Source organism: Tachysurus fulvidraco, chromosome 1 (genome assembly GCF_022655615.1).
Source record: "Tachysurus fulvidraco isolate hzauxx_2018 chromosome 1, HZAU_PFXX_2.0, whole genome shotgun sequence".
NCBI lineage: Eukaryota > Metazoa > Chordata > Actinopteri > Siluriformes > Bagridae > Tachysurus > Tachysurus fulvidraco.
Genome location: NC_062518.1, coordinates 51,622,141 through 51,694,229, shown reverse-complemented (window position 1 = coordinate 51,694,229; position 72,089 = coordinate 51,622,141). Strand labels below are relative to the sequence as shown.

General features: G+C 38.8%; 5 protein-coding genes across 5 annotated transcripts; 3 read left to right on the top strand and 2 right to left on the bottom strand.

The window, feature by feature from the left end:
* The first annotated feature begins 37,340 nt into the window (after window positions 1–37,340).
* On the top strand, window positions 37,341–37,956 carry LOC125141388 (histone H2A-like). Its single transcript, XM_047814624.1, has one exon. The coding sequence runs from the start codon at window positions 37,345–37,347 to the stop codon at window positions 37,900–37,902; it is 558 nt and encodes a 185-aa protein (XP_047670580.1). The 5' UTR covers window positions 37,341–37,344; the 3' UTR covers window positions 37,903–37,956.
* Window positions 37,957–45,794: 7,838 nt separating this feature from the next.
* LOC125141406 (histone H2B) lies at window positions 45,795–46,263 on the bottom strand. The gene has a single exon (XM_047814823.1). The coding sequence runs from the start codon at window positions 46,217–46,219 to the stop codon at window positions 45,845–45,847; it is 375 nt and encodes a 124-aa protein (XP_047670779.1). The 5' UTR covers window positions 46,220–46,263; the 3' UTR covers window positions 45,795–45,844.
* Window positions 46,264–46,943: 680 nt separating this feature from the next.
* LOC113653849 (histone H4) lies at window positions 46,944–47,357 on the bottom strand. The gene has a single exon (XM_027163701.2). It carries the CDS (start codon window positions 47,302–47,304, stop codon window positions 46,993–46,995), a length of 312 nt encoding a protein of 103 aa, XP_027019502.1. The 5' UTR covers window positions 47,305–47,357; the 3' UTR covers window positions 46,944–46,992.
* A 15,976-nt stretch (window positions 47,358–63,333) lies between these two features.
* Window positions 63,334–63,711, top strand: LOC113636857 (histone H4). Its single transcript, XM_027137218.2, has one exon. The coding sequence runs from the start codon at window positions 63,351–63,353 to the stop codon at window positions 63,660–63,662; it is 312 nt and encodes a 103-aa protein (XP_026993019.1). The 5' UTR covers window positions 63,334–63,350; the 3' UTR covers window positions 63,663–63,711.
* Window positions 63,712–64,312: 601 nt separating this feature from the next.
* Window positions 64,313–64,789, top strand: LOC113653811 (histone H2B). The gene has a single exon (XM_027163639.2). It carries the CDS (start codon window positions 64,373–64,375, stop codon window positions 64,745–64,747), a length of 375 nt encoding a protein of 124 aa, XP_027019440.1. The 5' UTR covers window positions 64,313–64,372; the 3' UTR covers window positions 64,748–64,789.
* The last annotated feature ends 7,300 nt before the right edge of the window (window positions 64,790–72,089 follow it).

Here is a 72,089-nt window from a genome sequence, read left to right as displayed (position 1 = left end):
AAATAAAAAATTTAGCACAAAATGGACGTGAGACATATCAAAACACTCAGCACCATGAGGGGAACTTGCCACGTGCAAGCACATTCACATTTTCCTTAGGAAATGTACCTTTGTAGTTATTATGTTGCCTTTGTGTAAGCCAACATTCTATTTTCCGTTGTAAGCTTATTATTATTTATTATTATTATTATTATTATTATCATTATTATTATTAAAAAAAAAAAAAAAATGCGGCCTAGGGCTTTCGAGCCACATGCACCAAATTCATAGACCCTGGTCTGAAGTTTGTATCTTCTATTTTTCTTAGCGATCGGAATTCCGGCATTCCCGGTACGGAAGCTCAAAGTGGCCTTTTTCCCATAGACTTCCATTATAAACTTTTGAGGTTTATAACTCGGCAAGTTTTCGAGCGATTTACACCGAACTCGGACAGGTTCTTTAGGACCTTACTCCGAAGTTTTTATTTCAGAGTTCCGACAGAATTTTCGGTTTTCCCGTAGTCGACGATTGAACATCCCATAGACTTGAATGGGGAATTCCAAAAAGTTCTCTAAGCTCTCACACACACAATACATCCAACATTAAAAATTGCATGTACTGTTCTATGCAGTATAATAATAAGTAGAATCCCATAATGACTGCAGCAGCCACTTTTTTGCCAAAAGTATTGGCACCCCACTGGGAATTCTGTTGACGTCACTCGACACCACGTGATGTCACATGTAGCCCCGCCCCCCAAAACAAGCGAAATCAAAAATTTGCACAACATGGACATGTGACATATCAAAACACTCAGCACAATGAGGAGAACTGCCCCACGGGTATTCTGGTCACGTCACGTGCTCATGTTTGCTTGCCTTCAAAAGTATTGGCACCCTAGCGGTCCAGTTGCTTTCACAATCTTTCTGTCCACTCGCCTCTAAAAAGCACCGGCCTTTGTGAATACTTGCACCATCAAAGCAAACATCAAAGTTTGTCGCAACGAGCTTTACAAATCTAGTTTCTTAATGATCTTCTTAATGTTGTATTTTCTGTCTGATTGTTCATGTCTAATGACTTTTACATTTAGCTTTAATATTGTACTGCTGTTAGTTAATGCATTTTAATTTTTATCATATTATATAAATATTCTATCGTAAAGCATGTTTGAATTTTGTGTTTACAGGTTCTATAGACATAAAGCTATGATGATTAAATGTTAATCAATTTCAAGGAATAATTATAAATTTTGAGCCTGTGTGCGTATGTGTGTGTGTATGTGTGTGTGTGTACCTCAGTATCTCCAGTGTACAGTGTGCATTCTTCAATCCATCAAAGAGCAGCTTCACTCCTGAATCCTGCAGTTTATTGTTACTCAGGTCCAGTTCTCTCAGACTGGAGGAGTTTGAGCTGAGAACTGAGGACAGAACTCTACAGCTTTTCCCTGTCAGATTACACCAACACAGACTGGAAAAGAAATGATGAAGTGTTTTATTTATAGTGAAATGAGGAGTTAGCATCAGTGAGAAATAAAGTGTGGACCTGAACACAATGAGCTGGGATACAGGTTAGAAATCTGGGTGTAATAGTCGATTCTGACCTCAGCTTTGTTCCTCACATCAATAATATCTCTAAAGTCACATTTTATCATTTGAGGAACATTGAAAGAATTTGTCAATTTTATTGTAAAGAAGATACAGAAAACCTTTTCTACATTCAATCATTCCAAGTAGATTAGATTAATGTAACACTCTCTTATGTATTTCACAAAAAAACTTTTATACATTACAGTTAGTAACCAAATCACTCCTATTGTACAGGAACTGTACTGGTTACCTGTGACATCCACAATCATTTTCATATCATCTCAAATATTTATTTATCATCAACAAATGCTGACTTCATTAAGGTGAATTTTAAAAGAAGGAGCTCCAGTGTTACAACCCAGTCTAGGGTTGGGCTGCACAGCGTTAAAGCTTGGGATTCAGTGATTGGATATCTTTAAAAGGTCCAATAGTGAGATCCCTATCCTTAGCTTAAAGCAAAGAAAAGAAAAATACAGTGGATCTTCCCTAACTCCCTACCAAAAACACACAGGGGAAAAAGGAACCCACTCCCAAAGAAAAAAGGCAGCCACACCCCTACTGCCAGTGAAACAGTGACAAACTTTCAGTGAAATATAAGTATATATACAAAAGTGCAACACAGCAACAAATCCAAAGGGTAAGTCAATACCAGAACAATCACAAAACAACAATAATCCAACTATCACATTGCCACAACAACAAACCACCACTACTAACAACACCTTCCTCCTTCTTCTGCTTCCTCTTTATATAGTCCATTAGAGATGATGTCACCAATATGGGGGCCAGGATCAGGGCAGGCTAGGGAAGGCTGGAAACTCTGGCCTGGAATCAAACTGCACACATACATGTAGAATAACACACAGTAGAATACCTTATTTTCACGGGTTGTAACACACACACACACACCCCCCACCCCCCAACCTAAGTGTGATCCTAATATTGGTTCAGAACCAACAGAAAAAAAAAGCACTGCTCCTGCACCTGTGCCACTCGCATCGACTTCCAACTTAAAAGGTTTTTTCAAGTCTGGAGCAGATAGAACTGGTGAGATAGTCAGGAGAAGTTTAGCAGACTCAAAGGCAGACTGACATTCTGGAGTCCACTTGAACAACACATTCTTACATAGTAAGTTAGTCAAGGGTAAAACCACATCAGAGAAGTTTTTACAAAAACATCGGTAGTAACCAGCCATACCTAAGAACTAACGGAGCTCACGCCTCGTCTTAGGAGCTGGGAACATACATATTGCCTGAACTTTGGCACTTAACGGCTTGACCTCCTCTTGTCCTACCTGCTTACCTAAATAGGAGACAACCCCTTTACCAAACTCACATTTATCCAAGTTCAGAACTAAGGACGCATTTGAGAGTCGAGTAAAACCGAGTTCTAAGTGGTTAAGATGTTGCTTCCAAGTATCTGAAAAGACAACCACATCATCCAAGTATGCTTCACAGTTCGGAACATCCCCTAAAACTTTATACATCAGCCTCTGGAAGGTTGCTGGGGCATTACGGAGGCCAAACGCCATAATGGTATACTGGAGAAAATTATCAGAACTCAGCTGCGGGAGGGGTAAGAGGAACTTTCCAATAACCCTTAAGAAGGTCCAACTAACTGGTGAATCTAGCTGCACCAACAGAATCAACACAATCCTCCATTTGCGGGAGAGGAAATGAATCAGGATTTGTCACAGCATTAACTTTTCTGTAATCGGTACAGAAACGAAAGGAGCCATCAGCTTTAGGCACTAACACACAAGGGGAACACCATGGGCTCACACTCAGTGTAGCTAACCCATTTTCCAATAAATAATCAGTTTCCTGCCGCATAATTGCACACTTAGAAGGGTTCACCCGATATGGGTGTTGTCTAATCGGTTTATAATCACCCACATCAATGTCATGTTCAATGACTGTAGTATGCAATGGCACATCAGCAAACAGTTCAGGAAATTTACGTATTAATCCTTTATTGTCTTCCTGGAATGATAGAGGCAACCCTCCTAACTTTCCTGGCAGCCGCTGTAAAGCTTCAGAGTTCACTAAACGAAGGGAAGACATACAGTTCCTACCAAGATGTAAATCATCAACTTCAGGGAAGTATTCAGCAGGAGGAATCTGCCCACTTACAGAGAGAGTCATCACTGATGTCACAGCTGGGGCAGGTTTGGACTCCACTGGCGAAGGCCGAGCATGATACTGTTTTAACAGGTTAATGTGACACACACGGGTACTACGTCTATGACCAGGCGTACTGAGAACATAGTTAGTGGGACTTAACTTTTGCTTCACTTCATAAGGTCCAGCAAACCGGGTCTGGAGAGAGGATCCAGGCACCGGTAATAGTGCCAGCACTTGATCACCAACACAAAATGAGTGAGAAACAGTCTTATGGTCATACCGCTCTTTCATAGCCGCTTGTGAAGAGTGCAATGCAGCTCTGGCCATCTCTCTTCCTAACTCTAAACGCTCACGAAGAAGCCGAACATCCTTCACAATTGTTTTACCCAAAGGGGGAGAAGACTTGGCCAATCACTGTTTTTGCAGGGCTTTCAGGGGACCCCTCAAAGAGTGACCAAACACAAGGTCTCATGGGCTTAAACCAAGAGATTCTTGCACCACATCACATACAGCAAATAGTACGAAAGGCACCCCCTCATCCCAATCCTTACCAGCTTCTACACAGAATGTGCGCAGCATGGTTTTAAGAGTTTGATGAAAGCGCTCCAATGCACCTTGTGACTCCGGATGGTAAAGCACTGGAAAGCTGGTGAGAAATCTGCAACGTGTCCATTACTTGGGAGGACAGCCGTGATGTACAATTTGTCCCACGATCATTTTTTATACACTTAGGGAGACCAAATGTGGTGAAAAACTTGATAAGAGCCTTAACCACTGTTTTTGATTTACACATTATAGTCAGAAGGTACGAATTACCAGAACGGGTTTTAGGCAATGGACCAACACAATCCACTATGATCCTTTCAAACGTGTCTGTGCTGACTATGATAGGTTTCAGGGGAGCCGGTGAAATAACCTGATTAGGTTTAACCCACTAACTGACATGTATGACAAGTCCGGCAATATTGTACAACATCATTCTTTATACCAGGCCAATAGAAATAACGCAAGATACGTTGATGAGTCTTGTGGATCCCTGCATGTCCAGAACAAGGATGATCATGAGCTAAGTTGAGAACATAATTTCTCAGCGAACTAGGAACCACCACCTGGAATATTTCCAACCAAGGATCATTATTACCGGAAGGGGACCATTTCCTCATCAACACTCTATCTTCCACAAAATACCTGGTCTGAAACTGCTGAACATTAGACTGATTGTAGACAGACTCAAAACACTGTCCTAATGAAGGGTTGGATTGCTGAGCAGACATTAACTGATCACGAGACATGGGCAAATCTACCTCAGGGCCAGGATAGATATTACTCTCATTTGTCATCTCAATGTTGTCACTAACATTTTTACAAGGTTCCTCCTGAATTAGGAAGGACATTGACAAATTAACTAAATCACCAAACTTCTTTTGTTGGGCCCATGTCAAGACACAAACAGGGAACAGTGAAGAATACTGGCCACTAACTTGAGAAGTATAAGTCACTGGTTCAGAAACTTCAGGTAAAACGAAAACGCTATTTCCAGCTATGTCATTATCTAGAATGATGAAACTCCTGCAATTGGTAGCTCTGAGCGCACAGCTACCTTAACCAGCCCAGAGAAATTCTCAGTTTCCAAATATACGTCATGTAATGGCACACGAATGACCTCCATACCAATACCTTGAATTAAGACATCACTACCTGCATACGAGGCTTCAGAAAATGGTAGTGTACTTTCCAACACACGTCTGTGCTGAACCAGTATCTCTCAGTACTCTTACAGACTGTTTCACATCCTCAGTACTTAATGAGACATAACCTGAACATACAAAAGATCTAAACATTGGCTCGATGAGGCAGTGACTCTCAGAGATGCCTTTTGAAACCGCTACTGCATTAACCTTTTTAACCTCCGCCGGCTGCTTAGTTTGCTTCCGCTTGATCATTTGGCAATGACCCAACTCATGACAATAGAAACAAGTACGAGACCCAGCTGAAGGATTAGCCATGGTTCCAGCTTTATTTGTAGGCTTAAAGGAACGTGCAGATGCATCTCAGATGCATCGAGATGAGGGTGGACTAAACACAACCTTATGAGTTAATACAAACTCATCTGAAAATATAGCAGCTTTAGACAGGGTTTCAATTTTCTGTTCATTTAAATGCACTACCAATTGTTCTGGCAGACATGACTTAAATTCTTCCAGCAATACCAACTCTTTAAGCTGGTCAAAATCTCTCACCCCACTAGCTGAACACCATTTATCGAGCAGTGTGTTTTTTCACGTGCAAACTCAACATAGGTCTGGTGAGGAGACTTAACAGTGTTCCTAAAGTTTTGTGTGTAGGCTTCCGGCACGCACTCATATGCATAGAGCACTGTCGCATTAACTGTGTCATAATTCAAACTCTGCTCAAGAGTGAGGGCAGAACATGCTTCCTGTGCCTTACCTGACAGTTTACATTGCAGCAACAATGTCCATAAACTTTCTGGCCAGTTCAACGTAGTGGCTATTCTCTCAAAAACTGCAAAGTAGGCATCAACTTCATCTTCACGGAACACAGGCACTAAACCAATATGTCGGCTAACATCAAAGGCAAACGGACTTATGGATGAGGACTCGGCTGTAACAGGCGGTGGCCTGGAGCATTCAGAGGCAATAGGAGACGGGGAGGTTGGTTTCGAGGAACTGAACTTCTACCTGTTGAGCCACAAGTGCCTCATATAGTTCCCCTTTGACTACCTTTTTGCTAGCTGTCTGGCAAACTGGCACATTGAAAAAATCAGCAATGAGGAGCAGATCATCTTTCCTGCACCTATCAAAAGCTTCCAACAAAGGACACAGCATAAACGTGATTAAATCAAATGCCATGATCCAGACAGACACAATACCCACACACACTATACACTGAATATAAAGATATCCCGGACGAGCCCCCAAATCTGTTACAACCCAGTCTAGGGTTGCACAGCGTTAAAGCTAGGGATTCAGTGATTGGATATCTTTAAAAAATACCACAAGAAACCACACAAGGTAGAATTTGTAGGTAAGTGTATTTACAGATATAAAGAATATATATACAGCCAACAGTACACAGACATCTCTTCATACTGCTTTTAGTGTCGCTGCTCCCAGGATGTGGATCTCACTCTCAGTGTTTATCCATCAGTCACCTTCACTAAATACATTTACAAAGCAGCTTAAACACTGTGTGTGTGTGTGTGTGTGTGTGTGTGTGTGTGTGTGTGTGTGTGTGTGTGTGTGTGTGTGTGTGAGAGTGTGTGTGTACCTCAGTATCTCCAGTGTACAGTGTGGATTCTTCAGTCCATCAGAGAGCAGCTTCACTCCTGAATCCTGCAGTTTATTGACACTCAGGTCCAGTTCTCTCAGACTGGAGGAGTTTGAGCTGAGAACTGAGGACAGAACTCTACAGCTTTTCCCTGTCAGATTACAGTTCCACAGACTGGAAGAGAAATGATGAAGTGTTTGATTTATTTGTCTGACAGTGAATTGAGTTGTTTCCATCAGTGAGAAATAAAGTGTCCACCTGAACACAAGGTTCTAATATCAGGATAAAAATATAACATGAACATCTGTGTATAAAGTTGGACAGCTCTTGGACAGATCCATGTGTCTCTGCTCATATGAGATGATGTATTTAACTTTCTGTAAGAAGACAATAACAGAGACGTCACTCTGAACAAACACGTCTGTTTATTTCTAGCAGAGATGTTCATACAGTGTGTGTGTGTGTGTGTGTGTGTGTGTGTATACCTCAGTATCTCCAGTGTGTGTGTGTGTGTGTGTGTATACCTCAGTATCTCCAGTGTGTGTGTGTGTGTGTGTGTGTGTGTGTGTGTGTGTGTGTACCTCAGTATCTCCAGTGTGTGTGTGTGTGTGTGTGTGTGTGTGTGTGTGTGTGTGTATGTACCTCAGTATCTCCAGTGTACAGTGTGGATTCTTCAGTCCATCAGAGAGCAGCTTCACTCCTGAATCCTGCAGCAGTTTATTGTTACTCAGATCCAGTTCTCTCAGACTGGTGGAGTTTGAGCTGAGAACTGAGGACAGAACTCCACAGCTTTCCTCTGTCAGATTACACTCCCACAGCCTGGAAGAGAAATGATGAAATATCAGAACACTGATCTCAAACACACAAACACAGCCATAATCCAGCTAAAGTTGAAATGTCAGTGTGTTTGTGTCACACACACAAATCAGAGGACAGGACACCACATCAGCACATTTACAGGAGCAGGGATGTCTTTCTGCACTCCACAATCTCTCAGCTACAATTTATTATAAGACCATTAGGTCATGTACATAACACACACATGTGAGAGCGAGCAGCCTACAAACACTACACTCTGATCTGTGTTCAAGTTTCTACACCCAACACTGCAGATACAGTGCATTTTATTACAGAACATAAAGAATTATACAGCTGTACACTACCAGGTAATAACATGACAATACTAGTCGTACTTTACACTCAGTTATATGTTGGATTTCACAGAGACACTAAAACATTTGGTGTGTGTTGTTCTCTGTGCTCGTACACATACAAATCTGTCACCTCCAGACCTCTGATTTTACACACACACTGGTTCAGGTGTTTGGTGTGGACCTGAGTACAGGTGGTGTGTTCACATACGTCCAAACACATCCAAACTAAAGAGAAAGATTACATTTTTTAACCTTATAAACGATTCTTGATCATGATTTGTACTTTTTTTATAAAATATAGATGTGTAAAAATCTCTCATCGATCATAAACAATGTAAATAAAGGATATTAGAAAGAACATTGTACTGTTTACTACAGATGTCACTGTTACTATTTCAACACAACCTAGTGAACCCTTCTTTCTCCACAGAGTAAATGGGATCATGTCTTTCATGCCTCCACAACTGAGAAGTGAACGTGGGGTTTTCTTCTCAAATCTGAGCTCCTTCCCTGTTTACAGAGTGACGTCACATCAGCACGATTGCACACAGCATCAGAAATAAACAAAGTCAAACTTCTTACCTTTAAATGAGTCACACTGTATATACACAAGTATTAGCTTTAGATGGATCAACATACAGACAATTGTTTGTTAAATCTAAAACACTGACTATACACATAGCAGGAAATCTAACCCACCTTGTAGGTACAAATCTAACACAACACTACTGTGTGTTACACTAAAGGATTTGTGTAGGTGGGCTTCAGATGGCTATAAGTGACATGGTAGAATGTAGTGTACCAATGTGTAATATTTTATGAGTACATAATGATGAACAGAGAACAAAACCAGTCTGTTATTAATGTTGTACAACAAAAATATAGATTCACTACAGCTGCTTATAAATACAAACACAGTCCACAGCTTAATGTCTCCAAAATCCACAGAAAGTTTGGAAAGTATGAAACCTGACGTCTCTTCAACAGTAACGGTGATAAACCTGACCGACCGTCACGTGCAACCGTCTTTGTGTTCACCGTCTGTTTTTACCACATTCACCATCTTCTGATGCAGTGAACCAGACAAAAAAACTGTCTTTAATTCAACCACAACAGATTAACAACAATCACAATCCAAGAACAAGAATGTGATCGGTCATTAACAGTTTGGTGTCTTTGTCGAGCTCCAAGTAGAACAAAACAGGACTTTTTAATAACACTACACTCACCTGTGACACATTATTCATCCTCTCTCTTTTTACCTGCTTTGTACACTTGATAAGCAAAGAAAAAAGAACCCCATCAAAATAAAAGTCCATATAAAAAGTCACATTTAAACTCCATCCATTCTACAAACAGGTCAGTGTTAGAGAAAGAAAATCTTCATCACACATCTGAGTTCGCTGCCTAGCTTGTTTCTAACATAATAAGAAGATAAAGCTGAACATTTTCCCACTTCGTCTGTCCAATGTGTCGAGGTCCAAAATGATGATTGATGTTTTATTTACCACAAGCTCAGTCCTTGGTAAAGTTTAGCAGTAGTGCAGAATGGAGGACACTTTTGTTATTCATTCGTATTGGGTTAAAGTTTTAAAAAGCATTTATGTTTTATTTTTATTAGAAAGAACAATTGATGAAAAAAGCCATGACAGAGTGAATCTCCCCACAACACTGTGTCACACACAACAAAAGATGAGGAACTTCAACATAAAGAGATACTTGAAGGACATTAGAGTGTTTTAATATTTACTTTTTATATTTTCTATCCATATTGATCCCATTTTGTCAGTCTTATGTTTTTCTCATCTGTGAGAGTTTTGTTAAATGTCACTTTCAATATAAACAGAAAAGAAAAAGTCTTTCACTGGTGTTTAGTTCAGAAATGTCTTTCGTTCTTAAATGCATGCAGTTATTTTGTATAGATATTTTTACATACTAAAATGTATGTAAGAACACTTATTTTTTCATGATTCATATATAAAAGCTATAAAATGTCTCATATGATGTTATAAGATTTTGTCCATGTGGCCCAGCCCTCAGTTCAGATATAACATGTTAGTGTAAAAAGTGAAACAATCTCCTGTACAAGTACCAGAGGTTTGTGTAAAGATGATTAGAGGAACTATTAACACAGATTAATCCAAACAGTGCAGTTCAGTGTTACATTAAAATAATAAACCATGCAGTAATACATTTATAAATAACAATACTCACTCTGCTTTTCTGGAGGCTTTGACCACTGGCAGCAGCCTCAGAAGACATTCATCTGATGGATCATAATTCCTCAAATCAAACACATCCAGCTTCTGTTCTGAGTTCAGTAACACAAACCCCAGAGCTGACCACTGAGCAGGAGAGAGTCTGATTCCTCTGAGAGGACTGTCACCTTCTCTGTTCAGGTAAGTTTGTACTTCCTGCACTAGAGAATGATCATTCAGTTCATTCAGACAGTGGAACAAATTGATGGATTTCTCTGGAGATGGATTCTCCCTGATCTTCTCCTTGATGTACTCCACTGTTTCCTGTTTGCTGTGAGATCTGCTTCCGGTCTGTGGCATTAAGTCTCGTAAAAGAGTTTGATTGATCTTCAGTGAGAGACCCAGGAGGAAGCGGAGGAACAGGTCCAGGTGTCCATTCTCACTCTGTAAGGCCTTGTCCACTGCACTCCTGAGGAGATCAGACATGTTTGATGTCCTGATGAAACTTTTAAGATCTTGCTTCTCTAACACATTTCTCTTTTCTGAGATAAAATACAGAAATGTGTATGAAGCAGCCAGAAACTCCTGAACACTCAGATGTATGAAGCTGAACACCTTCCCCAGGTGAAGCCCAAACTCCTCTCTGAAGATCTGGGTACACACTCCTGAGTACACTGACACTTCTCTGACATCAATGCCACACTCTCTCAGGTCTTCCTCATAGAAGATCAGGTTTCCTTTCTCCAGCTGCTGGAAAGCCAGTTTTCCCAGTGCCATGATACTCTCTCTGGTCTGCTGAGGATCAGGGTCACATTTCTGATGGTACTTTTGGTCCTTGTGTTTGATCTGAAAGATCAGGAAGTGTGTGTACATTTGAGTCAGAGTCTTGGGGATCTCTCCACCCTCTGCTTCCCCCAACATTCTCTCTAGAACAGTGGCTGAGATCCAGCAGAAGACTGGGATGTGGCACATGATGTAGAGGCTTCTTGAAGACTTTAGGTGAGTGATGATGTCATTGGCCAGGCTCTGATCACTGATCCTCTTCCTGAAGTACTCCTCTTTCTGAGGATCACTGAAGCCTCGTACCTCTGTTACCTGGTCTACACACTCAGGAGGGATCTGATTGGCTGCTCCTGGTCTTGTGGTTATCCAGAGGAGAGCAGAGGGAAGCAGATTCCCCTTGATGAGGTTCGTCAGCAGCACATCCACTGAGGCTGACTTTGTCACATCACACAATCTCTCATTCTTCTGGAAATTTAGAGGAAGTCGACACTCATCCAGACCATCGAAGATCAACACCACTTTGTAGGAGTCACAGTCTATTGATTCTAGTTCTCTTATTTCTGGGGAAAAGTGATGAAGAAGTTTCATCAGACTGAGATTTTGCTGCTTCATCAGATTCAGCTCTCTAAAGGGAAGTGGGAACATGAAGGTGACGTCCTGATTTACTTCTCCTTCAGCCCAGTCCAGGATGAACTTCTGCACAGAGACTGTTTTTCCAATTCCAGCAACTCCTTTTGTCAGCACAGTTCTGATGGACTTGTCTTTAAAGAGCTCATTACATTTTATGGGTTTCTCCTGTGTTCTTGGTCTCCTGGACGCTGCCTCAATCTGTCTCACCTCATGTTCATTATTGACGTCTCCACTCCAACCCTCTGTGATGTAGAGCTCAGTGTAGATCTGATTCAGAAGTGCTGAGCTTCCATGCTGTGAGATTCCTTCATTAATTCTTTTAAACTTCTCTCTCAGCTTGGACTTCAACTTTGTCTGATACACAGAGTTGAGTTCTAATAAACAAAGTAATATCTAGTTTAGTAATAAATAGTTATAATGCAAAATCGTACAAACGCTGCTATTAATTCCTGAGTGATGGACTAAATATTATTGAAGCTGGACCATGAACAGATACAACATGATATTAAAATTAAATGTAAAACTAAAAGTCTTCATATCTAAAACTATTTCCTCTCTCTAAAGTGAAGCTGATGGAATAAAGTCATGACTCAGAGCTCTTACTGTTGTGCAGTGTGTTAGCGAGATCTGTGTGGTTCATGTTCTTCAGGACGTGCAGTGTGATCTTCAGCGCTCCGTCTCTGACACTGTGCAGATCCTCCTCATCCTCCACCTCCCTCTCAGTGCATGCTGGGTAATCTGGACTCAGGAGCTTCCTAAACCTCTTCAGCTCATTCTTTATCAGAGTGATGACTTTGTGTTCCAGCTCCTGGTTAGAAACACAAAGGAACAGATCTAAATATTATCATGTTACATAGTGAGAGATCAAAAGTACACAGTATTTTATCAAAAGAAGAAAAGTCTATGTTTATTATCACATTTAAAACCCATACAACTGATTACCCTTAATGCTGCTGCTCATCAAGACATGACAAGCATGCATTACACACATTACACACTTTAAACACAACACACACACCTTGAATATAGAGTCCAGCTGATTTGTGCTGATGTTTGATTTTTGTGGTCTGTGAACAAACAAAACACATCATGTAATATGGACTATATGTATTCATAGCTGCACAAATCACACACTAATAAATAGACACAGATATTTAACACTATCCTCTTAACACAACACACTGATTTCAGGATTTCCCTTGACACCAACATGTTTTGAAACAAATGTTTGAATAGTTAGTTAGTTACTGTAGTTTACTGTAGTTGTCAGCTACTGAGGCTATCTTCATGGCAAGAACGATTAATAAGAACTAAAATAACCTAAAATCACAGGAATAAATATTGACAAATATAAACAACTTAAATAAAATTTTTTACATTAATATATGACAGAAACTCAAACTTTTTCTGATGAAACCTTGTAAAATAGCTCTTTAAATGAATTGGCCTGATAAAATAACCTTCTGTGGTCATTATATGCAGGACAGTCCAACAGAATGTGTTTGACAGTAAGGAGAATGCTGCAGTACGAGCACTGAATGGGGTCCTCCTTTCAGCAGGTATTCATGTGTCAGCCTTCAGCCTTGTATGTCCGATTCTACATCTGGTTAAGTTCATCTGATCGAATCTCTAGCTCGTAGGTATTAGAGACCTGGTAGTAATTTCAGGGTGTATTTCAAACAATTTGCTATTTGACCATGTATTCCATTCCTCTTGCCACTTATTTAGTACATAGTCATTGATAATAGGTCTATATTCCGAGGGAGGAATTTGGCATCCAGTCACATTCTGCCTTAAAGCTTTCTTAGCAGCTGCATCAGCTCGCTCGTTTCCTGAAAGTCCAACATGTCCTTGAATCCAACAGAAATTTACATTATAGGATTGATTCTGCAGATGATCAACTTTGGTTAAAATAGTATCAATCAACGGATGGTTATGCTCCAAGGATTCCATTGCTTGAAGGCACGATTTAGAATCCGTAAAAATTATAGTGTTCTTCAGTTGGAAATTATCAGTGTGTTCCAAAGCTAAGAGCAAAGCACAGGCTTCAGCTGTGAAAATTGAGCATTCTTTTGGAATTCTAGTTCCATACTGTTGATGTCCAGTCACCATCGCTGCAGCTACGCCATTTTCTGCTTTTGATCCATCTGTGAATATTGGTAAGTGTAAGAGGTACTGACTTCTTATGTCCATATATTGCTGTCTATAAACATTTGGATGAGTCACACCTTTTCTCTGATGTCCTAAAGCCATGTTGATTACAGGTTTCTTTAATATCCAAGAAGGCAAGGAACTGAAGTGTGTTTGACGTAAGTTGTCCAAATTTACGTTCAAATGTCGTAAGTGTGGATTAATACGCACGCCGAAAGGTTTGATGGATCTTGCTTTGCTCTCATACAACTGATCAAACTGAGGGTCAAAAACTGCAGAGTATGCTGGGTTATTTTCATTCGCTTTCAGTTTAATAGCATATTGAAGTGACAGTTTTAACCGTCTGTTTTGGAGCGAAGTTTCATAGGCTTCAATATATAAGCTCTGAACTGGAGAGGTTCTAAACGCACCTAAAGCTAGTCGTAACCCTTGATGATGCACTGTATCAATTATTTGTTTATATGACTTCCTGGCAGAGTCATAAATTATACTGCCATAGTCCAAACGAGATCGAATGAGAACTCTATACAGTCTCAGAAGAACGATGTAATCTGCACCCCATTTTGTTTTGGCCAAGACTTTAATAATATTCATAGCTTTCAGGCACTTGATTTTTAACAATTTTAAATGTGGTATAAAAGTAATTTTGTTATCAAGAAGAAGACCTAAAAACTTAGTTTCCTTAACAACTTCAATCTGATCTCCCTTGATAAAAAGTTCTGGGTCAGGATGCAGAGTTCGCTGAAGGCAGAAATGAATACAAACAGTTTTGGTTTTGGAAAACTTAAAACCATTTTCAGTGGTCCACTGGCTAAGTTTGTTAATACATAATTGCAAATGTCTTTCGATCATACTCAAATTTCTCCCTCTATAACAGATGCTCAAATCATCCACATAAAGGCTGCAGAATATGTCCGATCCAATAACTTCCACAATGCTATTAATTCTGATACTGAAGAGAGTGACAGAGAGAATACTTCCTTGGGGAACTCCAAGTTCTTGTCTGTGAATATTTGATAGAGAGTTTCCTACTTGGACTCTGAAGCACCTACTGGTTAAAAAGTTTGAAATGAAGATAGGAAGTCTTCCTCTAAAGCCCATACGATGAAGATCTCTCAAAATCCCATACCTCCATGCTGTATCATATGCTTTTTCTAGATCAAAAAAGACAGCAACAACATGTTCTTTCCTGATGAAACCATCCGTGATGTACGTCTCCAGTCGAATTAGTTGGTCCAGTGTGCCCTTACCACGCCTAAATCCACACTGGTAGTCAGTTAATTGTTTCTTTGATTCCAGCATCCAAACAAGGCGGTTGTTAATCATTCTCTCTATGGTTTTACATAAGCAACTGGTTAAGGCAATGGGTCTATAGTTATTTGGATCAGTGTGATCTTTCCCTGGTTTAGGTATAGGAATCACTGTTGCTTCCTTCCAAGAATCCGGTAGTTTCCCAGAAGTTAAAATTATCTAATAAACGAGTTAAAGCACAGTAATCTAAGTGCTTTAAAAACTGGTAGTGAATTTTATCTGGGCCAACAGCAGTATCATGTGAACATTTTAAAGAGTTTATTAATTCTTCCATCTTGAAGGGATGATTATATACTTCCATGTTATCAGAACAGAAATTCAGTTCTTTACATTCTTGCCGTGCTCGTTTTAGTTGAAATTCAGGGAGGCAATTCTCCATTGATGAGTTCTTTTCAAAGAAGTCAGCTAATGTATTTGCTATATCCATCTCCCTTGTCTGAAGTGTCCCTTGTTCTTTAATATGCTGTATATAAGACTCACTCTCCATGCCCTTCATTCTACGAATCATGTTCCAAATCCTCTTCGCGGGAGTATAACAGGTTAAACTTGACACAAATTGTCTCCAACTCTGTTTCTTTGCTTGATTTATGACTCTACGAGCTTGAGCTCTGCAAATCTTGAGACGTAACAAGTTAGTTTCTGATGGGTGTTTATTAAAAGACCGTTCAGCCTTTTTCCGTGTTTTAATAGCCTTCTTACATTGCTCATTGAACCAGGGTTAGCTTTATTGTGAGACTTTGCTGATGTTTTCGGAACTGTCTCATTTGCAATATCAATTATCTGTTGGGAGGATTCTATGGAGCATCGATTGTCCCGGTTTGCAAGAACCAATTTTTCTCTGCACATAGTCTGAAACGAAGGCCAGTCTGCTTTCTTAAGTTGCCACCTTGAAAGCCTCATTTGGATACTCACTTGTGGAAATGTGATGATAACTGGAAAATGATCACTTCCACAGAGGTCTTCCCAGACCCTCCATGAGCAGTCAAGGTAGATATCGGTGCTACATATTGTCAAATCAATCGCTGAATAGGTACCATGACCTGGGTGAAGATGTGTTTTTGTCCCGTCATTTAGCAAACACAAATCATTATTCACTATAAAAGTTTCCATTCATTTCCATTTAACATCGGTCTTCTCCCCATAAGGTATTATGGCTGTTAAAGTCACCCATGAGTGTATATGGCATTGGCAGTTGTGAAACAAGCTTATCCATTTCCTGAGGTAAAATACTTTCACACGGGGGAATGTAAATAGAGCATACTGTTACTACTCTGTGGAGAGTAATTTGAACCGCTACTGCTTGAAATTGGGTATCCAACGATATATGACTGTGAATTAAATTGTTTTTCATCAAGACCGCTGCTCCTCCAGAAGGCCAGTGGAGATTCGGACCATACGCACTGTACATTTTGAAATGTTTAATCCTCCAGGCATCTTCTGGAGATAAGAGGGTCTCCTGAATACAACAGAAGTGGATTCAAATTCGCAGTTAATTGTTGTAATTCTGCAGCGTTGGCTTTTATCCCTCGACAATTCCACTGGATTATAAGGTTACTTATCCTCAAGTGGGAAAGATGGGAGCAGGTCCTTTGTTTTTACATTTAGGGGACAGACTGTGGTTGCGACTAAGCATAGTCTCAGTCATTTCAATGTCTTTTGGATTATCTTTCTCCTGAGTTCGATGTACGTCTTGACTTGAATGTGGGGCTACTGTGCTTTGGGATTTTTTCTTCACTTTTGAACCGCTTTGTTCCAGTTGTACATCTTCAACTTGCTTGGTTTGAATGTAAATGTTCCTCGTTTTTTGAGTATTCAAATTCTTTGTACCGCTTACGTCTTTGGGCTTATCTGTGGATATCCAAGTTAGATCTGTCTGACAACTACTAGTATGTGTCTTCGGTATAACAGCAGCAGAATAAGACTTCTTCAAAGTAAAAGCAGGGAGTCCTTCAACCAATTTGCGAGCTTCGACATAGCTTACCTTCCTTGTGTGTTTCATTCTTTGTATTTCCTTTTCTTTAATCCACATGGGACAATTCTTTGATGAAGCTGCGTGATCTCCAAAGCAGTTTTTGCATTTAGAGGGCTTTGAACAGTCCATTTCCTGATGCTCTTCACCACAATTCTGGGAAACCGGCTTATTTCTACATCCTGCAGAACCATGACCGAATTTCTGACATGTAAAGCATCTCAGTGGATTTGGTATCAATATATCCACAATGACACTTAGATATCCAAGTATGATTTTTTCGGGTGGTTGAGGTTTGTTAAAAGTCATAATGTATGTTTCTGTTTTGATCATTTGTCCATCCTTTTTGATGATAATTCTTTTGGTATCAATCACTCCCAGTTGTTTCAGTTCCGAGGTTATATCAGCTTCGTCCATATCCTGCAGCTCTCTGGTGCGGATCACGCCTTTGCTATTGTTCAAAGAAGGATGACAGAAGGCTTTCATATCTATACCAGCCAAGGTCGTTGCTCGCAGTAGATTGTCTGAGTTTGCTTTCCTAGCACAATCCACCAAGATCTGTCCAGACGGCAGCTTCTTGATATCTCTGACTGCTCCCGCAATTCCAGTTATTCCTTTTTGCATTGCAAAAGGAGACAGTTTGGTAAGAGGCATGTCTTTAGTCAATGATTCCAGTAAAATAAATCTTTGCCAGTTTTCGTTATCAGAGGAGAAAATAAGATCAGTCTTTAGTTCAACCTCCAAATCCTGGTCCAGTAATAATTTTTTGGTGTTTTGTTTGTTCGCCATGTTAGAAGTATATTTTTCATCATCTCTGCTCCTCGCCCACCTCGGAGCCCTACAAGGGGATGTACAGAGCCGCGGACATCCACCGGATGTACATCAAGGATACAGAAATGGTATACTTGAGCATATAGACACGAGGTCCACAATACTCAATTGACCCTTCGCCAGCCTCTTCTGGAAGATGCGAGTTATACAGATGTTTGCAACTCAACCTATTTCCAGGGCGAGTCCTGACTAGCCGATTGATTGGGACGGGCCTTCCCAACCTCCCGTCTGATTGAAGTAGGAGCCAAAGTGATGTGTTGGATAAGTGGAAGTCACAACTAACCACAATCCTCAAGCACCAGGACGTCTTCCTCCAACGACACGAGTCGCAACTCACGGCCAACGAGTCGCCCCATTTGTCGCCTCTTACGATCAGCAAGGGGGTGCTGAGGACCTATTCTATCCCGGGTCCCCACGGGTAAATGTTTGAATAAATGAATAAAATGTTTATATTGTCATTAATGACCCAGGTGTAAATGTTCTTCTGTAGCACCACAGACCCTCCAGCTCAGGGACTACAGACTGAACTGAACTCTTAAAGCACTTTTCCTCACTGCCAGTCCGAGAGCTGCAGCACTGCACAGTTTAGTGTTTTACTGCTTCAACACCTGATAAAGCTCATGAAGGGCTTCATAATGAGACGAGTGAGTTTGATCAGGTGGAACACTGCTGTAAAACACCTCACTATACTGACCTCACATCAGTAGAACTGTCTCTGGCTCTGAAGTTAATTACATGTCCCATTGACCGGTCACTCTTCATGGACACACAGCTGAGTTCTGGGGAGTCTGATCTCTTTCCCTCCGTCATTCTAGAATTACAACAGAAATATCAGCAATAATTAATACTCTGCTGTCTCAGTACTGTTAATTGCTTCAACACCTGATAAAGCTCATGAAGGGCTTCATAATGAGACGAGTGAGTTTGATCAGGTGGAACACTGCTGTAAATCACCTCACTATACTGACCTCACATCAGTAGAACTGTCTCTGGCTCTGAAGTTAATTACATGTCCCATTGACCGGTCACTCTTCATGGATACACAGCTGGGTTCTGGGGAGTCTGATCTCTTTCCCTCCGTCATTCTAGAATTACAACAGAAATATCAGCAATAATTAATACTCTGCTGTCTCAGTACTGTTAATTGCTTCAACACTTGATAAAGCTCATGAAGGGCTTCATAATGAGACGAGTGAGTTTGATCAGGTGGAACACTGCTGTAAATCACCTCACTATACTGACCTCACATCAGTAGAACTGTCTCTGGCTCTGAAGTTAAGTGGTTTTCCCATTGACCGGTCACTCTTCATGGACACACAGCTGGGTTCTGGTGAGTCTGATCTCTTTCTCTTCATCATTCTAGAATTACAACAGAAATATCAGCAATAATTAATACTCTGCTGTCTCAGCACTGTTAAACAATGTGTTCTCCATTAAACAGCAATAATTCCATCTTTTTAATTCAGATCCAGTCTGTACACTTATTCAAACAGGAGACAGGCTTCATAAGTCAGGAATTACACTGATATCAGGAGTCCCAATCACAGCTAACTGACTCAGCTGGGTCTTAAAGCCTGTAGAGTTCACTGACACAAAGCTCTGCTGCTCTTATGCTCCACATTACACCGTCCTTTTTACTCTTCTCTCAGTGAATGATTTGTATGAACTGTTCTTAGATCAGATCAGTGATATATTCACTGCTATTAAACACCTTAAAGCAAAGTTGACTTCCTGTGTTAACTAGTGAGTGTTTAGAGATACAGATGTGTTCCCATGAGACGGTGTGTATTTATTGCTGGTGAATGTAAAAGTAAGTCACCTCTCATCTTTCTTTAAGTCCTGTTTTCCAGACACACTCATGTTGGAGGTTATGTCTCCTTCTCCAGATTACAGCAGGACACACGTTTACTTCACTCCAACATCGGTGTGTTAAATTAAACCCTGAATCAGCACAGAGTTCACTTACAGGAAATAGTCACGCTATCAAGTTATAAAACAACCTGTGTACATTAAAGCTTCAGTACAAACCCACAAAACTCTTCTGTATCTAGTGTCACTTCAGTGTGTTTATATATTAGAGCTTTAGATACTCACTGTGTTTTTACTCCTCAAATCTTTTACTTCTCACTCCACACAAAATGGAGCTGCTGACTTTCACTTTCATTACAGTTTATACTGCAGAGGGTGGGAAGGGCAGTGACAAACACACACACACACACACACACACACACACACAAAATGAATCCAACGCCCTTGGATATCAGGAAGCAGCAGCGTGGTCAATGCTGTGGGTAAAACGTGGAATGGAGTTTAGTTTATTAGGACATTCCTCAAGCAGAATGGATTCGACTGTCGGCGCTCTGAAAAGGGAACAGACATATGTGCTGAATAGAGACGGTAAAAGTGGGTGGGTCCAATATTATTGGTCTTATAAAGTGGGTGGGTCCAATATTATTGGTCTTAAAAAGTGGGCGGGTCCTGACCCACCCACATATAATGGTTCTGACGCCCGTGACTACAAATATTACACCAAATTGTTTTCATTTATCCACAATTTGTAACATTTCCTCTTTTCGTCTATTAGTCTTTTTGGCCTTATTATTTGTCTCTTAGGACGTTTTGTTTGTTCTACAGCATCCTGTCTATTTTCAGTTACAGATTGCTGAAATGAATTTTCTTTATGGTAATTAATTTTTGTGTTTATTTCATTTTCTTTCCACATTTCTCTTTCTTTGTTGAAAGGAATGCCCCCGGTCATGTTGACCTGTGATAAGTGTGTTCATGTTTTCTTGTTTTTTTACCCTGTGTTTCTGCAAACATGAGCAGGATGGTAAGGCTTGCTGATAACATAACCTTAATCTGAAGGGAATAGAGAACGAGGAAACCTCTGTCATGTAAAAATGTATTTCTGTGTTATATGTTATATGTCATCTTCACCTCTTCTGATTTAATGTTCTTGATTTGAGTCTATCCTGTTCTTTTAGTGGTCTTGACAGGATGAAGAAGACAAGATAGGTTGACTTGCTTGTGAGATTACTCGCAGGACATTCAGTTTCTCTTTGCTCATGTCCAGGCTTTCTGACCTTCAATGCTTGGATAAGAGTTGTGAGGAAGCAGCATTCTGGCATACCCCTATCTATGTTGATAAAAACTTAGCCCCCGCCTTATCTCATACACCATAGCTTACTGTATTTTCATTGCGTATATATTCTGTTCTGTCGCTCAGTTCTTTGAGCAGCTGTTTGGAATAAACCAGATTTGATTTCACTCGTGTGGTTTGTTCTCTCAGTGCTCCTATTGTTTTGCAGAGGTAAAGAGACGAGGATGAGTGCGAGGAGGAATCTTTCTTACACAGATTCTTTAGTATTGCTTTGCATTTCTAATTGTTCATTTTGCTTTGCAATTTCCAGATCATTTGTGTCACTCTCATTGATTTTTATTTCTCTCTGAGGCACTTTTAGCAAATGTCTTGTGTTTGTCCTCATTATTGTCCCATGACCTGGGTGTAGTCTCTTTAATCACTTTGGCTAATGGTCCCACTGCCCATCACATCTCACTTGTACAATTTCTTCTTGGGCAAGTGTGCTCAGTGGTCTTGCGGTTTTGTCGTGGGGATTAATATGTCTTTCATTTGCATAATCCCACCTACTCCCTACAATGTGATGCTTTACCGAAGGTAGCTTTGTCCATAGTTTCCATTTCCACCAGTGAAAATCCATTCTCCAGTGGTGAAGCTCTGTAATTCAGAATAGCCAGATAAGGATCACTCCCTGTCTCAGTGGTTTTTTTAGAAGGTGTGTCAGTATTTGAACTCCTTTCTCTGCTAAACTCTCACTCTATTCTTCCTCATAACATTACTGCTGTTAATGTTTCATGTGCTACTAAGGACTTGCCTCCTGTTTTGCTGTCTGTGGATCCTTCTCTGTGGGCAGATCACAAGGATGAGGTGGGTTTCGTTTCCTGTCCTCCATACGAGGCCAGGATTAAACATTTGACTCCTGTATTTATTAGACAATATTCTTTGTCGCCTGAAAAAACTACTGGCATTGACTCTATTTTGAATTCTCTTTTGCAACAGGTCGTTGTCACTCCATGCGTCAGCCCATACAATACACCTGTTAATCCAGTTCCTAAACCAGATGGTTCGTGGAAGTTCACACAGGACGTGAGAAAGATAAATGAACTGGTTATTCCTGTTGCTCCAATTGTCCCTGATGTTTCCTCAATTATAGCCTCTATTCAATGTACACATAGAGTCTTTTCTATGATTGACCTTTGTTCTGCTTTCTTTAGTGTTCCTGTAGAGAAAGACACACAGCCACTCTTTGCCTTCACACACAGGGGACAACAGTATTGTGGACCAGGTTGACACAGGGTTACATCGATTCCCCCACGGTCTTCGCGACCACAGTCAAGAATGCCCTGTCAAGCCTCTGCCTTCCCCCAGACTCAGTGGTCTTACAATATGCAGATGACCTCCTGGTGGCTGCGGCCGATTATGACACCTGCAAAGCAGCGACCCTGGCTCTACTCACACACCTGGCTGAGAAAGGTTTGAAGGTGTCCAAGTCAAAACTCCAGTTCTGCCAGAACACTGTCCGCTACCTGGGCTATGAACTCTCTCAGCACCAAAGACAAAGAGCATAATGAACAGACAAAAACAGTTTGAAAAGACAAAAAGGTCTAAGTCTGACTCCTTCATCTAAAGATTCAATCAATAGAATAGGTAGAAGAACTTGGAGCAGAACCTTTGTTAGAAGACTGAGGGACTTTGAAGGACACCTGTGTTCAAGGTAAGAGCAACTCTAATTGTTAGTGGGATTGTGGAAGGGTTGCATACAACTAAAACATAGGGTGAAGAAGGGGCCAAAGAAAGAAAGAGACCTACGTAGATAGAAAAACCCAAGTTGTTTTTATTGACGGATCTAGCAGAGATGGCATGATTAAAAGTGCCATAATTTGTAAAGACAAAGACAAAACCGTGTTCAGAAATGTGACAGAATATAAAACGGGAAGCGAACAGACAGCCGAAGTGGCGGCTTTACTCCAAGTGTGACCTTTGATCCAAACTGGCCCAGTCTGACCCACTCCTCAACAGCACACACACAATGTGGATGATATTATTGTTTATTTTCTGCACACAGAGCAGTAAAAAGGAGAGAATAGTGAGTCTTTTCAGCCGGGATGCAGCTCCGTCCACAGCAGTTCTCTCTAACTCTGCTCTCAATATAACAAACAATTTACTCAATGTTGTATTTAACAAGACATAAAAATAAATCAAAATTCTGCAATGTCTTAAATTTAAATGTGATCGTATAGTGCATTTAACATTAATTATGAATATAAATCAAATTATTAGAACATTAATACAGCATAACAGTTTCAATAAACATTTTCAAAACACAGGAAATACTATAAACAATTACCTGCACACAGAGCAGTAAAAAGGAGAGAATAGTGAGTCTTTTCAGCCGGGATGCAGCTCCGTCTACTCAAGAAAACATTTCACGCAGTTAGAGCACATGGGAAAATGGCGGACATTAGTGCATTCATGCAAACGGAAATAAAAGTATGAAAATTCCAAGAAACATATACAGAAAACACTCCAAAAATCAACCATTGCCCACTGTGTGCAATCTCTCACATGCGTTTAGGATTATGGCTAATGTAGTATCATATAACAACGTAATGATCATGTTACATCTTTCAGATAAAAAATACTAAAATAAAAAGACTTATTTTAGTGAGGTTGAGGTGGTAGGCAAACTATGGCATCAAAACGGTATCTTTCAGGAGCTGAAAAGTGAAAAAAGAGAAAAGCAGAGGAAGAAAAGCGAGCTCAAAGTAAAGGTATGTTTTACTTAACATTGTTTAATGTGTATGCTAATTTAAAAACATAAAATGTCCACCACCCTAAAAATGAACCCACATGAAAAAAAGACTATTATACAATATAATTTATTATAGTATACTGTGGTAAAATTATTAGATACTAAAAAAATGCACTATAGTAAGGTTCAAAAACAGTATACAGAACACTATATCACTCTATAGTAATTATTCTGTATTTTCACTTGTCAAATTGCAGTGCTATGACAATTTTTCAACATTGGGGCCCATTTTCATAGTCTCTCTTGGGGCCCCATAACCCCTTGGGTCGGCCCTGGGTGTGTGTATATTATATATATATATAGCAATCTTCAAGCTTTCCAGATATGTTCTGGCTGTTAAATGTTTTCAGAAGGAACATCTGATTTATGGACTTGCTTTCTTTCTTTATTCGTATCCCCTATCAGCACTTACAGAGCTGAACATTGGAAGTCCGAGGCTGCGACACATTGAGTCCATGTTGCATTTTTTTCTTTGATTTCAATTGTTTAGTGATTTTTTCATTTTTTTTTGTTATTGTTAATTAATTTATGCTGCCACAGAGAGGCCTACAGAGGTAATGTTAATATGTGTCTACACATTAAACAATCTACACATTCAATAATAAAAAAAAGACATTAAAAATGGTCATATCTGGTCCGTGTATCTTTTGGTCATTCAATTTTTCCATTTAGAAACGGTTATTAAAAAACAAAAAAGATTGGCTATTTGATTTTTGTTTTTAAATACAAAAATTACAATTTAAATACAATGTTTTTTTTTGTTTTGTTTTTTTTCATGGTCAAAAACAGATGAGTAAAATTTTAAAAATGGTTTGATTTTCATTTTATATTTTGAATAACAACATCACCAGAAAACAGAAACTAAAAAAGGTTCGTTTTTTATATTCCGAGACCAGGTGTGGTCATTTACATGATCCGCGCCAAATTTGAGATTGTGCTAATGTTACTTTAGTTCATACTAAAATGTTTTTGGAACCGTACTCGGTTATGATAATAGATATGGCAAAACAAGGCCTGTCATCTGCAGAAATCTCTGCGCGGATATCACATGAAAGCGGGGGAGCAAGAGGATGTTCTTCAAGAAATGTGAGGAGATTTTGTGCTGAAAATGGCTTAAGTGTGATGGGACTCCCCGACGCGCATTTGGAGTTAGAGGTGGCAAAAGCTATAACCGAGGTATGTACTTGCTATATCCCCCCGTTTTTAGTGTGTGTGTGTGTGTGTGTGTGTGTGTGTGTGTGTGTGTGTGTGTGTGCATGTGTGAGAACTAACATGTAGGCCTATATGCACACACATATGTCCTGCCTCCCCAGAGGGTCTTCAACTGGCATCTTTTATGCCCGCTTATTACAAATAGTAAATAAATCACACTAAATAGCCTCAGCCTACCATTATTTGTAAGTAATCGCTGTCAACATAATCCTTACAACACTGACAAATCCCTTAACACAGACATACACATGCTGCACTGGCATGATAAACATATATCAGCTGGTATGATTTTGGAAACTGGAAATCATGTTAATTTGTTACAATCTAGACGGGACCTACATATGGAAGAAGGATGATAAAGGGGTATCTCGCCATGAAAGAAGTGCATGCTGCAGAGACTCGAATTGGAACAGTGCTCAGAACTAGGCATCAGTCTTACCATGAAGCCAGACGTCAGGTATGTACTGTCTCAACATTAATATTTTACATTATCGAAATTCCAATTTATGTTTAATGTGTATTTTGATATGGTTGTTTAGCTGCAGTTACTTAGCTTGTCTAAGATTAAAAAAAAATAAAACTTACACAATTGTATAGTATAATCAAACCAAATACCCTCATTTTTATTTTATTTATTCATTATAATTATTCATATTAATTTATCTATAGGGACAACACAAATAGGCGTCGTTACATTTATAAAACCTGCAACCGATGCAGTGTATAAAGGACTAATGGGATTTTGTATATGATATAGTTTCAGTACATTGTTTATTTCAGGGTGCCCACAATCTCAACCCCATACCATATCAAGCTGGATACATGGGCCATAAGATCCATATGGACCAAAACGAAAAACTGGCTATGTTTGGGGTCACCCATGTTTTAGCCATTGATGGCTTCAGCAAAAAGGTTGTAGCTCATTCTACAATGCCTATAAAAAACAACCTTGCCATCTATGAAGATGTTTTCAGGTAACAGCCTATGTCTTGTTGTGAACACAAGGGATTGCATACACACGGCTAAGAATGTGACTTTTACGATCCCATTAAATTAAAATCAAAATTAACCTTGGCCTAAATGTAAATGTAGATTTTATTTTTTAAGTACATTTAAATTCTAGTTACATCGTTTTTTTTTAATGTTACATTCCATTTGGGAAAATGGTCCTTAAGCAGAGGACCAAGTGTAAATGTGCATAATGACTGCTGGGTTTATACATTTACAGATTTACTGGGAATTCTGCATAATTATTTTTCCTCAAATGGTGTACCAAATGACTTGGCTGGCTGTGGATGTCCCAATAAAATCCCACAGGAGCTGCTGCCTCATTCAGTTGATGCAGCAGACCTTTACAGCCAACAGTTGGGATCCTCACTGACCACACATTCAACTTTTGGAGTTGATCCATTTTCAACTGAACAGGACAAACTTAGAGTTGAGAATCAGTTTGCTGAGCAATATTCAGACATTTCAGACTTGTTCTCTAGAGCAGTGAACAATGACTTGGCTCCGTACAAACAGGCATTGCTCTGTCTTATGACCACAACTCAGCGCTATGTGTGAAAAGCAGATTGCTCTATTTGAACAGAATGTGAGAACAATGAACACCAATCACATCAACCAGCCTAAACATATAAATAAATTAACATTAAAACTCAATTTTTGAATCAATAAAACAAAGTCAAATACAACATGCCTATTTGTGAGTATAAAAGTGCAAAATGCTACTCCTCTTCAAAAAGAGATCTCAGAACAGAAAATGCTTCTGACAAACCATTAACCTCAAATATGTTGTTGCCTGTGGTGTTCCCTCTACATTTTGCACAGTACACAGAGGTCTCCTGCCACTGTTCCACACATGTTTTGCAGCCAATAATGCTTCGGCAACACTGTGTAAAGACTGGCTCCTCGATGAACTCTAAAAATTAAAAATAAAAAAATAAAATTAGAAAAACTAGTCAGTCATTATCTGTGTTTGTCTACCTGCCCTTAAAATGTTCTTGATGTACCGGATAACAGTGTTTCCTTATATTTAACTTTTAAAAATGTCTGTTATTGTATCATTACATCATGGGATGTTACAAAAGTGCATCAGTACATGTAATTAATTGTAGTGGATGAGACACAGCTGACCTTTGTTAGAGAATGTAATAACATACTGTATGTGTATTTGGAAATCTCAAACTCGGGCACAGACTACACAAAATGGATCCAAAATGATTTCACATGTGGGACAATTAACATTTATTGGGATACCTAATCATACAAACAACACAGCAGAACCTTTGCTTGATGGTCTGTAGCTGGGAAGGAGTCAGGATGATTCTTTGAGTTGCAGCCAGATTGGTGAGCTCTCGGATTGCTGCAGTGACATGTGGTAGGCTCTGTGATGCGTTTTGGTAGTGGTGGTGGGCTAAAAGCCATAACTTTTGTTGGAAAAATTAGAAAAGGAATAAATAAGGCTTTTATTTATGAATGTAGCCTGCCCAAGTCAGGGCTGCTGCTTAAGAAATTCATTCATTTAAAACAAGACACTTATCTCACACACAAGCTCAATTTCCCTGATTATGGGAATATCTTAACAGGCTCTCAGTTACTTTGCTGTGTTAATGTATAAGAAACCCTGAGATCCAAAAAATAAATTGTGCCAAACATTATAAAAAAAAGATTTTCAAAAGTTTGAACCCGTTAATTCCTATATATTCCCGTTAATTCCCATGGAAAGTTTCCAGCTTTGAAAATTCCCGGAATTTTGCAACCCTACTCACATATCCCGGAGCCTTGGTTAAAATTGCAATTTTCTCATGATTTACAAATAGTTGCAAACATTTGGGAGATTTTAAGTACTCAAGTAAACGAAAGACATTACACTGGCCTAGTGGTTTTTGGATATTTTACATATTATGTACATATTGCAGTTTTAAAAGTACAACAAAAAATGTTTCCCACCTGTTGTTCCTTCAGACTCCAAGATTGCATTCCCCTGCGCATCAGTCAATACCATGGGATCATGGCTTCCAATGGCATCTTGCACTTTTCCGATTATCCCCTGAAGGGTAGCCTCAGATTCTAACAACTGGATCACCACCATCCTGCTGGGACTCAGCCTCCCGCCAACCACCTCAGCAAGGAAAATTGATCTGAAAGAATATCAATAAAATAATTGCTATGAAAGACAGGGCATTCATAATCCTAGCAATGAATTATGGTTTTATGTATTCTGTTTATCAACAATAAATACAAAATTTAGTTTGACATAATCTTGCTGACAAGATTATTCCATGAGCAAAGGTTATAAAAGTCGGGGTTAAAATGTGCATAATAGTGTAAATGAAACTACAAAGAAGACAAAGAGTGCCAACTGGAGTTGATATGATCATATCATCAAATGTTAACTAAGTGTTTTGCAAAGATATCTAATTATATTTTATTTCCCATAATTGGCAAACTATAAATGGCTTTCATTTGAGAAGCTATCAATACCAACTTTACCTTTGAAATGTTTTAGAGACAGTGTCTGTGGGGGAGTCCACTGTGCAGTTGAACTAGTAGTTGCAGGTGTTCGCATAAATGTAAAACGTCGGCCTGAGCTAGCTGTGGCTTGCGAGGTGTCCTTCTCACCATGAATCTCATAGTGAGCTCTTGGAGTGAGTTCATATGAGCTAAAATGACCCGATGAGCCAGGAAAAATGGCCACATTTGCGTCGTCAGTCATATACAGACTTTGAGTTGAGACCTGTCAAGAAATGAATAAGACAAATAACCACTAGTGTATATCTCCAAGCCTTTTTCGTCATATTTTTCAGTGACTACTGAGAGGAAAACTTATCCAAATGCTAAATCTCAAAATTATTTAAAGTACAGTACAAAAGGTAATTTTTTTTACGGACAATCCACGAGGCAGACTTGAAAGTCTGTACTAAATTTAGTGGTGTTAGGCTAGCCTCACTACCGTCTTTGTATGTTTTTTGTACAGGTGCTGGTCATATAATTAGAATATCATTCAAAAAGTGAAACTTGTATATTATATTCATTCGTTACACACAGACTCATATGTTTCAAATGTTTATTTCTTTTAATTTTGATTATTATAACTGACAAAATTCAGTATCTCAGAAAATTTGAATATTGTGAAAAGGTTCAATATTGAAACTCAGAACACATGCAAAGGCCTTTAAATGGTCTCTCAGTCTAGTTCTGTAGGCTACACAATCATGGGGAAGACTGCGGACTGACAGTCTTCGATCATTGAAAGACGACCATTGGTTTGGCACCTGCACACAGTGCTAAAGCTACCAGTACCTGGTTTAAGGACCATGGGATCCCTGTTCTTAATTGGCTAGCAAACTTGCCTGACCTTAACCCCATAGAAAATCTATGGTGTATTGTGAAGAGGAAGATGTGATATGCCAGACCCAATAATGCAGAAGAGCTGAAGGCCACAATCAGAGCAACCTGGGCTCTCATAACACCTGAGCAGTGCCACAGACTGATCGACTCCATGCCACGCCGCATTGCTGCAGTAATTCAGGCAAAAGGAGCCCCACCTAAGTATTGAGCGCTGCACATGCTCATACTTTTCATGTTCATACTTTTCAGTTGGCCAAGATTTCTAAAAATCCTTTCTTTGGGTTGGTCATAAGTAATATTCTAATTTTCTAAGATACTAAATGTGGGATTTTCCTTAGTTGTCAGTTATAATCATCAAAATTAAAAGAAATAAACATTTGAAACATATGAGTCTGTGTGTAATGAATGAATATAATATACAAATTTCACTTTTTGAATGGAATTAGTGAAATAAATCAACTTTTTGATGATATTCTACTTATATAACCAACACCTGTATGTGGCATGTTTGACTTTTAACCTCACGGCTGCAGCATGGTTGAATGTCAAACCAAATTTTCCACTTAATCTTGACATGACACCCTGGAACATCTCAGCTAACGTTATAGCAAGCTATCAAGCTACAACTTGATGCATTTCTTTTACCTGAAATATGCGACTTAGTTTTTCTGCACTCATGTCGTCTTCCTTGAGAGACACTCTTTTATTGTTTCTGAAAACGACGTAGCGATCCATGTCGGTTCGTGTATCGCGGTCGATTACACAGTACGTCCAATGTGCCACCGCTCCGTCCAATTTTGGCACTCTTGCATGGGTGGCTCTAGGGTGTGGCAATAGCAGGTGGTTCTTCTTCTTCTATTCTTATTGGCGGGAGGCAACTAGCAATTAAGGTGCATATCCGCTACCTGCTGTACTGGAGTGTGGGCCAGAGATCAGTGTGTATATATCTGCATATATATATATAAACTAATAATAATAACTATATAAAATAAATATTATTACTAATGGGTTGTATGTAATATATAATAGTAATTGAAAATAATTAAAAAAAAACATTTAAATTCTTTCAATTAATCCAGTTTCTTTCAGAAAAATAAATAAAACTTTAATAATTTGTTCTTCATTTAATATTCTCTTAAGATTCAACTCATTCACCCCATTTTCTTTAACTCATCTTTAAACCTTACTCTTTGCATGTTATATTTAATGCATTGACAAATAACATGCTCCACTGTCTCTTCTTCTAATCCACACTCACACGGCAGGTGGTTCTTCTTCTTCTTTTTCTTGCTATACGGCAGATCGCAGACATTTAAGTGCATTACCGCTACCTATCGCACAAAAGGGCCATTGACACTCTCCCTATGATTATTTACTCAAATTACCAATACAATCACTCCTTATTCTTATACCCACATATATGCTTCATAGAGTTTCATCCGGCGCTGCGTGTTCAGCTCCTCACTCAGCCTCATGGCAGGAAAGATAGATAGATAAATAAATAAATAAATAAATAAATAAATAAATAAATAAATAAATAAATAAATAAATAAATAAAACCACTTATATACGCTTTTAAACAAGTACTTTCCAAAAAAAAATAAACAAATAACATTTTTGGCATTATATTTCTACCTGGATTTAATAAATGTATTATCTTAAAGTGCTCACACTTATTCTTTAGTTCATTCTTTAATTCATTCCTTTCAACAATATATCTCCCACAATGCATTATTACAACTATTTCATTAACACCACATACCTCCAGTGTTGTAATGTAACGGAGTACAAATACTTCGTTACTGTACCTAAGTAGAAATGTAACGTATCTGTACTTTACTTCGCTATTTAAATTTATGACAACTTTCACTTTTACTCCACTACATTTCCGAGATAAAATGTAAACTTTTACTCCGTTATATTTCCACTAAGCATCTTCATTACTCGTTACTACAAAATAAAGTCAGCAGAAATGTGTGTGACTGTAATAAGGGAGGTTTGGTGAATCACTGCTCCTAGTTTGTATTACGCTTCGCACGCTGTACGGAGAAGCACAGGTACGCGCAGCGTGCACGCGCAGTCAGAGCTGGGGGCATTTAACGTTAATTGGGGGATATTAATATTAATGCAAACAATCCATTCAATACTAAATAAAAATAACATTTATTGATTTGGTCTTTGTCTTGTGAATATTAGTTTATTAATGACTGCATTCATTACACACACTGTTTGTAGAGAATTCACACATACATGGACTGATCTGATTCAAGACTGACATCATTACATCATGCATAAAGTTTTGGTGTCCACTTTTGCCATTTAATAATACCATAACTTTTGGCTTACTATGTTGTCATATAATATATAATATGAAACTCTTCTTGTTTTAAATTCTCACTGAGGGCTAAAACCCCTAAAGATGAAACCCTAGAACCGCCCCTGATCTTATACCTACTGAAAATCACTGAAATTTTACTTTTTACTTTTACTTCAAATACTTAAGTACAGTACATTAAATATCAGAAAATGACTTTTGATACTTAAGTACAGTAAATATCAGATACTTTATGACTTTTACTTGAGTAATATTCTAAAAGGTGACTTTCACTTCTACTGAAGTCATTTTCTAGTACGATACTTTTACTTTTACTCAAGTATTGCTTTCTAGTACTTTAAACAACACTACATACCTCACATAGACCCGTTGGACGTTTGCTTAGCATAGTACTGTTCAATCTTGTATGCCCCAATCTTAATCTAGTAATTATGATCTCTTCAGATCAACTCCTACCTGACACTCTTCCTTTACCCACTGTTGGCTGAATTTGAAAGAAATGTCTACCTTTTATATTTGAATCCCACTGATGCCATATTTTCAGAACATTATTTTTGATTATTGATTTAATTTCGTTCTATGGCCTTTTTAGCTAAAACATCTGCCTTTTCATTTCCTCTTAAGCCAATATGAACCAGAACCCACAAAACCTTGACTTTTACATTAATTTGATTAAGTGAATATAATTCTTGAATAATCTATATTACCAAGTCTTGTGTAGTTTCTGACTTCTGCTCAGTCAGACCTATTACGACTGAGCTAGAATCTGAACATATAATTGCCTTGGATATTTTAACTTCACTAATCCACTTTATTGCAATAATTATTGCAAACATCTCTACTGTATACACTGATAAACGATCCGATATCTTATTGTTCTTATACTTTTGATTTTGGAATTATGAATGTAGAACCCACATAACCTGTTTTTTGATCTTTTGAAGTATCTGTGAAAATGTGCATATGTTCCCCATACCTTGACCCCACATACTCCCTTACATTATATAGCCTACCTCTGATTCATGAGGTCCTATCGCAGGTGCTTCAGCACCCCCAAGAAAGACAAAATCACCTCTATAGCACCCCCTACAGATTTTTCCCTGGGATCAGCAGGCTGTAGCCTATATATAAATACGCTGGTAATAAAAAAATAAACAAAATAAGTTTATTTTATTATTCATAAAAAATAATAACCTGTATATTACTCCCCCTCAGCACCTCCCATCAAAATTATCTGGCGCCGCCCCTGTGCTCTTGTCATGTAAATGACCACATCTGGTCTCAGAATATAAAAAACGAGCCTTTTTTCGTTTCTGTTTTCTGGTCATTTTATTTTCTTTGTTATTTGAAAAATAAAATGAAAATCAAACCATTTTTAAAATTTTACTCATCCATTTTTGACTATGAAAAAAAAACATGTTGTATTTCAATTGTAATTTTTGTATTTAAAAACGAAAATCAAATAGCCACTCTTTTTTGTTTTTAATACCCGTTTCTAAATGGAAAGTCGAATGACCAAAAGATACACGGACCATATCTGCTGTAAAACTGTAGACACATTTACACATATTTACAAGCATCTATCAGCAAAACATTTTTAAATAGTAGTACTATATTCAGACATCATTTCACACTCATGACTGACCAAATTGGCTGTAATTCTGTACAATTTACCGCTGTTGAAGTGCCTTAGAATAACAAGATTCTACAAAATTGTACTGTTTTCCTAGTGGTGAAAAAACTGGAATACATATTTAAATTGTGAATATGCAGGTAGAAATATGTGTGGTAAAAAGGAAAGGAGAACTTCATAGTGCATTATTTAATGCACAAGTTTAATGCACAACTTATATTGGCCAATGTATCATAAATGCACACAAATCTCATTGGTTCCACATATGGTCGCTGTCGGGCTGAATCCTCGTATTTCCAAAACCATTATTTTTCAGGGAATTAAAAAAATTGGCATAGTTATTAAACATTGTATCGTTAAAGTTGTTATTATACCTTATATTACTATCATATACTGTTGTGTACCAACATTAACACAACATTTTCCCAAAGTCAAGTTTTATCGGAGATACAAGCTTTATGACTCGGGAGCAGGGAGATACGAGATCATGCTGTCACTGACATTTTGGAAAATTGATGGATGATGAATGGATGGACTGAAATTATTTAATAAAAATGTTGCAGTGCTCTGACTATTATGGTGTGTAAATTTAACACTGTATACATTTTACATCAGTTTGATGACAACTAAAACATTAAACTATAACAAAAGATGCATTAATTTTTAACATTGTTAACTAAGTATTAGAATGGTTTTATACTATTGGGGCAGTTTAGAGATATAACTGTGTTAGATAAACATTCTGTGAAGATGTTGGTCTATATCAGCTTTACTGATGCTGGTAACATTTCATGGATGCAGTCAGATTTACTTTTAATGTATTAAATATTGTACAGTAATGTCATACGTTGTTGACGTGAAATGTTCTGCACACTAATGTTGAGGATGAAAGTTTACTGAAAGAGAGCAGTAAGAGATGCAGCACATGGTGTGGTTCACTTAATGCGTTCAGATGTTGCCATCTAGTGGTGGTGTGTCGCAAGGAAAAAGTCAGTGATCTAAGATATAAATTCTTATATAGTATACTGTTAGTCCTGAACTTCAAACCAGGTGACTGTGGATCAGCAGAACAAACATGGGGAAGTTAGGATAAGAAAAAGGACGGAATAAGACTTTTATTACTAAATCATGTATTTGCATTTTTTATTAAAATGTTTTCTTACATCAGACTTAAACCCAGTAAGAATGTTAAACTGAACTTAGACAGCATTTAAAAAATTTTATACATTAGAGTTATAGTGACTGTCGGTAAATGCATTATATTTGTTTATTGGTTATTGAATGTAATTTTTATTAAATATAATAAACCCCAGACCCTATGATGCTTTATCTTTATTTTAAGGAGGAAAAAAAACAACAACAAAAAGAAAATCCCCCCAAAGGACTTCACTATTATATGTAAAGACACTAAAGAAGCAGCGCTCCTGAGTAGAGACCAGGTAAAGGACAAAAGATTAATCTGTTCCTTCCCCAGAATAATCACCATGCTTAATTACATAGACTTTGTATTAGTATCATTTACTAAAATGGACACTTTATTAATACACAAATAATTATATATACTGATGTCATATCTATTAATATAAGAGGTGAAAATCATAAAAATTTAGGAGGGGGAAAGCAGCTATGGACAGATTATTACTTTAATGATCCAAATGACAAGAAATAATAGACAGAACATTAGGACTCAGGACACAAAGAGACAGGGGAGCTAAACTCATAAAGGTAGGAGAACATGGACAGTGTAAAGAAATGAACAGAATTAAAAACAGAGCCTCATGTAATGTTTTGAGCTAAATAAATTGACAGCAAAGAAAATCTAGCTGCATACCCTAATCTAAACTACCTAAAAGTACAGTGGGTGGCACCAGGACTCTTAGCTCTACATCAGGGTCATCGCTCTGCCCAATGGTGCTTTTCTCTCTTTTGTCCATTTATTTATACTGAACTGATAAACGGTGAACTGTCAATTCAGGTGGATTACAGACTTTAACATGAACTGTGAGTAAACATGTGAAGTGACGTTTCATATAAGAGCTCGTTCTGAGCTGAGATCTAGTGATTTTTTATGTAAATGTTAGAAGGTGAAAATTTGAAATGAATTCTTGAAAAAAAATTCAACTCATTTTGAAGATTAATAAGGAATTTGTGAAAAGTGAAAAGTTTATTCTTTTTATTCCTTTAATGTTGTAAAAAATGTAACTACTTTCATATAATTGATCACTCAATCAGAGGTAATGAATAAATAAATAAAAACAAAAAAAATTTTTTTTAATCACTAGGTGAAGTTTTATTGAGCGCTGTCAGGGAGAAGGGAGTCTTACTTACAGAGAGAGAGAGAGAGAGAGAGAGAGAGAGAGAGAGAGAGAGAGAGAGAGAGAGAGTTTGCACCAGGCCAGAGTGTGGAAGACCAGATCATGACAAAGGTACAAGCACAAACAAGGGAACACAACAACAGCAACAAGTCTAAACAGAAAACCAAACAGAAACAAAAACACACGCAAATGGACAACTGCAACTCGCACTGACTGTCTGTCTCTAGTATACATGTGCTTTACGCAGCACAAACGGAGCTCCGTTACAATTATTATATTTATACAAATATATATATTATACAAATACATCAGTGTCATTCACAAGGTTCTCCCACAACTCAGTAAACACGACTTACAAGCCCCGAGCCTCTTTTTGTCTAGTTTTTACACGCCACATCACCCCCACATGCGCTGCAAGCCGGAGCGAGCCCCAGACGCGCCGTACACTTTTGTGCTAGCTGCACGACATTGTCCTTTTTCCCGAGACCCGACGTGATCTCGTAGCGAGCAACAAAGTCCCTGCTCAACAAACATGTTGCTGAACGCTCGGGATCTTGTCTGCAGCGTCGTATTTTCGCTGAGAAACAGTCATTCAGCCACGGCCGGGTTAAGTCTACAACGTTCTCATGCTTACTTTTAAGCCCGGCCCCCCGGTCGAGAGGAGGAAGGTTCCTGTGTTACACAGCGTACAGCGTTACACTCGTTTATTCTACTATATATATATATATATATATATATATATATATATATATATATATATATATATATATAGAGAGAGAGAGAGAGAGAGAGAGAGAGAGAGAGAGAGAGAGAGAGAGAGATGGCTGAAGTTGCTCCCGCTCCTGCCGCCATGCCGGCCAAAGCGCCCAAGAAGGCAGGTTCGAGGACCAAGAAAACAGGCCCTAGTGGCCCTAGCGGTTTCCTCGTCCAAGGAGAGGATACGATGTGGAGAAGAACAACTTACAAAATATTTAAGAAGGCCAAGATGCTGGCGACCCCCAAGAAAGCAGCCAAGAGCCCCAAGAGGGCCAAAAAGCCGGCGACCCCCAAGAAGGTAAAGGCTGTAAAGTCCAAAGCAGCGAAGGCCAAAAAGGCTCCCAAGAAGAAGTAAACGTGTTTCTTATGTTTTTTACTCCTCAAATGGCTCTTTTAAGAGCCACCCATGTTTTCGCTTAAAGAGCTGTTTCCTATTCTGATAAACATGATAAACAAAATGATGACGTCATGGTGACTTTAGTGGATTCTGTACCGAGTGTTTAGGCAGCTACAGACTTGTACATTCACCTTCACATAAACGTATGAACAACTAGGGACAATTGGACAGTTTACATTTTAAATCCATGTGTATTTGTCTTTACTCTCTTCTGTACTAATATATGCTTTATAGATATAAAACCAGTGAATAATCAAGATACTGATCATAAATCAGTTTACAAATTGTTTTCTCTCTACAATGATATGCATTTAGTCTTTATTTATTTTAATTTCGTTCACTCTCTCTCTCTCTCTCTCTCTCTCTCTCTCCCTCTCACACACACACACACACACACACACACACACACACACACACACACACACACACGGCAGTGGGAGGGGCATGTGATGTACAATAGAATAGGACTGACCCTGGAATTCTACGGCGTGTTTCGGATTGGTTCTTCCGTCACAAGTATCTTAGCCAATAAGAGAGATGCCGTGATGTTATATGACAGAGTGCTAGAAGAACAGCGCTGTTATTTCGGTGTTATTCTTACAACGTATCTGAGCTACAAGATGAGTGGAAGAGGCAAAACCGGCGGTAAAACTAGGGCTAAGGCCAAGACTCGTTCATCCAGGGCCGGACTGCAGTTCCCCGTGGGTCGTGTGCACAGTCTTCTGCGTAAAGGTAATTATGCCCAGCGCGTCGGTGCCGGCGCTCCGGTTTACTTGGCTGCCGTGCTCGAGTATCTGACTGCTGAGATCCTCGAGTTGGCCGGTAATGCCGCCCGTGACAACAAGAAGACCCGTATCATTCCCCGTCACCTACAGCTCGCTGTGCGTAACGACGAGGAGCTGAACAAACTGCTCGGAGGAGTGACCATCGCTCAGGGAGGTGTACTGCCCAACATTCAGGCCGTGCTTCTGCCCAAGAAGACCGAGAAAGCCGTCAAGACCAAGTAAACTCGCTCAGCGCTGCGTTTCTCAACATATAAAAAGGCTCTTTTAAGAGCCACCCACTTTTATTGACAAAGTGCAATTTCATCCTGCTTTTTATTAATACTGTGAGTGTCAACTTTATAAAGACAATTTCCCCAAATAAGTGTTAATCTAACACTAATTATAACTGGTCTTGTTTAAAGACAGATGACTGACAACAACATTAATAATAATAATAATAACAACAATAATAATAAATAATGAAGCCTGCTGTCTAAATGACACCAAGAGACAGTAGGTTGCTGACAGAAAATAAAAGCGCTGTGCTACTGAGAGCGCCAGTAAAATAGGGGTGGGCGGTTTGGGTATCCAACTGTGTCCGTGACAGAGAACGGTCCAATAGTCATCAGGTGACGTAACAGGTTCTATCCAATGGCAGATGTGCGCTTTCAATCAGCCCAATGAGAACAGGGCGGCGTTAGGGCTTAAATAGACAGCGTTCGCCAGCGCCATGATCCGCCGTTACAGAAGTCTACTGAGCAGCTTATCCGCAAATGCCATTCCGCGCCTGGTCAGAGAAATCGCTCAGGATTTCAGACGACCTGAGTTTCTAGAGCTCGGCCGTCATGGCTTTGCAGGGGCTAGCGAGGCATACCTGGTCGGTCCGTTAGAGGACACCAACTGTGCGCCATTCACGCCAAGAGAGTGACCATCATGCCTAAGGCAATGGGCCCGCCCGTATTAGCGGAGAGCGCGCTTAAACCTCAATTCTGTTAATGTACACAAAGCTCTTGTAAGAGCCGCCACACATTCTCTCTGATTAATGAGCCTTCTTCATATTGTGTGTGTGAGCTCAGGGTTTGTTGCGTAAGTTCACTGTTGTGTGTGTGTATGTGTAGATCTATATATATATATATAGATATTATATATATATATATTATAGATATATATAGTAATAATATCACAGTCAGTCATGAGGAAGTTTGGTCTTCAGAACAGTTCGTTTAATGAAAAATTCAATGACAAGTTCACCAGTTCTTTTACGTCATCCCACCGCTGCCGCCAGCCAAATTAATACATCAATTAACACATTGAAAGTTCTTTGTAATCATAACTGTAGTTGAATTTGTTTCTCGCATTTAAGTTTTGCGACTAAACACCCACTACAGGCATGATGTGCAAACGTGGTGTTTTTTCATTCAGCACATGTCTCAATGATATAAAGTTATAAACTAGTCTTCATCAACTTACAATAACTTACAAAAAAGCATATTTTGAAATGCTTTTGTTCACTATATATATATATATATATATATATTATATATATATCTATATTATATATATATATATATATATAATCTAGTGAATGGACGCTTTTTCTCCTGGGACTTCTAGAGAACGTTGAAGACGGCTGCCTTGGTTTCATCATTCCACAGACACAGAATCCTTTACAGCCAAAACTGTACATTTGTTTTTAAATAAAAATATATAACAAATATAACAAATATATACATTTGTTTAATTTTGATTTCAGTGAGCTTTCTTGTGAATGACACTAATCTCAGTCTAAACTCAGTATTGGAGACAATATAGCACATTTACACTATAAACCTTATAGATTCTGTAATATTTTGTGTTTACAGCTGATAAAATGAAAATGATAAAAGGGGTTAACAGACACATTATTAGACACATAATAGACACATTGCTTCATGTCATAACATCGTTTTACCAGCAGATGGCAAAAAGGATTGTTGTATTTTCTTTATGAACAATTTCTTTTACAGTTAGTGACATGTATTTATGATTAGTGTGTTCACATTTACAAACCTCTTCACACAGTTAGAACAACAGTCTATGTGACTGAATCACCTTTCACTGCTTTGTATTATGGAAAAGCATTAAATAAACTCAGCTTTCAAACTTCATGAATTCTTCTATTGTTCAAACTCATCAAAACCAACAAAACTGTGTATCTACAGAAACATTTTTCACCTTTACATAATGTTTTATAAACTAATCAATATAATTAAACAAGCCCAACCCAAATTATCTTTATTATTATAATAAAATATATTTATTCAAAGTTTTAATAAAATAAACAACCAATAGACTAAAAATAATGTAACTAATGCAGTATATAATTAAGTGTGTTATTAATGTATTACGTGTAACTGAAGTAAATAAGTCTATTGAAGTGTAGGTGTTTAAAAATGCAAACAAATAATAATAAGAAGAAGAAGAACAAGAAGAAGGAGAAGAAGAATTAAATGTAAATATAATCCTTAGCCTAATGTTAGCTAACCTGCTAGCGACCATAGCTGTCAGTTTAAATTCCATACTAAAATCCTGAAAGGAGTTGATGAGCTTAGATAACGAGCATTTAGTTTATTTCCACAATCTAATATTCAAGTCCATTAAAAAGTCACTTTTCACAACCCTGACTACTGGATTTACACTAATTCCTACTTAAACTAGTGATTAGTCAGATCTGGTGATAAAGGGCTTGGTGACAGATGTATGTTGTTCTACCTAGAGAACTTCACTAATACATTTACATTTACAGCATTTGGCAGACACCCTTATCCAGAGCGACGTACATAAGTGCTTAAATCTCTAACATTGAATACATTAATGCTGGTTCACCAGGTTACATACTTAAGATACCATGAGTTTAAAACATTTGTTCAAAGTTACAATGAAAAAGTGTCAAAGGGTTTTTTTTTTGTTTGTTTGTTTTTTAAAATGCAAAAGATAAGGGAAGAAGTGCTAGTTGAAATGTTTCCTGAATAAGTAGGTCTTAAATCATTTCATTTACACAACATCATAGTGACTATAAAGGTAGTTAGCCTGCTGAAGTCAGTTTGAACAATTATACAGGAGCATTTTTAATAGATGTGGGGGGTGGACAGGCTCAATTCAAGTCAAGTCAAGTCACCTTTATTGTCACATCACCACAGCACATGTGCCAGTATGAATTATATACAGTATGAATTATATATGTGTATGTATATATATGTATGTATAAGTATAAATATAAATGATATATATAAGTATAAGTTTTATATACATGTAATATATATGTAACATGTAAGGTACGACAGACTGTGCAGATACAGAAATGTCCTGTGGTACCGATAGCTTATTGTCAGATAGATTGTTATATTAAATTAAATGCAGTGTGTGTGTGTATAGTCCAGTGTGTATAGATGCAGTACGAATGCAGTGTGCGTGTGTGTGTGTGTGTGTGTGTGTGTGTGGTGTGTGTGTGTGTGTGTGTTGTGTGTGTGTGTGTGTGTAGTCTAGTGTTGAACTGTTGAATTTTGAGTGCAGTGTGTAGCATACCATATTGTGGAAGTATGCTGTAGGCTGTGTTAGTTATGGCTGTTAATTAGTCTGATAGCCTGAAGGAAAAAGCTATCCCTTAGTCGACTAGTGCGGGATTGGATGCTGCGGAGATGTCTTCTTGAGGGGAGCAGAGAGAGCAGTCTGTGGGACGGGTGGCAGGAGTCATTAGTGATCCTCCGAGCTTTTCTTATACACCGCCTGTTGTAGATGTCCTGGAGGGAGGGAAGCTCACCTCCAACAATGTGGCTGGCAGTTCGCATGACTCTTTTCATGGTTTTACTGTTGCCAGCAGTGCTGTTTCCAAACCAGGCGGTGATGCAGCCCATCAGGATGCTCTCTATAGTGCAGGTGTAGAATGTGCTGAGGATGCTGGGGCTCATTCCAAACTTCCTCAGCCGTCTCAGGAAGAATAGGCGTTGGTGTGCCTTCTTCAGCACTGCGTCAGTGTGTGTGGACCAGGTGAGATCCTCACTGATGTTAACACCCAGAAACTTAAAGCTGCTCACACGCTCCACAGGTGTCTTGTCGATGGTGATGGGTCTGTGTTCTCTGCTCTGTCTCCTGAAATCTACCACCAGCTCCTTGGTCTTGTCAATGTTTAGTGAGAAGTGGTTCTTCTGACACCATTTAGTCAGGGTGCTCACCTCTTCTCTGTAGGCCGTCTCATCGTTGTCGGTGATCAGGACTTTCACCGTTGTATCATCAGCGAATTTGACGATGATGTTGGAGCTGTGTGTGGCTGTACAGTCGTGTGTATACACTCCTGTATTCCCTGTATACACACGACTGTACAGCCACACACAGCTCCAACGTCATCATCAAATTCACTGATGATACATCGGTGGTGATGATACAAAGAGGTGAGCACCCTGACTAAATGGTTTTAGAGAGTTTAATCAGGTCACTTGTACAGTGATTTTAAACTGTTTAAATCTATCAAAACATGATCTACAGCGTATGAATATTAAGATGTTGTTGTTACAGAATTCAAACAGTAAAGTAAATGAATGCCCGACTCTGCTTAGCTTCCGTGATCAGACGAGATCTGCCTCTTTTTTTATTTACTTTTTTTTGCACTGGAACTGAATTGTTGTCTCTGCTTCATTCTGAATTCGGACCATGTTGTCATTACTGTCGATGATAGCCAGGTCAGTGTGTGTGGCTCTGCAGTAACCCTGAGCATCACTCCAGGTTTTCCCCTGCTGGATCAGATAGTACTGACGAGGGAAAGACAGGACGAGAGGAACTGGGGATAAATTTTTAACATTTTATGCAACATTACCTCAGTCACAAATTTTACTTATTGTAATAAGTAATTGTCTTCTCATAATTTTCCTTCATTTGACTCTGCAACTTCAAAATGAACATTTATGTAATGAAATACACACACACACACACACACACACACACACACACACACACACACACACACACACATATATATATATTTTATATAAATTTTCAGAGTTAATTAAATTTGTGACTGAGGTAATGTTATTGGAAGGGAACGATAACAATGTAAATGAGCAAAGAGAAGAAACAAACAGGAGAAAATGACAGAAAATGTCCAAAGTTTGGGAACATTTCAAATCGAAAAGTAAAGAAAATGCCGTGGCGTGTGTCCATTGCAAGATCAAGCTGGTATACCACAACAGCACGTTGTCCATGCTTATATATGCTTAAAGCACTCGGTGTGAAACCATGCATGGCCTCTAGGTTTAAGTTCCTGTACATGATTTTGCCTCTTAAATACCACAAAGGATTCCAAACAGTAAAGGATTATGTTATGGCTGAGCTGTAGATTTAGAATCTTTTAGTTCTGAAGTAAAGTTGTAGTTCGTAAAGTTGCATTACTTTTACAGTATTTTTGTATGATTATTATTATTATTATTATTATTATTATTATTATTATTATTATTATTATTTTAATGTATGCCTTTGTTTTGATACTTAAACAGTAATTTCAAAGTAATTATTATTATTATTATTATTATTATTATTATTATTATTATTATTACGGACTCTTCTTAGTAGTCTTCTTAGTTTGTCTAAAAGTATTGGCACCCCACCGGGTTTTCACGTGACGTCACGTGTAGCCCCGCCCCCAAAATAAGCAAAATAATAAATTTTGCACAACATGGACGTGTCATATATCAAAACACAGCCCGATGAGGGAAAGTGCCTCACACGTGTTTTGGTCACGTGACATGTAGCCCCGCCCCCAAAATAAGCGAAATCAAAAAGTTAGCACAACATAGACATTTCATATGTCAAAAGACTCAGCCCAATGAGGGGAAGTGCCTCACGTATGTTTTGGTCACGTCACGTCACGTGTAGCCCCGGCCCCAAAGTAAGCAAAATAAAAAAAAATAGCACAACATGGACATTGTCAACATTGTCATATATCAAAACACTCAGCACGATGAGGGAAACTTGGCACATGCAAGCACCATTCACATTTTCTTCAGGAAATGTACCGTTCTAGTTTTTGTTGTTGTTGTTGTTGTTGTTGTTGTTGTTCTCAGAAAAGAGTTAATTTAAAACCCAGAATGTTTGGCACTTAAATGTACTTAATTCTTCTCAGTAAACTTCGTCATTGTTCACAGTACAAGGACAGACAGAGAAACAATGGGTAAGATTTAAATGTTTATTTTGGCAGAAAATATTGTTGTAAGCATTGCATACCGTCGCTGTTAGGCGGAATACTCGTATCTCCAAAACCATAATTTTTCAAGAAAGTAAAAAAATGCCGTATTTTTTATTTGAGTTATTAAACATTGTATCGTTAAAGTTGTTATTATACCTTATATTGCTATCATATACTGTTGTGTACCAACATTAGCACAACATTTTCCCAAAGTCACGTTTTATCGGAGATACAAGCTGCCGCGAAGCTCTCCCACGGACTGAAGAAGAGGTGAAGTTACGAGATTTCACATACAGTTGAAGTGTCTAATGGAGTTAAGAGATTTGTGCTCAAGCTATTTTCAAGACTTTAGATTGGTTAATAACTTGTAATAATAACAGACCCTCGTGGGGACTGACCAATAGCATTGATATGTGAAAAAAATAGGAAATTGACAAAATCTGGACATAGGAGGTTTCCGCCCAACAGTGGCGATATAAAATGCATTTAAAAAATAAAAGTTTTTTTTTTCTAAAAAAGGAAACCAATTAGTTGTTAATTTTAAAAGACCCATCTTATTATCTTTTTATTTTCTTATTTTAATATTGCTTTTTAATTACTCGATTAATCTATGAAATTTTCGGTAGAATACTCGATTAGTAAAATATTCGATAGCTACAGCCCTAATCTCAGTCTACCTCAGTTTTATTTATGTTTAAAAAACTGTTAAATATATACAGTGAGTGTATAACAAAGTGCTAAATATAAACACTTTGTACTATTTTTTCCACTTTATTAAGCATTTCTTATATTTGCTTTCATTTTGCACCTTAAATGTTGAGATTGTTATTAAGTGTTCATTGTGACTTTAGACTTATGTTTACATTTTAATTATTTGACTTTTCCATGGTTGTTGACATTTCTGTCTTAATTATTGAGGGGATTGTGATCAGAGGAAGTTTAAAATAAAGTTTAAAATAAAAATGTTTAAATGTAATATTTTTTTCTACTGGTCCTTATTTTAAAAGGATCATAAAAAATACCAATAATTATCGATATCAGCCGATATGAAACACTGATATCGTGATACAGTTTTCAGCCATATCGCCCAGCCCTATGTGTGATGTGGAGTTAAATAAATATGTTTATATAGCTCAATTACAAAACAAAGCCCTGTAAATTAACAGGGAACTTCAAAACATTGTTCAAAGTTACAATGAAAAAGTTTTAAACTCATGGTATCTTAAGTATGTAACCTAGTGAACCAGCATTAATGCATCCAATGACGGATATAAGCACTGATGTACGTCGCTCTGGATAAGAGAGTCTGACAAATGCTGTAATGTAAATGATTTTAAACAGAAAGAAAAAAAAATACTATATAAATTGTACACAATCAGCAGTATTATGTCATAAAATGAAAAAGTTAGATTTAAATTTAAATGTGAATGAAAAAAAAACACTAAAATATTGTAATAATATACAGTAAGCTAGCAAATATGTGATGGAACTTTACTGGCTAATTGTTTGTATTTTCAATACAAACCAGCGCCATATTCCTGCTGAGGTAGTTTACAAACAAATTGTGAGCTAAAACCACAAAAGAACATGAACCGAAAAAAAACTAGCTGCCTTGAAAAATGTTTTGCTGATGGATGCTTGTAAATATGTGTAAATGTGTCTACAATTTTAAAAGCAGATATGATCAAAATTCTTTATTATTTAAATGTATGATTGTAAAACACATGATACTTGGAAAAAGAAAAAAAGCAAAGCCAATTGTAATTACAAATTAAAAATACAGAAGCAATGATTAAATACATACGTGAAAGAAGTGGTTATCCTGTGTGTGTGTGTGTGTGTGTGTGTGTGTGTGTGTGTGTGTGTGTGTGTGTGTGTGTGTCCGACGCAGAAAGGAGATATGCACATTTATGAAAAAGTGGGTGGCTCTTAAAAGAGCCTTTGTGTTGATAAAGACGGCGCTAAGGCGCTTTACTTGGAGCTGGTGTACTTGGTGACGGCCTTCGTGCCCTCAGACACGGCGTGCTTGGCCAACTCTCCGGGAAGCAACAGACGCACGGCAGTCTGGATCTCCCTAGAGGTGATGGTGGAGCGCTTGTTGTAGTGAGCCAGACGAGAAGACTCACCGGCGATGCGCTCAAAAATATCGTTGACGAACGAGTTCATGATGCCCATGGCCTTAGAGGAGATCCCGGTATCGGGGTGCACCTGCTTCAGGACTTTGTACACGTAGATGGCGTAACTCTCCTTCCTGGTCTTTCTGCGCTTCTTGCCGCCTTTCCCTGCCGTCTTGGTCACGGCTTTCTTGGATCCCTTCTTGGGCGCGGTCTTAGCTGGTTCAGGCATGGTGTTGCTGTTCGAGTGAACTGCGAGAGAATGAGTAACACCCACTTAGCGGCTGCTGTATATACAGTATGAATTGTAATTAGGCACAAGAGAACAAACGTGTGTTATTGGTCATAATCCCAAAGCTCCTGATGCGGAGCGCCTCCTCCCGCTCCTCCTACACACTTACTCCTCCCCCACTGTCCCCTCTGTCCCCTCTGTGCTTTGTTCCCCTTCCGCCGTTTTACACTCAACTTTGTGCTTTATGACAAAAGAAAAGGAGAAAAAAATCCTGTTTCTACCACCAAACTTTACACACGTTTCACACACACTATGAAAGAAAAAGAGTAAAATCAAGAGGCATACACGAACTGACTTGTATAATACTGGACTTAAAAGCATCTAATATATAAATTGGATTTTATCCGGTTTTTGACGTCATTTGCATCACACAAACACAAGATGAACGAAAAAGTCTACACACATAGTAAATATGGAACATATATATATGAAATACAAATATATGCAATAAAAATATAGAGATGTATATAAATCAATTAACTTATATTGTACTAAAGAGCATTTATCATACAAATATATATTGGATATTACTTTATACGGCTTTTGACGTCATTTGCGTCCACACACACACACACACACACACACACACACACACACACACACACACACACACACACACACACAGAGAGAGAGTAAATAAGGAAGATCTCTTTGTGGATATTTGGGTGGCTCTTAAAAGAGCCGTTGTGTTGACGTGGTCCGGTGTTGAACGTTTATCCGCCGAAACCGTACAGAGTGCGTCCCTGGCGTTTCAGAGCGTACACCACATCCATGGCGGTGACGGTCTTTCTTTTGGCGTGCTCGGTGTAGGTGACGGCGTCGCGGATGACGTTCTCCAAGAAGACCTTCAGCACACCGCGAGTCTCTTCGTAAATCAGGCCGGAAATACGCTTAACACCGCCACGGCGAGCCAGACGGCGAATAGCCGGCTTAGTGATTCCCTGGATGTTATCGCGAAGGACCTTACGATGACGCTTTGCGCCCCCTTTGCCGAGTCCCTTACCACCTTTACCTCTACCAGACATGATGCTGCTGTATCGAAGTGAAGCCGCTCAATAAAATACACCACACAGAGGCCGAATATTTATCCTCCATCTCCTGGACCCAGTTGAGAACAGGCAAGGAGGCGGGTCTAAGACCAGCGCTCACACAATAGAAGCCGTTCATGAACAAAGAGAAAGCCACAGCTTTTAACTTACTAGTGTATTTTTCTTCTGCAACCTCTCTGTACACACAAGGATTATTATTATTATTATTATTATTATTATTATTATTATTATTATTAGAGTTGTTATAAGTCTTAGTAGTAGTAGTAGTAGTAGTAGAATTTAACCCAAGGTATACAAAGTGAGTATTTCAATAAAAATATACAGACCAACACCAAGCAATGTATAGAGGTTAGTAAGAGCACTCTGTGCTTGTACAACATTAACCTACACTGTTTAGATGTAAAACATCCATTTGAGCACATCTGTGGCTTGAGAACTGTATTCTATACTCCTAGGTCCACTACTAAGAGGCTCGGTTTTCCTCGTTCGTCTGGGTACATTATAAACCGAGCCCATGTTTAACCCTGAAAGTAGATTACAAGCAACACAGAAAGGAATGTAAAGACAACATTCAGGAGTCATTTTATCAGCTGTTAAACACAAAATATTACAGAATCTATAAGGTTTATAGTCTAAATGTGCTATATTGTCTCCAACACTAATCTCATTCTAAAACTCAGTGTCATTCACAAAGAAAGCTTATTGAAGTCAAAATTCAAATATCAAACGTGGGTCAAAACAAAACATCACTGTTCTACTTGAAATATTTAGTCGACACCATCTAGACACAGGACTTACTGTAAATGGGATCATTTGAACAGCTATGTTAGATTACATGTATATCGAGTCAAGTCAAGTCAAGTCAAGTCAAGAAGCTTTTATTGTCATTACAACCATATATAGCTGTTACAGTACACAGTGAAATGAGACAAGGTTTCTCCAGGATCAGGGTGCTAAATAAAACAAAGACGGGGCTAAGGACATGTAAGTAGTCTTAGCCACATAAAGTGCAACTGTGCAACCTGGTGTAAATAGTGCAGGACAAGACAAACAAGACAGTGCAGGACAAAAGACAGTGCAGGACAAAAGACAGTGTAGGACAAGACAAACAAGTCAGTGCAGGACAAAAGTCAGTGCAGGACAATACAAACAAGACAGTGCAGGACAAGACAAACAAGACAGTGCAGGACAAAAGACAGTGCAGGACAAAAGACAGTGCAGGACAAGACAAACAAGACAGTGCAGGACAAAAGACAGTGCAGGACAAAAGACAGTGCAGGACAAGACAAACAAGACAGTGCAGGACAATACAAACAAGACAGTGCAGGACAAAAGACAGTGCAGGCACAAAGTTACAAGACAATAAACAGTAACAGAAACAGCGCCAACAGACCAGTGTATATACTGTGTGTGAATACTGAATGTTCAAACAATATTTTGTGCAGTAACGTTAGAATGAACACAGTTTCTTAGCAGCAGGTCCTTGGGATAATATATAGAATGGTGCAAAAAACAGCAAATGACTGAAATATTGTATAGTATGTGCAAAATGGCTGAAATATTGTAATATATGTGCTGAAATGTTGGACAGTTTGTGCAAAAACAGCAGAAAAGTGTGCAAAGCAGCATGTAAACAGTTTGATGGATTGTAAGCAGCATGTAAACAGTATGATGTGTCAGTGTGTGTGTTTTCTGTGGGTCTGTGCAGTCCATACAGATGATGTGTGTGTGTGTGTGTGTGTGTGTGTGTGTGTGTGTGTGTGTGTGTGTGTGTGTGTGTGTGTGTGTGTGTTGTGCTCAGCACAGTTCAGTTCAGTTATTGAGAAGTCTGATGGCTTGTGGGAAGAAACTGAATGCTTCGGTACCTTTTTCCAGACGGCAGGAGGGTAAAGAGTGTGTGTGAGGGGCGTATGGGGTCTATAAGTAGACTCTGTTTGTTATAGATAAATAAGACAACAGCTGAACAACAGAGTCTGATACACTGTACACTCTATTGTACTGAAAGCAGAGCGATGCAGTGTGATTGTGATAGTTGTGTGTGACTGCCAGCATCTGGAAATCAACATATAATCTGGTTATTAATCACTGTCTCTCTCACACACACACACACACACACACACACACACACACACACACACACACACACACACACACACACACACACACACACACGCACAGTTAAGTCCATATATATTTGGACACATGCACAATTTTCATACGTTTGGCTATGTATGCAACAGAATGAATTGAAAATGAAAAAAAAAAAAAGATGCATTTGAAGAGCAGATGTTCAGCTTTAATACAGGGGATTGAATAAAATTAAAAAGTAATAGGTTCAGGATCTGCGACCATTTTTATGCACAGTCTCCACATTTTCAGGGGCTCAAATGTAATTGGACAAATGAATATAATCATAAATAAAATGTTAATTTTTAATATTTTGTTTAGAATCCTTTGCAGGCAATGACTGCCTAAAGTCTGGAGCTCATGGACATCACCAGAGACTGGGTTTCCTCCTTTCTGATGCTTTGCCAGGCCTTAACTGCAGATGTCTTCAGTTAATGTTTGTTCGTGAGGCTTTCTGCCTTTAGTCATCTACTACTGTTGTCTTCCGTGGATGGCCAGGCCTTTTTATGTTGCTGAGCTCACCAATGAATTCTATTTTTCCCTCAGATTCTACCAAACTTTTGATCTGGCCACTCCTAATGTTCCTGCTATCTCTCTGATGGATATGTTTTGTTTATGAAGCCTAATGATGGTCTGTTTGACTTGCATGGAGAGCTCCTTTGAAGGCATGATGTAGGTTCACAGCAACAGATTCCAAGTGCAACTCCAGACCTGTGCTACCCACTAAGCCACCGTGCCCCCTACTACTCTCAAATTAAATTTATATAAATATACAACTATAACTTGGATATGTTTTGGTAAATACCAAAAAGAATCTAAAATTGTGCCTGTGTCCAAATATATATGGTCCTAACTGTATATGAAAATTTTACTCTACTTCTAAAGATTATCAGTCAAGAACTAAATGTATTGTTGCAATTTTGAAATTTTCCAACAACATATAAGATCAAATCGTATTCATAACAGTGATGGTTTAATTATGCAATGTATTGCTTTTATATTAGTTTTCTTCTTGTTGTTTTTGGTAGAAGTAGTAGTAGATTCAATATTCTAAAATGTACAAATGTAGCACTGGGTTATGGACCTCCGCCTATATCCATTGTCCAACATAAAGTGGTACAGCTCCCACAGACTTTGACACACAGGGGTGAGCCTGGTCTCATTTGAAAGAAGAGATTCTCTAGTTTCAGAAACTAGAGAACTAGTTTCAGATTGATTCTAGGCCTTACTGGCACAAAGTTACAGGGATTTGAATGCAGATTTTCCTGTCCGCCTGGGTGGTTTTTCTGATAAACTGATTAATTTTATTTTTCTGGAACATGTTAGGGACAAACCAACAACTGAGAGTCATAGCCACATGTCTTGGCTTTCACCAAAAAAAAAATCAAGTCAAAAGACACAAAAATGGATTTTATATGAATATTTTTCTACGGCCCTGGTCGTCGGGTGCAGCGTTTTTGTGTACTTGTTTACTATATAACTTTGAAATAAAAGGCTGCAGGCTCAGTCTAACAAGCCGTAAATAAGCCTAGACTCTCTCTCTATCACTCTGGTGTGAAAACAGGCCTGTAACTTGACACCCTGAGCTGTGAGAGGGACAAAAGGTCAGGGATTACGCAAGAATTCTTCTGCGCATCCAGTTCACGCAGACACAGTCAAAGAACATACTGCATGTCATATACCGTTGGAATCGTCTGCTTATTGGCTAAACGGCTGTATAGGTCCCAGCCCATTTCATTGCTATTGGAAGGAGTAATTGTCAGTCAAAGACGGGTTCCCAAAAATGAGGTCATGCCACCATTGGCTTCTCAGCCGTCTATCTCTGCCATACAAGCACCGATAGGCTCAAATGAGGGCTTATTTGATTCGTTAGGACCTGGGCTATAAATATGACGTAGGCTTTGAATTTTTGAATATCCCAATTAGGAGTTAGAGCGGCAAAACAAGATGATGGCGCACTTCTGTTTCCAGTTTTCAGAACACTAACGGAATATTTGAGAGACTACAGTAGACTTCACAGAGCGTTTTGGATTAAAAGGCTTACAGATTTCAATTCCTTGGACCTGTGTGGATTTTTGTGGATTATTTGTGTTGGAATATATTACCCCAGTGAAGAAAGAGACGCGTCTAAAGGTAAGGGAAAAACTAGAGCCACCTAGGTCAGTTTTGTCCGAAATTTTTTTCTAATTGTATAAAGGCTGTGAATCATATTGTGCTTTGTGTGTGGGAAAAATATTGAGAGTATAAACTTTACTAGGTAAATAGGTTTTTTCGTGTTTTTGGAGGATTTGATGCTTTAAAGTTGAATTGAAGCTTGTTTCTGGGTAATCCCCTAGTGCTCACTTCTACTTCCGTGCCATGCATGGCACAGCGACCCCTAAGAGTTTAAAAAAGAAACAAACTACTAATAATAATAGTAACCTGAATCTATTTGTGAGGTTTTTTTAAATACAATTTACTACTAATACCACCACCACCACCACCACCACCACCACCACCACCACCACCACTACTACCACCAGCAGCAGCAGCAGCAACATTACTACAAATTAAAGGAGCAAATTGTAGGAGCAAAAAGAAGCAAAATTGGCAATCAAACATCCATCGTAATTCTAGAGCTCTGTACCTGAGGTAATAATAATAATAATAATAATAATAATAATAATAATAATAATAATAATAATAATAATAATAATAATTTCAGCCTTCTGTTTCTTTACTCAGTAAGGCAATAATCTTATTTCCCCAGCTCCAGTTGGACTCTGCTTCATTAAATATTCAGATATACTAAGAGGAGATGACGACTACATGTGATCTTTGAGGACAACAACCTCATCATCAATACAACATTGTCAGACTGTATATTTATAATCACACCTTCCAGTGTCACCCACATGAGGATGAGGTTCCCCCTTAAGTCCGGTTCCTCTCAAGGTTTCTCCATAAGGTTGTTTTTTCTCACCACAATCACTTCAGTCACCTCAGGCTTGTTCATTAGAAATAAATAGATGACCTGATCAAACAGAATGGATCAGAGTGACCAAATCCCCTCTCAAGGGAACTCATCAAGCCAGAAGCTGGCATAATTACAGCCCACCTGCTGCAGAGAACGTCAGCGACCCCCTCTGAGCCCACGGCAGAGAGATAGGAGCTCAAGGTCGAACAAGACGCTGAATCACAGCAACCGGCAGATGAAGAGAAAAGAAGCGCAGCGTGGGGCCTGTCTGGCTCAGGCAGAATAGAAAATTGCATTTAATCTGCTTTCATATCGAGCTTTCCTGTCTGAGATTTGTACTTCAGCCCTGACAGCATCAATTAGATAACATGGAGAACTTTAAAAAAGAAATGCCTGCCATTTCCTAAACACTCGTTTTTTTTTTCTTTTATAAAGTAAAAGAGTGACAAATCCGCTGCTTTTTGATGAATGACGATCCCAGAGTTTGCTAGTGCGGGTCGGGGCTGATGTCAGAGAAAGACAAAAGCTCTAAAGCTCTTAGAAAATCACGGAACTGGAAAAATGCACACACTTGAATCTGAGATATTGGAAATGATGTAAAAAAAACACGTCATGTATACTCTAATTACTCGAAGAAGGAGAAAAAGACGGAGCAAAGCTACGACTAAGTTCTGATCTGATTTTAGTCGGAGCCTTAGGAGGTTTGTAGCTGGAGTAAATATTGTGAGAGATGAGTAAAATTTTAAGAAAAAAAAAAACAAACAAACAAACAAAAAACAGGACAAATTCTCTAGTAATAAAAAAACAACAACAATGAAAATGGCAGATTGCATTTGTCAGATTTATTCAAATGTGGTGGCAGAGCAGCAATCTGACGAAATTATATTAAATAAATAAACAAATAAATAATAATACTAATAATAATAATAATAATTGTTGTTCTTCGTCTTCTTTTTCCTTTCTTAGTGTGTTTTTTAGTGTGTGACTATATGGTTTTCTCCCTACTCTTTAAAGACATTCGCCATATCTAAAGATTCTGCCTGGCATAATATTATTATTACTATAATATTAAACTTAATATTGGACATAAGGGAGGACACGGTGGCTTAGTGGTTACCACGTTCGCCTCACACCTCCAGGGTTGGGGGTTCGATTCCCGCATCCGCCTTGTATGTGTGGAGTTTGCATGTTCTCCCCGTGCCTCGGGGGTTTCCTCCGGGTACTCCGGTTTCCTCCCCCGGTCCAAAGACATGCATGGTAGGTTGATTGGCATCTCTGGAAAATTGTCCATAGTGTGTGAGTGTGTAAGTGAATGAGAGTGTGTGTGCCTTGTGATGGGTTGGCACTCCGTCCAGGGTGTATCCTTCCTTGATGCCCGATGACGCCTGAGAAGTTTGGATAAGCGGTAGAAAATGAATGAATGAATGAATGAATGAATATTGGACATACAATAGAGTCAGAGTAGTGTAACATTGGAGCGTTCACCATATGGTGTGTGGTGTTAAAAAAAAACAATCAACAATGCAGTGGTGTGATGAAGCAAAGTTACCTTCAATTCAATTCAGTTCAATACAGTTTATTTGTCTAGCACTTTGAACAATGCATGTTGTCTCATAGCAGCTTTACAGAAGTACAGATACAGAATAAAAATGACTATTTATCTCTAACATTTATCCATAATGATCAAGCCTGAGGTGACGATGGTGAGGAAAAGCTTCCTGAGATGACATGAGGAACAAACCTTGAGAGGAACCAGACTCAGAAGTGAACCTCATCCTCATTTGGGTGAAACAGGACAGGAAGTAATGTCAATGTTAATCATGTTCTTAATAAAACAACTTGTTCCACCTTGAAATTGATCACTTTCCTACAGCGGCATGATTTATTACTCGTATTTAAATGTGTTTGTATTTATTTCAAATGAACAAGCCTGAGGTGACTGAAGTGATTGTGGTGAGAAAAAACAACCTTATGGAGAAACCTTGAGAGGAACCGGACTTAAGGGGGAACCTCATCCTCATGTGGGTGACACTGGAAGGTGTGATTATAAATATACAGTCTGACAATGTTGTATTGATGATGAGGTTGTTGTCCTCAAAGATCACATGTAGTCGTCATCTCCTCTTAGTATATCTGAATATTTAATGAAGCAGAGTCCAACTGGAGCTGGGGAAATAAGATTATTGCCTTACTGAGTAAAGAAACAGAAGGCTAAATTATTATTATTATTATTATTATTATTATTATTATTATTATTATTATTATTATTATTACCTCAGGTACAGAGCTCTAGAATTACGATGGATGTTTGATTGCCAATTTTGCTTCTTTTTGCTCCTACAATTTGCTCCTTTAATTTGTAGTAATGTTGCTGCTGCTGCTGCTGGTAGTAGTAGTGGTGGTGGTGGTGGTGGTGGTGGTGGTATTAGTAGTAAATTGTATTTAAAAAAACCTCACAAATAGATTCAGGTTACTATTATTATTAGTAGTTTGTTTCTTTTTTAAACTCTTAGGGGTCGCTGTGCCATGCACGGCACGGAAGTAGAAGTGAGCACTAGGGGATTACCCAGAAACAAGCTTCAATTCAACTTTAAAGCATCAAATCCTCCAAAAACACGAAAAAACCTATTTACCTAGTAAAGTTTATACTCTCAATATTTTTTTAAGCCCACACACAAAGCACAATATGATTCACAGCCTTTATACAATTAGAAAAAAATTTCGGACAAAACTGACCTAGGTGGCTCTAGTTTTTCCCTTACCTTTAGATGCGTCTCTTTCTTCACTGGGGTAATATATTCCAACACAAATAATCCACAAAAATCCACACAGGTCCAAGGAATTGAAATCTGTAAGCCTTTTAATCCAAAACGCTCTGTGAAGTCTACTGTAGTCTCTCAAATATTCCGTTAGTGTTCTGAAAACTGGAAACAGAAGTGCGCCATCATCTTGTTTTGCCGCTCTAACTCCTAATTGGGATATTCAAAAATTCAAAGCCTACGTCATATTTATAGCCCAGGTCCTAACGAATCAAATAAGCCCTCATTTGAGCCAATCGGTGCTTGTATGGCAGAGATAGACGGCTGAGAAGCCAATGGTGGCATGACCTCATTTTTGGGAACCCGTCTTTGACTGACAATTACTCCTTCCAATAGCAATGAAATGGGCTGGGACCTATACAGCCGTTTAGCCAATAAGCAGACGATTCCAACGGTATATGACATGCAGTATGTTCTTTGACTGTGTCTGCGTGAACTGGATGCGCAGAAGAATTCTTGCGTAATCCCTGACCTTTTGTCCCTCTCACAGCTCAGGGTGTCAAGTTACAGGCCTGTTTTCACACCAGAGTGATAGAGAGAGAGTCTAGGCTTATTTATGGCCTTTCAGACTGAGCCTGCAGCCTTTTATTTCAAAGTTATATAGTAAACAAGTACACAAAAACGCTGCACCCGACGACCAGGGCCGCAGAAAAATATTCATATAAAATCCATTTTTGTGTCTTTTGACTTGATTTTTTTTTTGGTGAAAGCCAAGACATGTGGCTATGACTCTCAGTTGTTGGTTTGTCCCTAACATGTTCCAGAAAAATAAAATTAATCAGTTTATCAGAAAAACCACACAGGCGGACAGGAAAATCTGCATTCAAATCCCTGTAACTTTGTGCCAGTAAGGCCTAGAATCAATCTGAAACTAGTTCTCTAGTTTCTGAAACTAGAGAATCTCTTCTTTCAAATGAGACCAGGCTCACCCCTGTGTGTCAAAGTCTGTGGGAGCTGTACCACTTTATGTTGGACAATGGATATAGGCGGAGGTCCATAACCCAGTGCTACATTTGTACATTTTAGAATATTGAATCTACTACTACTTCTACCAAAAACAACAAGAAGAAAACTAATATAAAAGCAATAAATTGCATAATTAAACCATCACTGTTATGAATACGATTTGATCTTATATGTTGTTGGAAAATTTCAAAATTGCAACAATACATTTAGTTCTTGACTGATAATCTTTAGAAGTAGAGTAAAATTTTCATATACAGTTAGGACCATATATATTTGGACACAGGCACAATTTTAGATTCTTTTTGGTATTTACCAAAACATATCCAAGTTATAGTTGTATATTTATATAAATTTAATTTGAGAGTAGTAGGGGGCACGGTGGCTTAGTGGGTAGCACGTTCGCCTCACACCTCCAGGGTCGGGGTTCGATTCCCGCCTCCGCCTTGTGTGTGCGGAGTTTGCATGTTCTCCCCGTGCCTCGGGGGTTTCCTCCGGGTACTCCGGTTTCCTCCCCCCGGTCCAAAGACATGCATGGTAGGTTGATTGGCATCTCTGGAAAATTGTCCGTAGTGTGTGATTGCGTGAGTGAATGAGAGTGTGTGTGCCCTGCGATGGGTTGGCACTCCATCCAGGGTGTATCCTGCCTTGATGCCCGATGACGCCTGAGATAGGCACAGGCTCCCCGTGACCCGAAGTAGTTCGGATAAAGCGGTAGAAAATGAATGAATGAATAATTTGAGAGTATTTAAATCCAAACTGGAGGAAGGGTTTAGGAATTACAGCCCTTGAGAGTAGCCAGTCCCCCTTTTCAAGGGACCAAAAGTAATTGGACAGGTGAATCAAAAAGGCTATTCCTTCATTATTACTTCATCAATTAAGCAGGTAACAGGTCTGGAGTTGCACTTGGAATCTGTTGCTGTGAACCTACATCATGCCTTCAAAGGAGCTCTCCATGCAAGTCAAACAGACCATCATTAGGCTTCATAAACAAAACATATCCATCAGAGAGATAGCAGGAACATTAGGAGTGGCCAGATCAAAAGTTTGGTAGAATCTGAGGGAAAAATAGAATTCATTGGTGAGCTCAGCAACATAAAAAGGCCTGGCCATCCACGGAAGACAACAGTAGTAGATGACTAAAGGCAGAAAGCCTCACGAACAAACATTAACTGAAGACATCTGCAGTTAAGGCCTGGCAAAGCATCAGAAAGGAGGAAACCCAGTCTCTGGTGATGTCCATGAGCTCCAGACTTTAGGCAGTCATTGCCTGCAAAGGATTCTAAACAAAATATTAAAAATTAACATTTTATTTATGATTATATTCATTTGTCCAATTACATTTGAGCCCCTGAAAATGTGGAGACTGTGCATAAAAATGGTCGCAGATCCTGAACCTATTACTTTTTAATTTTATTCAATCCCCTGTATTAAAGCTGAACATCTGCTCTTCAAATGCATCTTTTTTTTTTTTTTTCATTTTCAATTCATTCTGTTGCATACATAGCCAAACGTATGAAAATTGTGCATGTGTCCAAATATATATGGACTTAACTGTGCGTGTGTGTGTGTGTGTGTGTGTGTGTGTGTGTGTGTGTGTGTGTGTGTGTGTGTGTGAGAGACAGTGATTAATAACCAGATTATATGTTGATTTCCAGATGCTGGCAGTCACACACAACTATCACAATCACACTGCATCGCTCTGCTTTCAGTACAATAGAGTGTACAGTGTATCAGACTCTGTTGTTCAGCTGTTGTCTTATTTATCTATAACAAACAGAGTCTACTTATAGACCCCATACGCCCCTCACACACACTCTTTACCCTCCTGCCGTCTGGAAAAAGGTACCGAAGCATTCAGTTTCTTCCCACAAGCCATCAGACTTCTCAATAACTGAACTGAACTGTGCTGAGCACAACACACACACACACACACACACACACACACACACACACACACACACACACACACACACACACACACACACACACATCATCTGTATGGACTGCACAGACCCACAGAAAACACACACACTGACACATCATACTGTTTACATGCTGCTTACAATCCATCAAACTGTTTACATGCTGCTTTGCACACTTTTCTGCTGTTTTTGCACAAACTGTCCAACATTTCAGCACATATATTACAATATCTCAGCCATTTTAGTTCCTTGCTGATGGAACTGCTTTGTACAACGAATCACCTCTTAAATACCCAGTCCTTTAAACCACCACCGCCACTGTTGACATTTATTCCTCCTTTCCTGAGACGCCCTGTCTGTTTGCTACCAGGCAGGAGGCGCCGCAGAAGACGCGGTCGGAGAGGCGGGTTACATGTCAGGCTGAGGACACACCTGGATTCTTCGTCTCCGAGAGGTCAAGATCAACCAGGATGTGACAATGCTAGAAGATCGCGGGAATGCTATCGATGGCTTCGGCTGGTTGGCTCCAACACTGGCGTTCCGTTTCCGCGTCTCCGTCGAGCTGAAACATCCACTCGGGGTTGTGCCAAAGGAAATCTCCATCCAATTCCTCGTGTGACATCGTCGCCTGTCAACTTGTCCACGTTCCGCATGGCACTTTGTAACACCAGATCGCTCAATAACAAAACATTTATCCTCAATGATGTCATTTCCTCCCACAATCTGGATCTGTTTTTCCTCACAGAAACTTGGCTTCCCCCAGGTGACGTCAGTGCCTTTTCGGAAATCCTCCCCTTTGGTTACCTTTACCTAAACACGCCGCGGCAAACGGGTAGGGGCGGGGGGATAGCCACCTTACATAGACAGTCCCTGAAGTGCCGCCAGTTGTCCACTAGAGGGTATTCCAGTTTTGAATCACAAGTATTTGTGCTTACACTACCCTGTCCGATCTTATGTGCAGTAATCTACCGGCCGCCCAAATTAAATAAATATTTTTTAATTGAGTTCTCAGAGTTTCTAACAGAGTTTCTAGCAAAGTTTGACAACATTCTAATCTGTGGTGACTTTAACATTCATGTTTGCTGCCCCTCTGATAAACCTGCTAATGAACTTAAGGCACTTTTAGACTCATTAGATCTGGCTCAGTCCATTTCCTGTCCCACCCATAGGTTAGGTCACACCCTTGACCTTATTATCTCTCGTGGGGTGATTGTGTCAACCTGTGAGGTCATGGATTTTCCCATCTCTGACCATTCTCTCATACGGTTTGACATTTGTGCTGTTCCACCTGCACCAACGTCTACTGCCCCCCATCGCCGTCGCATTATTACCTCATCTACAGTCGATGACTTTGCTGCTGCTTTCTCTGTTTCTGATCTCGCCTCTACTGCTGAATTGGCATCGTCTCTTTGCCCGGAACGTTTCCTCGCCTCCTTCCATACCACCTGCTCCCGCATTATGGACTCTGTTGCGCCCTACAAGGTTAAATCGACCAATGGTACATTGGACCCCTGGCTCAATGATACAACTCGGGCCCTCAGGCGCCGGTGTAGACAGGCTGAGCGAAAATGGAAGAAGGATAGGTTGCAGGTGTCTCTGGAGATGTTCAGAGACAGTCTTGCCACCTATCAGAGTGCACTGAAGGAAGCTAAAGGACAGTACCTTTCTGCTCTCATCAATAACAATAGCCACCGCCCTGGAATTTTATTCAGCACTATCAATTCTGTTATAAATCCGGTGTCTGTCGCACTGAATGACGTATCTGTAAACATATGCAACGCATTCAAGCAACATTTTTTGGACAAGGTTTTGTTTGTTAGGCAAACCATTACACAAGTCCCCACTGTTGCCATGTCCACTCGTGCGGCGCAATGTGTGCTAGAGAACTTTGATGCAGTTACTCTGGCGGACCTGAAAAAAGCTATCCACGAGTTGAAGCCTACCACCTGCCCCCTAGACGCTGTTCCTGCCAGGATTTTGAAGGAGACGGTCGACATCATAGGTCCCATCCTTGTCCCCTTCATAAACAGCTGTTTTAGGGTGGGTACTGTTCCCGCTGCTCTCAAACACGCTATTGTGAGACCACTGCTCAAGAAACCCAACCTTGATCCCTCCATATTCTCCAACTTCCGTCCTATATCTAACCTGTCATTTCTGTCTAAGTTGATGGAGAAGCTTGTTTCCGCACAGCTGCAGTCTCACCTACAACTGCACGGCATTGGTGATACTTTTCAGTCCGGTTTCAGGTCAAGACATAGCACTGAATCAGCGCTATTGAGGGTCCATAATGACATTCTTAGAGCCCTGGATGGGAAAAGCTCTGTGGTTTTGGTATTACTGGACCTAACCGCTGCATTTGACACCGTGGATCATGCCATCCTCATCTCTCGTCTTCAACATGTTGTTGGTCTGCAGGGTGCAGTGCTAAATTGGTTCTCATCATACCTCACTAACAGAACCTTTTCAGTAATGCTTAATGACTATTCTTCCTCGGTTGCTCCTCTATCATCTGGTGTGCCTCAAGGCTCTATTCTTGGTCCTACTCTGTTCTCACTCTACATGCTGCCACTTGGTCAACTCATCTCCAATCACAATGTTCAATTTCATTTCTATGCTGACGACCTCCAGATCTATCTTCCTGTGATTTTGAGTAATCTTTCTGCATTGGACCCTCTCCATAATTGCCTTCAGGATATCAAACAGTGGCTTTCCCAGAACTTCCTTCATCTGAATGAAGAAAAGACTGAGTACATCCTGTTTAGCCCAGATTCCTCCAGCAGTTCTCTTAGTTTTGGTTCTCTAACACCTCAGTTTGCTCCTACCGTGCGTAACCTGGGTGTTATTTTTGACAAGGGAATGCATTTCGATAAGCAAATCAGTGCAGTAGTGAAGGCGAGCTTTTACCAGTTAAGACTACTCAGCAAGGTAAAATCATTCTTGTCTCAAGCTGACCTTGAAAAAGCTATACATGCCTTCATCAGCTCAAGGATTGACTACTGTAATGCTCTCTACACTGGACTTAATCAATCACTTCTCAATCGGCTTCAAATAGTACAAAATGCGGCAGCACGTCTTCTCTCCAACACCTCCAAACACTCACACATCACCCCTGTCCTCCACTCGCTTCACTGGCTTCCGGTGCGGTTTACGGTGGAGTATAAGGTCCTTCTCTGTGTGTTCAAGGCCATCAATGGTCTGGCCCCAGCCTATCTCACAGAATTAATAAAGGTCTACCAACCAGCCAGATCTCTCCGCTCCTCTGGACATACCTCTCTGGTCATTCCCAAATACAATTATGAGAAGTTTGGAGGCCGGTCATTTGCCATCAAGGGACCAAAGCTGTGGAACGCACTTCCAGCACATTTACGATCCATCACTGTGCTGAGTGTTTTTAAATCGCAGTTGAAGACATATTTATTCATACAAGCTTTTAACGCATAGACCCGGTTTCAACTGCTATTTTATGGTTCATTGTGTTCTTATTGATTCTATTTATTTTGTTTTTATTGTTGTTTTACTGGAAAGCACCTTGTGCTCCTTTTGGCAGTTGTAAGGTGCTCTATAAATAAAATTTGATTGATTGATTGATTGATTTTGCACATACTATACAATATTTCAGTCATTTGCTGTTTTTTGCACCATTCTATATATTATCCCAAGGACCTGCTGCTAAGAAACTGTGTTCATTCTAACGTTACTGCACAAAATATTGTTTGAACATTCAGTATTCACACACAGTATATACACTGGTCTGTTGGCGCTGTTTCTGTTACTGTTTATTGTCTTGTAACTTTGTGCCTGCACTGTCTTTTGTCCTGCACTGTCTTGTTTGTATTGTCCTGCACTGTCTTGTTTGTCTTGTCCTGCACTGTCTTTTGTCCTGCACTGTCTTTTGTCCTGCACTGTCTTTTGTCCTGCACTGTCTTGTTTGTCTTGTCCTGCACTGTCTTTTGTCCTGCACTGTCTTGTTTGTCTTGTCCTGCACTGTCTTTTGTCCTGCACTGTCTTTTGTCCTGCACTGTCTTGTTTGTCTTGTCCTGCACTGTCTTGTTTGTATTGTCCTGCACTGACTTTTGTCCTGCACTGACTTGTTTGTCTTGTCCTACACTGTCTTTTGTCCTGCACTGTCTTTTGTCCTGCACTGTCTTGTTTGTCTTGTCCTGCACTATTTACACCAGGTTGCACAGTTGCACTTTATGTGGCTAAGACTACTTACATGTCCTTAGCCCCGTCTTTGTTTTATTTAGCACCCTGATCCTGGAGAAACCTTGTCTCATTTCACTGTGTACTGTAACAGCTATATATGGTTGTAATGACAATAAAAGCTTCTTGACTTGACTTGACTTGACTTGACTTGACTCGATATACATGTAATCTAACATAGCTGTTCAAATGATCCCATTTACAGTAAGTCCTGTGTCTAGATGGTGTCGACTAAATATTTCAAGTAGAACAGTGATGTTTTGTTTTGACCCACGTTTGATATTTGAATTTTGACTTCAATAAGCTTTCTTTGTGAATGACACTGAGTTTTAGAATGAGATTAGTGTTGGAGACAATATAGCACATTTAGACTATAAACCTTATAGATTCTGTAATATTTTGTGTTTAACAGCTGATAAAATGACTCCTGAATGTTGTCTTTACATTCCTTTCTGTGTTGCTTGTAATCTACTTTCAGGGTTAAACATGGGCTCGGTTTATAATGTACCCAGACGAACGAGGAAAACCGAGCCTCTTAGTAGTGGACCTAGGAGTATAGAATACAGTTCTCAAGCCACAGATGTGCTCAAATGGATGTTTTACATCTAAACAGTGTAGGTTAATGTTGTACAAGCACAGAGTGCTCTTACTAACCTCTATACATTGCTTGGTGTTGGTCTGTATATTTTTATTGAAATACTCACTTTGTATACCTTGGGTTAAATTCTACTACTACTACTACTAAGACTTATAACAACTCTAATAATAATAATAATAATAATAATAATAATAATAATAATAATAATAATAATAATCCTTGTGTGTACAGAGAGGTTGCAGAAGAAAAATACACTAGTAAGTTAAAAGCTGTGGCTTTCTCTTTGTTCATGAACGGCTTCTATTGTGTGAGCGCTGGTCTTAGACCCGCCTCCTTGCCTGTTCTCAACTGGGTCCAGGAGATGGAGGATAAATATTCGGCCTCTGTGTGGTGTATTTCATTGAGCGGCTTCACTTCGATACAGCAGCATCATGTCTGGTAGAGGTAAAGGTGGTAAGGGACTCGGCAAAGGGGGCGCAAAGCGTCATCGTAAGGTCCTTCGCGATAACATCCAGGGAATCACTAAGCCGGCTATTCGCCGTTTGGCTCGCCGTGGCGGTGTTAAGCGTATTTCCGGCCTGATTTACGAAGAGACTCGCGGTGTGCTGAAAGTCTTCTTGGAGAACGTCATCCGCGACGCCGTCACCTACACCGAGCACGCCAAAAGAAAGACCGTCACCGCCATGGATGTGGTGTACGCTCTGAAACGCCAGGGACGCACTCTGTACGGCTTCGGCGGATAAACGTTCAACACCGAACCACGGCAACACAACGGCTCTTTTAAGAGCCACCCATATATCCACAAAGAGATCTTCCTTATTTACTGTGTGTGGACACAAATGACGTCAAAAGCCGTATAAAGTAATATCCAATATATATTTGTATGATAAATGCTCTTTAGTACAATATAAGTTAATTGATTTATATACATCTCTATATTTTTATTGCATATATTTGTATTTCATATATATATGTTCCATCTTTACTATGTGTGTAGACTTTTTCGTTCATCTTGTGTTTGTGTGATGCAAATGACGTCAAAAACCGGATAAAATCCAATTTATATATTAGATGCTTTTAAGTCCAGTATTATACAAGTCAGTTCGTGTATGCCTCTTGATTTTACTCTTTTTCTTTCATAGTGTGTGTGAAACGTGTGTAAAGTTTGGTGGTAGAAACAGGATTTTTTTTCTCCTTTTCTTTTGTCATAAAGCACAAAGTTGAGTGTAAAACGGCGGAAGGGGAACAAAGCACAGAGGGGACAGAGGGGACAGTGGGGGAGGAGTAAGTGTGTAGGAGGAGCGGGAGGAGGCGCTCCGCAGCAGGAGCTTTGGGATTATGACCAATAACACACGTTTGTTCTCTTGTGCCTAATTACAATTCATACTGTATATACAGCAGCCGCTAGGTGGGTGTTACTCATTCTCTCGCAGTTCACTCGAACAGCAACACCATGCCTGAACCAGCTAAGACCGCGCCCAAGAAGGGATCCAAGAAAGCCGTGACCAAGACGGCAGGGAAAGGCGGCAAGAAGCGCAGAAAGACCAGGAAGGAGAGTTACGCCATCTACGTGTACAAAGTCCTGAAGCAGGTGCACCCCGATACCGGGATCTCCTCTAAGGCCATGGGCATCATGAATTCGTTCGTCAACGACATTTTTGAGCGCATCGCCGGTGAGTCTTCTCGTCTGGCTCACTACAACAAGCGCTCCACCATCACCTCTAGGGAGATCCAGACTGCCGTGCGTCTGTTGCTTCCTGGAGAGTTGGCCAAGCACGCCGTGTCTGAGGGCACGAAGGCCGTCACCAAGTACACCAGCTCCAAGTAAAGCGCCGTCTTTATCAACACAAAGGCTCTTTTAAGAGCCACCCACTTTTTCATAAATGTGCATATCTCCTTTCTGCGTCGGACATACACACACACACACACACACACACACACACACACACACACACACACACACACACAGGATAACCACTTCTTTCACGTATGTATTTAATCATTGCTTCTGTATTTTTAATTTGTAATTACAATTGGCTTTGCTTTTTTCTTTTTCCAAGTATCATGTGTTTTACAATCATACATTTAAATAATAAAGAATTTTGATCATATCTGCTTTTAAAATTGTAGACACATTTACACATATTTACAAGCATCCATCAGCAAAACATTTTTCAAGGCAGATAGTTTTTTTTTCGGTTCATGTTCTTTTGTGGTTTTAGCTCACAATTTGTTTGTAAACTACCTCAGCAGGAATATGGCGCTGGTTTGTATTGAAAATACAAACAATTAGCCAGTAAAGTTCCATCACATATTTGCTAGCTTACTGTATATTATTACAATATTTTAGTGTTTTTTTTTATTCACATTTAAATTTAAATCTAACTTTTTCATTTTATGACATAATACTGCTGATTGTGTACAATTTATATAGTATTTTTTTTTTCTTTCTGTTTAAAATCATTTACATTACAGCATTTGTCAGACTCTCTTATCCAGAGCGACGTACATCAGTGCTTATATCCGTCATTGGATGCATTAATGCTGGTTCACTAGGTTACATACTTAAGATACCATGAGTTTAAAACTTTTTCATTGTAACTTTGAACAATGTTTTGAAGTTCCCTGTTAATTTACAGGGCTTTGTTTTGTAATTGAGCTATATAAACATATTTATTTAACTCCACATCACACATAGGGCTGGGCGATATGGCTGAAAACTGTATCACGATATCAGTGTTTCATATCGGCTGATATCGATAATTATTGGTATTTTTTATGATCCTTTTAAAATAAGGACCAGTAGAAAAAAATATTACATTTAAACATTTTTATTTTAAACTTTATTTTAAACTTCCTCTGATCACAATCCCCTCAATAATTAAGACAGAAATGTCAACAACCATGGAAAAGTCAAATAATTAAAATGTAAACATAAGTCTAAAGTCACAATGAACACTTAATAACAATCTCAACATTTAAGGTGCAAAATGAAAGCAAATATAAGAAATGCTTAATAAAGTGGAAAAAATAGTACAAAGTGTTTATATTTAGCACTTTGTTATACACTCACTGTATATATTTAACAGTTTTTTAAACATAAATAAAACTGAGGTAGACTGAGAATAGGGCTGTAGCTATCGAATATTTTACTAATCGAGTATTCTACCAAAAATTTCATAGATTAATCGAGTAATTAAAAAGCAATATTAAAATAAGAAAATAAAAAGATAATAAGATGGGTCTTTTAAAATTAACAACTAATTGGTTTCCTTTTTTAGAAAAAAAAAACTTTTATTTTTTAAATGCATTTTATATCGCCACTGTTGGGCGGAAACCTCCTATGTCCAGATTTTGTCAATTTCCTATTTTTTTCACATATCAATGCTATTGGTCAGTCCCCACGAGGGTCTGTTATTTTTACAAGTTATTAACCAATCTAAAGTCTTGAAAATAGCTTGAGCACAAATCTCTTAACTCCATTAGACACTTCAACTGTATGTGAAATCTCGTAACTTCACCTCTTCTTCAGTCCGTGGGAGAGCTTCGCGGCAGCTTGTATCTCCGATAAAACGTGACTTTGGGAAAATGTTGTGCTAATGTTGGTACACAACAGTATATAATAGCAATATAAGGTATAATAACAACTTTAACGATACAATGTTTAATAACTCAAATAAAAAATACGGCATTTTTTTACTTTCTTGAAAAATTATGGTTTTGGAGATACGAGTATTCCGCCTAACAGCGACGGTATGCAATGCTTACAACAATATTTTCTGCCAAAATAAACATTTAAATCTTACCCATTGTTTCTCTGTCTGTCCTTGTACTGTGAACAATGACGAAGTTTACTGAGAAGAATTAAGTACATTTAAGTGCCAAACATTCTGGGTTTTAAATTAACTCTTTTCTGAGAACAACAACAACAACAACAACAACAACAACAAAAAAAAAACTAGAACGGTACATTTCCTGAAGAAAATGTGAATGGTGCTTGCATGTGCCAAGTTTCCCTCATCGTGCTGAGTGTTTTGATATATGACAATGTTGACAATGTCCATGTTGTGCTATTTTTTTTTATTTTGCTTACTTTGGGGCCGGGGCTACATGTGACGTGACGTGACCAAAACATACGTGAGGCACTTCCCCTCATTGGGCTGAGTCTTTTGACATATGAAATGTCTATGTTGTGCTAACTTTTTGATTTCGCTTATTTTGGGGGCGGGGCTACATGTCACGTGACCAAAACACGTGTGAGGCACTTTCCCTCATCGGGCTGTGTTTTGATATATGACACGTCCATGTTGTGCAAAATTTATTATTTTGCTTATTTTGGGGGCGGGGCTACACGTGACGTCACGTGAAAACCCGGTGGGGTGCCAATACTTTTAGACAAACTAAGAAGACTACTAAGAAGAGTCCGTAATAATAATAATAATAATAATAATAATAATAATAATAATAATAATAATTACTTTGAAATTACTGTTTAAGTATCAAAACAAAGGCATACATTAAAATAATAATAATAATAATAATAATAATAATAATAATCATAATCATACAAAAATACTGTAAAAGTAATGCAACTTTACGAACTACAACTTTACTTCAGAACTAAAAGATTCTAAATCTACAGCTCAGTCATAACATAATCCTTTACTGTTTGGAATCCTTTGTGGTATTTAAGAGGCAAAATCATGTACAGGAACTTAAACCTAGAGGCCATGCATGGTTTCACACCGAGTGCTTTAAGCATATATAAGCATGGACAACGTGCTGTTGTGGTATACCAGCTTGATCTTGCAATGGACACACGCCACGGCATTTTCTTTACTTTTCGATTTGAAATGTTCCCAAACTTTGGACATTTTCTGTCATTTTCTCCTGTTTGTTTCTTCTCTTTGCTCATTTACATTGTTATCGTTCCCTTCCAATAACATTACCTCAGTCACAAATTTAATTAACTCTGAAAATTTATATAAAATATATATATGTGTGTGTGTGTGTGTGTGTGTGTGTGTGTGTGTGTGTGTGTGTGTGTGTGTGTGTGTGTGTGTGTATTTCATTACATAAATGTTCATTTTGAAGTTGCAGAGTCAAATGAAGGAAAATTATGAGAAGACAATTACTTATTACAATAAGTAAAATTTGTGACTGAGGTAATGTTGCATAAAATGTTAAAAATTTATCCCCAGTTCCTCTCGTCCTGTCTTTCCCTCGTCAGTACTATCTGATCCAGCAGGGGAAAACCTGGAGTGATGCTCAGGGTTACTGCAGAGCCACACACACTGACCTGGCTATCATCGACAGTAATGACAACATGGTCCGAATTCAGAATGAAGCAGAGACAACAATTCAGTTCCAGTGCAAAAAAAAGTAAATAAAAAAAAGGAGGCAGATCTCGTCTGATCACGGAAGTTAAGCAGAGTCGTGCATTCATTTACTTTACTGTTTGAATTCTGTAACAACAACATCTTAATATTCATACGCTGTAGATCATGTTTTGATAGATTTAAACAGTTTAAAATCACTGTACAAGTGACCTGATTAAACTCTCTAAAACCATTTAGTCAGGGTGCTCACCTCTTTGTATCATCACCACCGATGTATCATCAGTGAATTTGATGATGACGTTGGAGCTGTGTGTGGCTGTACAGTCGTGTGTATACAGGGAATACAGGAGTGTATACACACGACTGTACAGCCACACACAGCTCCAACATCATCGTCAAATTCGCTGATGATACAACGGTGAAAGTCCTGATCACCGACAACGATGAGACGGCCTACAGAGAAGAGGTGAGCACCCTGACTAAATGGTGTCAGAAGAACCACTTCTCACTAAACATTGACAAGACCAAGGAGCTGGTGGTAGATTTCAGGAGACAGAGCAGAGAACACAGACCCATCACCATCGACAAGACACCTGTGGAGCGTGTGAGCAGCTTTAAGTTTCTGGGTGTTAACATCAGTGAGGATCTCACCTGGTCCACACACACTGACGCAGTGCTGAAGAAGGCACACCAACGCCTATTCTTCCTGAGACGGCTGAGGAAGTTTGGAATGAGCCCCAGCATCCTCAGCACATTCTACACCTGCACTATAGAGAGCATCCTGATGGGCTGCATCACCGCCTGGTTTGGAAACAGCACTGCTGGCAACCGTAAAACCATGAAAAGAGTCATGCGAACTGCCAGCCACATTGTTGGAGGTGAGCTTCCCTCCCTCCAGGACATCTACAACAGGCGGTGTATAAGAAAAGCTCGGAGGATCACTAATGACTCCTGCCACCCGTCCCACAGACTGCTCTCTCTGCTCCCCTCAAGAAGACATCTCCGCAGCATCCAATCCCGCACTAGTCGACTAAGGGATAGCTTTTTCCTTCAGGCTATCAGACTAATTAACAGCCATAACTAACACAGCCTACAGCATACTTCCACAATATGGTATGCTACACACTGCACTCAAAATTCAACAGTTCAACACTAGACTACACACACACACACACACACACACACACACACACACACACACACACACACACACACACACACACACACACACACACACGCACACTGCATTCGTACTGCATCTATACACACTGGACTATACACACACACTGCATTTAATTTAATATAACAATCTATCTGACAATAAGCTATCGGTACCACAGGACATTTCTGTATCTGCACAGTCTGTCGTACCTTACATGTTACATATATATTACATGTATATAAAACTTATACTTATATATATCATTTATATTTATACTTATACATACATATATATACATACACATATATAATTCATACTGTATATAATTCATACTGGCACATGTGCTGTGGTGATGTGACAATAAAGGTGACTTGACTTGACTTGAATTGAGCCTGTCCACCCCCCACATCTATTAAAAATGCTCCTGTATAATTGTTCAAACTGACTTCAGCAGGCTAACTACCTTTATAGTCACTATGATGTTGTGTAAATGAAATGATTTAAGACCTACTTATTCAGGAAACATTTCAACTAGCACTTCTTCCCTTATCTTTTGCATTTTAAAAAACAAACAAACAAAAAAAAAACCCTTTGACACTTTTTCATTGTAACTTTGAACAAATGTTTTAAACTCATGGTATCTTAAGTATGTAACCTGGTGAACCAGCATTAATGTATTCAATGTTAGAGATTTAAGCACTTATGTACGTCGCTCTGGATAAGGGTGTCTGCCAAATGCTGTAAATGTAAATGTATTAGTGAAGTTCTCTAGGTAGACAACATACATCTGTCACCAAGCCCTTTATCACCAGATCTGACTAATCACTAGTTTAAGTAGGAATTAGTGTAAATCCAGTAGTCAGGGTTGTGAAAAGTGACTTTTTAATGGACTTGAATATTAGATTGTGGAAATAAACTAAATGCTCGTTATCTAAGCTCATCAACTCCTTTCAGGATTTTAGTATGGAATTTAAACTGACAGCTATGGTCGCTAGCAGGTTAGCTAACATTAGGCTAAGGATTATATTTACATTTAATTCTTCTTCTCCTTCTTCTTGTTCTTCTTCTTATTATTATTATTTTGTTTGCATTTTTAACACCTACACTTCAATAGACTTATTTACTTCAGTTACACGTAATACATTAATAACACACTTAATTATATACTGCATTAGTTACATTATTTTTAGTCTATTGGTTTGTTTATTTTATTAAAACTTTGAATAAATATATTTTATTATAATAATAAAGATAATTTGGTTGGGCTTTTTAATTATATTGATTAGTTTATAAAACATTATGTAAAGGTGAAAAATGTTCTGTAGATACACAGTTTTGTTGGTTTTGATGAGTTTGAACAATAGAAGAATTCATGAAGTTTGAAAGCTGAGTTTATTTAATGCTTTTCCATAATACAAAGCAGTGAAAGGTGATTCAGTCACATAGACTGTTGTTCTAACTGTGTGAAGAGGTTTGTAAATGTGAACACACTAATCATAAATACATGTCACTAACTGTAAAAGAAATTGTTCATAAGAAAATACAACAATCCTTTTTTGCCATCTGCTGGTAAAACGATGTTATGACATGAAGCAATGTGTCTATTAATGTGTCTAATAATGTGTCTGTTAACCCTTTTATCATTTTCATTTTATCAGCTGTAAAACACAAAATATTACAGAATCTATAAGGTTTATAGTGTAAATGTGCTATATTGTCTCCATACTGAGTTGTCAGACTGAGATTAGTGTCATTCACAATGAAAGCTCACTGAAATCAAAAGTAAACAATGGATGATATTGTTATATTTGTATATATTTTTCATTTAAAAACAATGTACAGTTTGGCGGTAAAGGATTCTGTGTCGTGAATGATGAAACCAAGGCACGCCGTCTTCAACGTTCTCGAGAAGTCCAGGAGGAGAAAAAGCGTCCATTCGATAGATTATATATATATATAATATATATAATATATATATAGATAGATATATATAGATATATCTATATATATAGGGAAAAAAAACATTTCAAAGAAAGATATGCTTTTTTGTAAGTTATTGTAAGTTGATGAAGACTAGTTTATTAACTTTATATCATTTAAGACATGTAGAAACACCACGTTTGCACATCAATGCCTGTACTGGGGTTTTAGTTGCAAAACTTAAATGCAAGAAACAAATTCAACTAAAGTTATGATTACAAAGAACTTTTCAAATGTGTTAAATTGATTGTATTAATTTCTGGCGGCAGCGGTGGGATGACGTAAAAGAACTGGTGAACTTGTTCATTGAATTGTTCATTAAAACGAACTGTCTGAAAGACCAAACTTCCCATGACTGACATGTGAGATTATTATATATATATATATATATATATATATATATATATATATATATATATATATATATATATACACATACACACACACACACAGTGAACTTTACAACAACAAACCCTGAGCTCACACACACAAATATGAAGAAGTGCTCATTAATCAGAGAGAATGTGGTGGCGGCTCTTAAAGAGCCTTTGTGTACATTAGACAGAATTGAGGTTTAAGCGCGCTCTCCGCGAATACGGCGGGCCAGCTGCCTTAGGGCATGATGGTCACTCTCTTGGCGTGAATGGCGCACAGTTGGTGTCCTCGACAGACCGACCAGGTATGCCTCG

Excerpts from the sequence above, each read along its gene's own strand:
- LOC113653811 (XM_027163639.2), top strand. The coding sequence starts at position 64,373 with ATGCCTGAACCAGCTAAGACCGCGCCCAAGAAGGGATCCAAGAAAGCC.
- LOC113636857 (XM_027137218.2), top strand. The coding sequence starts at position 63,351 with ATGTCTGGTAGAGGTAAAGGTGGTAAGGGACTCGGCAAAGGGGGCGCA.
- LOC125141388 (XM_047814624.1), top strand. The coding sequence starts at position 37,345 with ATGTACAATAGAATAGGACTGACCCTGGAATTCTACGGCGTGTTTCGG.
- LOC125141406 (XM_047814823.1), bottom strand. The coding sequence starts at position 46,219 with ATGCCTGAACCAGCTAAGACCGCGCCCAAGAAGGGATCCAAGAAAGCC.
- LOC113653849 (XM_027163701.2), bottom strand. The coding sequence starts at position 47,304 with ATGTCTGGTAGAGGTAAAGGTGGTAAGGGACTCGGCAAAGGGGGCGCA.